The sequence below is a fragment of the Poromitra crassiceps genome (assembly GCF_964638095.1).
Source record: "Poromitra crassiceps genome assembly, chromosome: 12".
In the NCBI taxonomy this organism is placed as follows: Eukaryota; Metazoa; Chordata; class Actinopteri; order Beryciformes; family Melamphaidae; genus Poromitra; species Poromitra crassiceps.
The window spans coordinates 40,409,851-40,480,632 of NC_139632.1; the positions used below are offsets into that span (position 1 = coordinate 40,409,851).

General features: G+C 43.8%; 2 protein-coding genes across 2 annotated transcripts; both read right to left on the bottom strand.

Moving 5' to 3' along the window:
• Window positions 1–12,847: 12,847 nt before the first annotated feature.
• On the bottom strand, window positions 12,848–41,940 carry alg6 (ALG6 alpha-1,3-glucosyltransferase). Its single transcript, XM_083647617.1, has 14 exons — window positions 41,830–41,940; window positions 41,381–41,465; window positions 39,353–39,442; window positions 37,483–37,571; window positions 35,966–36,048; window positions 35,066–35,130; window positions 33,907–34,089; window positions 31,823–31,958; window positions 27,318–27,403; window positions 23,466–23,550; window positions 20,217–20,287; window positions 18,921–18,989; window positions 17,377–17,569; window positions 12,848–14,241 (listed from the first exon to the last, which is right to left on the bottom strand). Exons 1-14 carry the CDS (start codon window positions 41,909–41,911, stop codon window positions 14,044–14,046), a joined length of 1,515 nt encoding a protein of 504 aa, XP_083503743.1. The 5' UTR covers window positions 41,912–41,940; the 3' UTR covers window positions 12,848–14,043.
• Window positions 41,941–50,132: 8,192 nt separating this feature from the next.
• Window positions 50,133–51,640, bottom strand: foxd3 (forkhead box D3; the record flags this gene model as incomplete). The annotated part of the gene is made up of 1 exon (XM_083647985.1): window positions 50,133–51,640. The coding sequence occupies one exon, from the start codon at window positions 51,638–51,640 to the stop codon at window positions 50,489–50,491; it is 1,152 nt and encodes a 383-aa protein (XP_083504111.1). The 3' UTR covers window positions 50,133–50,488.
• Between the last annotated feature and the right edge of the window lie 19,142 nt (window positions 51,641–70,782).

Below are 70,782 nucleotides of genomic sequence, written 5' to 3' on the forward strand. Positions count from 1 at the left end.
AGCACAATTCCAAAGCGAAAGAGAAAAAAGGGTTGTATCATGGGTAAAGATTTTAGAAGTAACCAAAGATGCTGACTGACTTGGTCAATGAGAAATGATTAGAAGCCCCAAGGTTCATTGCAAGAATGACATCATGGCCAAACTCAAGTCTCACAGTCTAGTATAGGCCCCCGGTCCACAGGTTGGGAATGACTGTGTTTTGTATGTTGGTATAGATAGTATTCCCATGATGTCACAAGCATTTTCCTACCAATATGGCGCTAAAATACACAGAGCTCATTGGCTGTTTGTGTCATTTGATTGTAATCACCTGTTAATTGATTACAATCACCTGCTATTTTCCTACCAAGATGGCCGTGTGGTGATGTACCGGAAGACTATCAATTATCTGCTGTTTTCCCAACATGGGCTATCTCCTGGAACGTCATTTGGGGGAGGATTAGATTTGTTTTATGTTTGGATGATGTTGATGCTTGGTTGATGTCTATTGTGCTGTTAGATGGCGTTAACATGGCAGTTGCCAGAATGTTTTGCATTGTCGTGTGTTATCTTACTAATATAATTGGGCGGCAGTCGGCGCGGCACACAATTGCTCCAATTGAGTGGGCGAGGTCGCGCAGCGGCTGAGCTCTGTCTGCGAGCGGGCGAACATGCGTAGCGTGCAAGATGCGTCTGCGAGCCCCTCGAATGCAAACCAACGAGGCACAGTAGAAATGAGCACTGCGAGTTCAGTGGGCGAGGCAGCATCGCTAGAAAGAATTTCTACTATATATAATGTGTCTGAATAATCCCATGAGGGATGGCTCATGTAAGTGACTAGACACGAAAATAAAAATCCATTTATTTATTATCTTATATGGCTACATGTTGTCCTTTACTGAATTACATTATTTTAGACTATTTAGACTCTGCATTTTGATTGAAGTCATATTGTGTATAATGTGTTTGTTTTATAATCCCTCTGTTCTATGGTAAATAAAGCACTCCCGAAGAAAGCAAAGAAGGTCACAGATATGGAGAAGTGAGTACCAGACATTGAGTACAGACAGATTAATTAGGCTGTATGTTCATTTCAATTTTCACTGGTAACAACTGTGCACACATTCACAGAAAGTAAAGGGCAGTACATTAAAGTATGAATGTAAAGGGTTACAGAGAACTCTCCCTTTTATTAGTTGATATATTTCAATTGCCACACTTTCCTGATGGTCATAATGACATATCAGAATTTAATGACAGGAGACACGGAATGAGGGCAATACATCATGGGCCAAATTATCAGTGATTTACATAGCACTAAAAATAGTTGTATAACAGCACTTTAACACAAGAGCCATTTCCTTAGCCAAGGCAGACATTTGGTGTCTGGCCTATCCATCAAGACAAGTATTAGTTTTGAATTTTATGGTGCTGTCAGTAACACTTTGCGTTAACTGCAATTACAATACATTGATAACTACTGAAGGGCATCATAACAGCTACATGGCACATCCATGAACACTGATTTGATTATCTCACCTTGTTATGTAATACTAGTGTAATTTGCAACATAACAACATGTTTTTTTTATGTATATTTAAAAAAAAAAATCAGTTGTAGTTGGAAAATGTGGCAATTAGCATTTTTAATTGAAGGGAACAGGAATTGGGGTAGATTGTATTGTTTATTATTATGCACCATCCCCTTTTGAATTACCAGCCATGTGATTTTCTTTCTCTGCTTTGGATATGCGCCCACAGTCCACGCTCAACCATTTGTTAGCTCACTAGCCACTGGTAGTGTTCATTTCAATAGGCTATAGTCGTCCTTTTAAGAGACATCTTTTTAGGTATTTATATTGTACACTACTCGCTCTGACTTATTCAGTAGAGAACACTGTTATATTGTATTATATAGAGAACAGTTTAACCCCTTAGTATTGTAATCCCACATTTCAAAGCTGCCTGACGGTTCACACAGTACCGTTCTCTTTGACTTTTGCATTTACCAGACTGGAACGCCTGAGATCTTCATTCATCAGGGCCAGGAAAGAGCTGGAGGAAATAGTCGTGAGTGAGACTTTTTCTTTGGTCTTCATCTTCACAGAAAGCGGAAATGTAGAGTCTCCATCTTATCCTCAGATTGAGGGATGATGGTCATATTTGGATACTGATACTCACTCGTCGTGATATGGTTTTTGCCTTTTAAAATAGATGCTTGCAGGGATGTGATCACGATTCATTGCCAATAGAGAATTCTGCTCGTGTCCTTCTTTGCCCCAATTACTATATATTGCGGTTTTTGTGTTCCCCTAATTACCTCCCTGAGCCTGTATTTTGATTAGTCACCAGAGGGCAGCAGCGAGCTGAGGAGTTTCTTCACTAGAGGCCCTGCTGACAGTGACTTGAAGACTGAACTGAAGAGATACAGTGAGCTAAGTAAGTAGGCAAAGCGACCGACACGGTCGAGTACGACCACCATGTTATCAAGTCAAAAGTGAGCTCTATTGGCTGCATTTCAGGGTGAGAACTACTCGAAAGTGCGCTATAATTAATCTTTTGGTCGCGGTAATTAATTTTTTGATTAATTAATTGATTCTCTTTGACATGAAGATAGGACTCACTCACTATTTGTTCCCACTTTTAAAATCATTGAATTTTTGTGTTTCCAGCATCAAGATTAGAGTCCTCTTTGGAAGGAAATGATGCTCGCCAGAACCCATCTCAAGGTAATTGGGCCTGCTAATGAATTGAATCAACTTTACACAGTGTCAGAGTAAACAATGTCTTATATACACACAGTCATGTTATATTATGAAAAACACACCCACTTAGCATAGCTGGAATTTTATTATGTTGATCATTGAATAGTTTTATGGTCAAAATAAGATACAGCTGAGGAGTACACTATGAGATTTTGTGAAGGTTTATTGGCAGTTGAGTCTCACCGCACAAAAGTTGAGAAGATTGGTGTGGAAATTCAACACCCGTTTTCTCAAAGGTTTCCATCGGTGCACCTTGATGATCTGGAAAATTCGGCCTTGATAACAACTTGCACGTTTCACCAGTTTGGGAATTTTCTAGTGAGTCTCTCCAGTCTCTCCACACAGATGGGCCAATAGCTCCATGGTCTCCAGATGATAATCATAATGTTTTGGCTGTGATATCTCTCGACATGCAGCAGCCTTCACCAAATGCCTCCTTAGATAGTTGTGATCGTGACTTATTCCCTTGCTCTTGAAATGAAAGGATTATTAAAAAAGAAGAAGAAAAAGATCCACTTGGTTGTGTAAATGGATTGATTTCAGGATGAGCAGGAAGATAAATATGGTCACAAGGTTTGGTTGATTTGATTTCCTTCCTCCTACTTCTTCTAAGCTACGTATTGAAGCGATAATGTCAAACTGGTGTGCGTGTCTGAGTGAGTTTAGATAATCGTGTGCTCTGTGAACTTCGGACAAAAACAACATTTTGTTATGGTTACACAAACGAGTCAATGAGTGCATTTCCCAGGGAAAGAATTTATTTGATTATTTTAGGGACACATTGTGCCTCCAGCAAAGCGATTCTTGTGATCCAATCGCATAATGGCGACTTGTGGATTATGAATAGGGAGTATTGTCAGAAGTCGAGCGTGTTTTCCGATAAGGTTGTTAAAAATTGTTTTAATTAGTTCCAGCGAGGGAGCCGGACATACATGTTGCATTGTGGATCCAGCGCCACAGGAATGTCACATTTCTGGTCACATGGTGGGGGGAGCCGTGAAATGTATCAGTTGTGCCATCAACCTCCTTACAACAACAGACCTCACAATCTCAAGGCAGAGAGAATCGGCCCTATTTATGCCTTGAGACACACATTTTTAAGTAAGCAAACTGTTATTCAAAGCTACAGAAGAGTTCTGGCCTATATCTGCATGGAGCGTGTAATGCAGACAGATGATGCTGATGGCATCATGAAGCATGATCCTGCTATAGTGTAAAATGGTTGATTAGATCCGCTGCTATGGCCTGCAGGCTGTGAGTCCATGTGCTGAATGCATGGGGGAGTATGAAGGAGTTGTGCTGAATCGGACACAGTGCTTTATGAGGACTTGGGACCAGAGCCGTGTATACAGTATAGAAGAGTCCCGACATCTCCATTCACTCCAATGGACCAGTTTTTTACTCTCAAGAGTTCCAGGAAGTAAGGTCCTGGATTAAGCAGCACTGTCGAGTTGCAGCAAAATAGACAGTTTGTGTTGTACTCTGAAAGGGTCCCCCCCCCTTGAATCAAATTGTACATTATCAGCTTTATTTTAGCATGCAAAAGGAGCGCGAGACCCATTCCTGGCTGTTCATTGGCTAATGAGCCTGGCATTTTGGTCCTCCGCTGACGCCACTCTCTCTCTAGAGGACGCTACTTGAGACTAACTGGGCGACTCACTCTCCTGACCACGTCCACATTGATATTAGGGATGCACCGATCCATATTTTTTCACTTCCGATCCGATTCCGATACCTGAATTTGGATATCTGCCGATACCGATATTATGCCGATACCAATGTTTTTCTTGTAGGCAAAGATTTGGCCAATTAAAGATTTTTTTTTAAATATACCTTGCAAAAAGCAGACAAAATTAAGAAAATATACAAGGCAAAGAAGGATACTATTATACATGGGCAAATTACGGCCAGCGGCCCGTGCTGGAATTGCAAAAAAAAAAAAAAAATCCCATTCCGATCCGATCCGTGAATTAGTGCCAATATCGGCACCCGATACCGATATTGGATCGGATCAGCCCCATCCCTAATTGATATCATATCGAGAAGGTGTGTAAGTGTGATTTTGGGCGAGTACATGTATATGAGTATTAGAGTATCAGTTGAAAAGGTGAGATCTTTTCAGTGCCAAAAGAACACAACTGAAATCAGAACCCATATTAAGGTCAACAAAAATGGAAAGATATAGCAGTAAAAGCAGGGTTTTGTTTGCTGCCAGCAGGGCGTGGCCACACTTATGCCCCTTTGAATTGCCACCAAGCAAAACCCCCATTTTTGACACTGAACGACGAGCATTGTGGGTAGAGGATTCGAACAGTACTCAGAATGCATGCTGCTGAGTAATGCTAGCATGGCAGAATGATCACGTCATTTTTAGTATCCTATTCATATCCCAATTAATATTCTAGGTCAATATCAGATGAATGTAAATATTATGTTAATATTCCCATGAAATACTTGGGCCTATAGATTCAAAATGTTATTCTATAATGTTAGGAGTGTGAACTGATTCACAAGTTCAGAGTTTGACAGGTCTTTGAATGTGTTCCAGAACACATCAATATTCACATTCATATTACTCATTAAATATTCTGCATGGCTGTATTAGGACAATGTTTGTGCCAAAAGCGTGTATTTCACTCTGTTGCCAGTCAAATAAAAAAAGTTAACAAACATAATTTAATGTAAACTGTAGCAGTATTGTTTTTATAGTAATGCTCAATCTGATAATAACACAACAGTTAAAATATTGTGCTTAGTATGTGGTGTCCAAGTTTGATCAAAATGTGTTTTGGCTGTCTGTCTGTAAAATCGACTATAATGCACTTACGCTCCAAGCTGTGGCTCCAAGCCCTCGATATGTTGTAGGCACAATTATTCTGGCTCATCCAGCGGACGTGACTAACAAATGCAAAATTGTGGCCCTTGTATGAATGGTACCAGTCAAAAGTTTGAACACACCTTCTCCCATTCACATAACCCATTGATACCTGATGCAGCATTTGCGTGTATATCCCTCATTTGTGTGTGTATCCCTTTAAGACCGCGAACCGCGTTAACGCGGTTCGCGGTCTTAAAGGGATACACACACAAATGCTGCATCAGGTATCAATGGGTTAAATGAGAAAGGGTATCCAAACGTTTGACTAGTGCTGTCTGTGCTGTAGAAATAATCCTAGCCTCTCCGATTCACAGTATGGAGTACTTCTTGAAAATCAATAAGTTCTGGAACCGTTTGTGCCACTGAAACACACAATCCATACTAGTGGATTACAGTACTTGGGCTCAATGGGCCAGTGACACGTCTCTGAGAGAAGAGTGAAAGACTGATTTGTGAATATACAAGCTGAAATAGGCTTGTGTGCATGGCCTCAACGACCCTGATCTTTTGGGAACATTTTCAACCAGTGATAAGATAATATAAGATATCGTTTTAAAATTGCATTCCCCCCCCCCCCCCCCCCCCATTTTCTCCCCAATTGTACTTGGCCAATTTTCCCCTGATGCCCCAGTCGCTGCTCCACCCTCTGCCGATCTGGGGAGAGCCGTAGACTAGCACCATGCTTCCTCCGACACATCCGCAGTTGCCGGCCGCTTCTTTTCACCTGACAGAGGGGAGCTTCACCGGCAGGACGTAGCACGTTTATTTTATTGCCTCAAAAAGTACCATGGCCCTAGAGTTCTCCAGAGGCAGATTGATCAAATACAGTGAAGCACCAATAGATATATGTATATTATGACCCAATTCCACCATCACACAAGGTTTTTCTGAAGTACACACTCGCGATTGATTTATAGATCATTTTAATGAACTGTCCGGCACTCATACATTGAGTACTCTAGATACAGTGCAATACAAATCTCACTTTCAAATTGGATTGTTCTACAATCACTATTCAGGCAAAGCAGAGGAACTGCCGTAAAATAAATCCATAGCATTGAACTTAAAAGGAATCGACTTAACTGAGCAGCAACTAGGTGGACGGGTTTGGGGGCGCATGTTGTCTTTAGCTTCTTGACGTCTCTACAGAGCTGGTTTGAGGCACCCTAGACCTGTAGGTTCACCTCTCCTGAGTTACCTGATCGGCTGCCACAAAGCAAATGCATGGGAGATAAATGCACCAGACTTGCAATGCATGTTTCCCCTGGACTCATTTACTGAAGTGAGCAGCTGTGCTGTGCTGGGCTGACACGACGTAAGCTTAACCACAATACTCAAATATACTGTATAGATATAGAGATATATTTCAAAAATCTGAATCAATCAAAATGTATTGATAATATAAGGAGGGCAGCGGCGTTCAATGCAGGTGGAGACAGGCTGTAAGAAGGTGCTCTTTGCTCAGGACATAAGCCTAGGCCACAATACTCAAATATATAGATACTGATAGATATCAAAAATCAAAATCAATCAAAATGTATATATATATAGTAGCTGGTGCACTTAAGGCAGAGGTTCTCAAATGTTTTCAGCCAAGGACCCCTTACATGATAGAAAATATACCCGGGGACCCCCTCATTCTGATTTGTGATTTTGGGCTAAGTTTAATTGTTTCCACGGTAACGTGCTTGACTTTTAAATTGATAGGTTTGTTAGATTAGAATGTAATCCACGAACCATTTTAAATTTAAAGCATAACATGTATAAAAAAAAAAAAGTTTTGTTTTATTTTCCTGAAAACTTTTCGTGGACCCCCTGGCAAAGTGCCACGGAGGGGTTTCCCCGGACCTCCATTTGAGAACCACTGACTTAAAGGTAGTTACCGAAAGGATGTTTGATAATGGCTCCCACTCTGCTAATTGGTGTACCTTTAAACATATATATTTATTAGGGGTGTCACGATACACTCAGTTCACGATACGAAACACGATATTGGGGTTCACGATAACTATACGATACGATATTTTAACACTATTTTTTTGCGATCGATTTGTAAGTTGAGGGGGCATCCTCCACGCTAATTTGAGTAATTTCACCATTTTCATCCTCCGTGTCTGTAACGTCCCTCGTCTGTTCAAACAAAGCAATGAAAAGGAGAGCGAGCATGCAATCAGATGCAGATCAGTGCCACCATGTTCAGCTTCTTTTTCTCACGATAAGAGATTTCATCTCAACGATACATATTGTCACGTTTTGATATCGCGATATATTGTGGGACGATATATTGTGACATCCCTAATATTTATACATTTTAAAATTACCCTTGGGAGCCGTCTTATCATTGACACAGCAGAAAGTGCCCTCTCAGAGTCCAGGCTCTGTACCCTGAGCTCTCCCTCAGTGTCGGGTCAGGGTGCCCACCCCCCCCACCCCCCCAGCACCTGCACCCTGCCAAGGCAGCTGAGTCAATCCACGAGGACATTTAAACCTCGACGGCCAAAATCCCTCCGACCCCACTCCCCCCCCGTGTCTTCTCTCCCCCCTCCTCCTCCTCCTCCTCCTTCTTCCTGCCTTGTCATCCGCTTTTCTGCCTCCTCCTTAACACTGTGATCATGCTGTCTGGCGTTTAAAGCTGCTTCTCTCCTCCGAGTGAGAGTGCCTCTCCGTGTTTAAGAAGCGCTTACCGCCGTCCTTTAAGCTTAACAAAAGTTTCAGTAAGCATTCTCCAGAAGTCACTTTTGGTGAGCAATCAGGCTCGGGGCGAGCATAAATCCTCTGAGGCATAGTCCGGTCCAGGCATTACAAATACCCGCGGCGCGGCGCCTGTATGTGCTGATGACTACAGAATTGAAAAAGAAAAAGGCCGTAATAATTCTGAGGCAACTTTCCCCTCAGCAGCGGCTTATTGATTATTTGTGTGTAGTGAGAGATTTGGAAAATTCAATTAAAGGAGTTGTGCAAAGGATTCATAAATTCTGCCCCTCCAACCCCCGCACCCGCGACACGGTTATGTTCGAAATCAATGTTTCACTTCACAATATATTTTCTTAGGAGCATAAAAATAAATAACATTTAAACAGTTCTGCTTACTACAGAAACAAATTTTATTTTCTCCTAAGCTTTTTAGTCACAGCCAAGCACTGACTTGTGCACATCTCCAGGCCGGGTAACGTATTTTTATTGCAATTTCTCCCATAAGAAAATCCTATATAATATGAATTTGGAGATGACAAAATGAGGGGAAAGGGGACTGCTCAGCAGTATAAAAATTGATCAGACCATAGATGGATCCATGGTGGGGGAAGATTTGTATGTCAGCAGTAATGGGCTGTATTAAAAAGAGGATTCCTTAAGACGTCATAAAAAAAGATGGGGCTGTGTCGCAGGTCGCGGGCTGCAGGTCCAGGCGGCTCCCCCGACTCTGGCACATCAATCCTGGGAGGCCTCACGGACAGATGCCACCTACCCACCGGGGAGGTTTATGCTTTTTGATTAAACACACAGTCACAATTAAAGGAGCAGCTGTATATTAGGCTGTTTTGGTCAAACCGGAGCGAGTGGCTTTTCGATCGACACCGTGGCTTGCAGAGTGTGCAATCTTTTCGGCCGATGATTTCTGACGAGGTCGTTGCAATTTCACCTTAGGATGCAGAGAATATGCTTCGTCTTACATTTAAATATTACTGCAGCAAGCAAATAGATGTCAAATGACCAATTGAGGGCAGTGTCTCCATCTTATCAGTTGAGGGCTGGGTGAAAACACCAATTAATGTTATTTGGTGATATGAGGAGTCCCCCCCCCCCCACATTTCAGTTTTTGAACACTCTTCTCCCAGTCGTTGTTTTTCCCATCTTTTGCTCCCTGTAATATCCTGCTTTTTGTGTTGCCCTGATCACATCCCAGATCATCTGAATATGATGTATTTATTTTCAAAAGAAGCACCGTTACTTTATACCAATCAATAAACGTCTGACTTGAGATTTCATAATTTCTCTTTTTTAGGTGGCACGAGGCCGGAGAGTTCCTACGAGTTCCTGATGTCCATTCTGGGTTGAGCTACTGAGGTACAAAACCACTTCAACTCTTTAAGTTTGGATGAAATGTAAAGACCGAAATCCAATTGTCGTGCGTCTTGGTTTGACTTAAGATTTGTGGAAGATATGCAGCCTGGTGTTGGTGAAACAGGGTGCCATTCAATCTTGATGTTTGACTGTAGTGTGTGTAATATCACCGGGTGCCAGTGGGGTTACACTCATGTTTTTCCTCTCCCATATTCCCCAGGTTTTTTTGTTAGCAAGGCATCTTGGCTGTTGACAGCTAATGGAATTGCTCTTCTCCCTCTTGTGTAGCAATGCGCGTATGATCCCGGGGAGATAAGACAGGAGACGAATGTGGAATCCGTGCTGTCAGTTGTGAGGCAGAGATGTCTCGGAAGCCGTCATTCATCGCGAGGGGAGGGGAGGGGGGGGGGGGGGGGGGGGTTCAGCGGCGGCGGCGAGAGCGGCGCTTCGGACACGTTTACATTGGGCCCACCCGTCTATCCCGCCGGGAGCCTCTGCCTCGCGGCTGACAAATGTTGATTCTACAATAAGCGCCATGGCTACAGCGCTGTGAAAATAATGTTCTTTCAGAAGGCAACCCTCATCCCCATTACGTCTGAAAACTATGCAATCCTCCCCACCTGAGCAGTTTCACACCTTCAGGAACCTGAGAGAGAGGAGGGGGTGTGAGAGAGGGCGATACGCACACACACACACACACGAGACACAGTAGTCTCTTTATTTGGCCGCGCCTGGGAAGGCCAAGGCCCCTTGCTGCCCGAGTCAACCTAAGCAGCAGCTGGTGTTCACAGCAACATTTCCTATTTCTGCCCAAGGTGGATCGTGTAACTCGCACTTTATCGCCCTTAGAGGCCACGTGAAGGACAAAGCCAGTGTGCCATAAACAAAACTAATGTTTTGATACTGGCCTCTGGAGGTTGGGAGAAGGGCCCTTGGTGTAACTAATGTTTTGATACTGGCCTCTGGAGGTTGGGAGAAGGGCCCTTGGTGTAACTAATGTTTTGATGCAGGCCTCTGGAGGTTGGGAGAAGGGCCCTTGGTGTAACTAATGTTTTGATACTGGCCTCTGGAGGTTGGGAGAAGGGCCCTTGGTGTAACTAATGTTTTGATGCAGGCCTCTGGAGGTTGGGAGAAGGGCCCTTGGTGTAACTCAGTGGTTCCCAACCTTAGGGTCGCGATCCTAAGTGGGCTCGCCTGGAATTCAAATAGGGTCGTCTGAAAATTATATATATATATATTATTATTATTTTTATTATTTTTACACCAGACCCAATTTAATACTACCGAAAATGATTAGGGTCACTTAATTGATAATCTAATTAAAGTGATAATCTCTAAGATTTCAGCTTTGTTCTCTCGGGTGAGACCTATGGCGACGAGTGGTAATTGCAAGTGACTAATAATGGTAATAATAATGCTTCGTGATCCTGGCTTCCTGGGTGGTCCTGGCTTTCCCGGGTGAGCTTTCATTTAGATTCAGAGTCCTCCATAATTAGTCAGTGCTTGGGTGATGACAGAGGACTTATTTTCACTTTTGTATTAAATTGTATTAACAGCAAAGGGAGCATATCGACCTGATTCTTTATCAAAGGCCGATTTTTTTTTTATGCGACTTAAAGCAGCTACGAGCAACTTTTTCGATTGTTATTAAACAGTATAAATTTAATATCAATGCATCACATCTTACCTCTAATAGTCGACGAGACCAAAGCCGTGTGTATCTGAGATTGCTCCCTTAGGTGATTATTAAGTCTATAGTCTGTCTAAACTCGCGCCAACAGGGGGCTCTCTAGAGCGACCGGACCGGGTAACCCGGAAGTGAAACGCGGAAGTGAAACAAGGAAGTGAAACGCAGCTGCCTTCCAACGCCGTTTGCGCTGCCTAGCAACATAACATAAACAATGTGAACGCCACGCATACTCGCGGGAACATCTCTCGTTATATTCTAACAGGTTTTTGGAAGTTATTTTGTGGTTATGGCCGAAGTGGCTGCTGCAAACCGTTTCATTTCACTTCCTGATCTGCCCTGGCTACAGACACACTAACACTGGCCGATTCACTCGGGGTTCAAGCGAGACTACTCTGCGTTGCTCTCGTCGACTATTAGAGGTAAGATGTGATGCATTGATATTAAATTTATACTGTTTAATAACAATCGAAAAAGTTGCTCGTAGCTGCTTTAAGTTACGAACCCTAATGGCTCTCAAAACATTTGCAACTGGACAGTGACAACAGGCCAGAGACCACCGCTTGTTGCTTCCCTGATTATTATCCTTTGTTAGAAATAGGAATATGCTGTCAAATAGTTTATGTAATTTTCAGTCATTGCTCCTGAGCAAACATAACATTACATTGTATAATATATTGTATAATAATATATTTTCTTTGGATGATTATTTTACTCCATATATATGGTTACTTGTTCAAATGTCAGAAATTGGCATCTCTTGTTTTCCTGCACATGTATTCTAAAAGAAGTGACTTACTGTTCTATCAACACATGTAATAACAAGGGGGGGGCAGCACGTCTCATGCCCCCTCCAATCGTCCCCTTGGCTCGTGTTCATGTCCCAGTGTAGTCATTGTGGGGCTCAGATCTGGCTTTCCTTTCCCTCCATCTGGCCCGTTATTGGCTGCAGGCAGGGTCTGGAGCCCCTCCCTCTGGCCCCTTATTGGCTGCAGGCAGGGTCTGGAGCCACAGATGCACAGGCAGCCCTCACTGACCTGATAACATTTATAGTTGTAATGGATTTTTTTTAATGCCCGTCATTAACTTGCAGAGAGTGGGGGGAGAGAGATTGCTTGTGCCTTTTTTTCTGTGGTATTTCAACTTTATGGCATTATGTTCAGATATGTCACCTTCCATCATCTCTTTTTAAGGCCTAGTCCATCGCTGGTTTTGTTTTAAATGTACGGGTCTTTTGTGCAGAACCCTGTAGTGTCCAGCAGCTGTAATGAATATTTAATGATGTTGAGTAAAAGCTTTGAAAGATGTAGTTTGTGTCCAATTATTGCCTTTGTCTCTGCCACACTATTATGGGTGATTTAGCCGACTACTTGGAGAAGGTAGACAGTTTATGAAGCCACTTCAAATCAAATCATTTCTACAATGTGGTGATAAAACGGATGCTCATTTCAGGTCATTTGAGAAGTTTTATTTATTTTAAGAGAAAAAAACTTTGTACAAAATAATTTTAATGATGGTACAAAATATAAAAAACACTTAAAAGGAACACTTTGCTGATTTTCAACCAGCTTTGTATCATTAGAATGTCGGTAATATATGCAAATGAGCAATGTCTCCCTTCCCTCAGTGTTGCCTGCACCGAGAGCTGCCTGTTCTCTCTGGGCTCGTATGGCTCTCCATCCATCCATCCATCCACGCATCCGACTGTCCCTGGATGCAGGCATACAATAACAGCCACGTGAGCCGGAGCAGCTTCCAAATCCGTTGCTTTCCTGAGAACCAATGACATCACTGGTTCGCAGGAGTAAAACAGATCTCGAAGCTGCGCCCCAGAGACACTGAGAACATGGGGGGGGAAAATCACAATATATCCTGATTTGGAATAGATGGTTGAAATCGGCCAAGTGTTCCTTAAAAAAGTTCACATGAATAGGCAATGAGAAAACCCATTGTCGTGTGAACAGCATGTTATCTACTAGTCCTACTCCATTGGTCCTGGTTTGGTGACAAGCAGTGGACATACACTAGAACAGTGATACTCAACTTGCGGCCGGCGCGGGCACTCCCCGTGTGGCCCGCGATGGAATTGAAAAAAAAAAAAAAAAAAAAACACCTGAACGCGACATGCAAGATACCCGCTGAATAAGTGTCCAAATGTTAATGTCATTCTGGCCAATACTCACACTTGTGTTATAGCATTTCAGTCTGGAATATGGTATATCTTTCAATAATCTATAATTTAGCTGCTAAATTGTCAAATACTGCCGTCTGCTCGCTACCCAGGCACGTATGTATGTACTTAACCTAACTAACTATCCGGTGTGCACGACATTGTCAGACTAAACTCCAGCTGACAGACACCCCAAAAACCTACAATCCGCTACAGAAAAATGTATATTGTTTGTTTATTAACTGGCCCCTGGCCTTCTATCATTTCATGAAAGTGGCCCCCGGGCAAAGCAAGTTGAGTATCCCTGCACTAGAAGATAAAGCCCCAATTGCACCTAGAACGTGAAGGCTTCGTTAAGCGGAGTCCAGACACAGGGAACGAGTGAAAGCATCCCACACTAATGAAGACTAAACATGCCGGAGCTTGTAACACCGGCTATCCTGGAGCAAAATTAGTTCAAAACATCTTCTTGTAGTCCTCCATGCCCACCTTCGGGCACCTTTTCAATTACTCTTCTTCTGGCTCTTTCTGCTGGGTGGCCCGCTGAACTGGACGATGTTGAAGTAGACAAACGTTCCCAGGAAGTGTGAGAAAGCAAAGACGGACACCAACACAGGAAACAGATCGGGGAGTCGTGGTGGAGGGACCAGCGTAACAGCTGACACGCTCAAACCAGCCATGACTACCATGCTGATGTAGAACTGCAACACAGAGAGACGGGGTGGGAATCAGTTTCATTTTCTCATTCATATTAACAAAGTAATCTTCCTAGTTGCTATATAATAGGTACTACAACAACACCGTTTTTTGTTTTGATCAGTTGATCATCAGGGTACAACTCAATGCTAATCATTATACTAATAAACTTTTGAAGTGATCATCTGGACCGTCCGTCTTTATCACAGTGGAAACTGCTGCCTCAGACCTGATTTCAGAATCTCACATAAGTTCTCGATTTGGATGATGTATAGTTACTGAGAGGGGCTTTGCCTAAAATCATTGTCATTATCTTCTCATCACCTGGATGGCCACTCATAGGGCACAGTTGATGGGCACATTGCCATCCTAGAAGACACTGTTCTCATCAGATCAGAGTTGTTATGTTGATTAAGATTTGCTTTTCCCTGCGTTGCCATTTCATAGCAAGGAAGTGCTCCCAGTGAAATGATGAAAATGCTGGGTACCTCAGGCTAAGAACAAACTGCTGGCTTTTCGCTTAATTCAATTCCAAGTGAAACCATAATATGAGATCAATGAAGGATTTCATTTAAAAGACTTCTCTCAAATGACGTTGCATATTTATAACTATGACTGAAATAAAATTGGCCATTTGAGAACTACTGTATAAAAGATGGAGGCTTGCAATATAGCATTACAGAACAGACTCATTATACGGCAGCAGACAATTTGAAGCCAGTCCTAAAAACCATCTTCACCCTGCTGGAGAGCTGCAAACAGAAAACTGCTCGTCGTGTGAAGGCATGTTTCTTACTTATTCCTTTATATAAATATACTAGCCGCTAAAAATGAGCCAGTGTGTAGTTCTGGTCACTAGTAGTCACTATTTTGCTAGTTACTAGTCATGGATATACTCTTACTTGCTATATACTTGTTCTAATTTAATAGGCACAAGTGACTTTGGTTTTTACTAGTCACTTTTCTATTTTTACAAGTAACATTCGAATAAAGACAAGTACTTCAGTTACTAGTGACTAATTTTGCCGGTCACTTATTTTATTATTATTTTATTGAATCCTAAAGGGCTACACAACTTTTCATGAATCACTAGTCATTACTATAATTAGTGCACAATTCTACAAGTTACTCATCGCTATTACCCCAAAAAGTACTATGCTTACATTTTAGTGACTAGTGCCTTTTAGGGAATACTAAAATTAAATTAGGTTGTAGTAGTAACTATAAAATAAGTACTAGTACTTATCCTAGCCTATTAAATTGTTACTAGTAAAAAAAATAGGAAAGTAACTAAATGAGTCACTAGTATCTATTAAGTTCGAACTAGTATCTATTCGTATATAACGAGTAGAATTATTATAGCAACTAGTGTCTGACGGAATAGTGATTAAAAAGCACATTAGATTAGACAAAGCAGCCGGCCATAGGGATCACTCGTGTGTATTTGGCTTCTACGACCCAGAGAGAAGTCGGTGAGTGAGATGAGACCGGAGGAAACACCTTGTGCTACACCGCCCGTCGCACCACCCCCCAACCCATGAAACCCTATCGCCATCACTTGGGGCTCGTTATTTATGCGGCTTGTGTAAATAAATATATCTAGGCAAACCTGTGTTAATGACGCGCGCTATAAAAAGACACCTTCTCTCCATCTCGGAGCCTGCTGCTGCCCCTGTCGCTAGGGCTGCCACTTCAGACGCTGCGGAAACTTAAATAAGTGATAAATAATTCTCTGGCTGGCAGTGGGCTTTCATCCCTGGACAGCTTACAGTGCCACATGATCTTTATTTATACAGTTGGGTATATCTTCTCACACTGATGTAATTTAGGTCAAGTGCCACGCTCAAGAGTATGGACCACCTGGTCTCTCAGAGTATGGACCACCTGCCGGTCTCAGAGTATGGACCACCTGGTCTCTCAGAGTATGGACCACCTGCCGCTCTCAGAGTATGGACCACCTGGTCTCTCAGAGTATGGACCACCTGCCGCTCTCAGAGTATGGACCACCTGGTCTCTCAGAGTATGGACCACCTGGAGTCCTGAAACCACTTCCCTTCTAATCACAAATGCATCAGCCGCATCCCCGCCCCCCTCATGTACAAGAGCACACGCAAACTATATCAGCTTGACTTGACCAAGCTACAATATCTCTTAGGGCTGTCCTCGACCCAGAATTCTGACAGTTGTTGAATCGAATTTGACTGTCCAATACGAATATTCGTCTATTCTATTAAAAAAAAATGTATAGGACGAATCAGCGTGACGTCACTGCCACCCAAAAATGCGTAACCCCCGCGGCATAGTATGAGTTGTGCCAAACAAACGTTAATATCTCAAGAAGTATACATCACATCGCTTATATTTTGACGTTCTGAGAGCAGAATTAGAATTAATTACAAATTATTAATTTTTTTAATTGTAAACAGGGTCAGCCGGCTAGAGTCAGATGCTCAAACTCAGGCTCCATAGTCCAGTGACGCAGTTTGTTTACCAAAATACTGCTCGGCTGATCCCTCGTATAGAATATCTTCAGTAATTATTTTTACCACATTAACAGTCAATGCAACAGAATGATGGGGACATAGTTTAGGCATTTAAAAATCAATAAGAGACTGTATATGAATGATATGATCATGCAAGATTTGAATTGCCAACGTCGGGCTATTGGATAATGGATTTGTCTGAATAATGAGACAGGCAGAAGACATCCATTTCTTTTTTAAATGAAGCTCTTATAGCCTAATTTCTTCATTTCACCTTTTCAACATTAAAACATGAATAAACAAGTGAAACGGTGTAAAATAAGACATTGCCGCTGCTTTGAAATGACATCTTTACTGCCTAGGGCTTTTCTATACAGTTCTTTAGCCTATTTCACAAAAACTGATAGGCCTAAATAAATCTAAACAAGAATTAATTAACAAATGAAATTAAGATTGGAATTTAAATGGGGGGGGGGGCGACTGCTCGACTTGAGGAATCTCCGTCGACTCACGGGTCTCTCGAGTGATGAGTCGACTTTTAGAGGACAGCCCTAATATCTCTGCTTTGTTTAATGTGACTCTGGGAAATGATGTCTGTTTATTGAATATATATTTTGCCCTCGTCTGCTTCTACCGGCGCTTTTGGCCCAGACTTACCTTCCATCTTACTATACGGGCCAGGTCCAGTGTGGGCAGGCAGAAGAGCAGCCTGCGGTAGGCTCCCAGCCTCAGCTGCTCCTCTGAGCTGTGCTCCAGGGCGGAGAGCAGGTATGTGCTGAGGAAGGGGAAGGCCAGGGAGGTGGCCACGTAGGGCACCAGCAGGCCGTCCTTCACCAACAGAGGCAGCATGCTGCACGGAGGGAGGGAGGGACGGACGAGGACAACAACAATGCCGCATTTACAGTTTACACAATCCAGTCAGTTAGCAACCGACGTAATTGTCCGGACTGGAGCAATGTACAATGGCTGCAAACAGAGTAAGCACACGCTTCCTGGATCACCTTGACCTTTAGTGACCTTTAGTGCACATCATGCATGCAGAATCTGGCACATTATTTACCAGGGTGAATGTCCAGGACATCAATTGCAAAAAAGGGACAGTAAAAAAACATCACAAGCCAGTCAAGGGACTGCAACACCCCACGCGCCTGCCCAACACCTCCTCCCTCCTAGGTCATGGTCATGGATTCAATTTGATCCCAGAGAGCCACAACGAGCGTTCAGTTTCTCTATCTTTATCTCTTTCAAAAGATATCTTGATGGACGAGACATCCTAGATTTTCATATACATTCATTCAGGACGCTCGGTATTGTGTTCGTTAAGACAAGGCCAATAGTAATCCGCCTAGCTTTCATCTAAGAGCGGGACTACACAAGCTGCACGTCCCCCCTGGGGAGGGACGGGTCTCACATTCATACTATGCTTATCTTAGTTTAGCAGAGTGGGCATGGACAAGAACAACAGTTGACTCTTAGTAAATCGCACACATTACCCCGGCTGATACAAACCTAACCATTCACAACACACACCAAGTGATTCTCATTTTAAGTGCCAACAAAACCGGCTCTATTCAGTAAATAAATGTTAGGCATTTTAGAAATACATACTTCATTAATTTAAAACAGACCGGGTGCATTCAGTCCTCTTACAATCACTGCGCTTGAGCATTCATTCCAACCAATTAAGCGAACAAAAGATGTATTTTTTGGATGATGGGGTGTGTAGAGGCTGCGGATGATGTTGCGAGTCCCTGTCAGACTGTACTGGGAAACGGGCTACAGAATGAACTCCTGTCCCTACACAACGCATGCTTAGAGAGCAGGCATGCCGAGTATGCCCTGTAATCCACACATATCCTTATACTAAAACCACGCGCACAACAATTAGTGCTGCCGGAAGAATTCACCAACAGCTGGTGAAAGTTAGAGAGCGGAGGGCAGCAGCACTACCAGTCCTTTCCATTCACACTCCTCACCTCAACCCACACTGCAGCGCCATTCTCACCCAAAATGCTCCGCATAGACTTGATCTTGGCTAAATAATAGCATGAAGCTTGGCTTCCCTTTGAAGAAACGGAAAAGTTAAAGAACCGCTGATATATAAAGAAAACTAAAATAAGGATATAACCCGTTTTGATTCATCTATCACACATAGTCACTGTTCTGATAATGCCAGTGGTCTTTCTGAAACATAGCCTTACCTGAATGTGGAGGCCTGCAGGAACCAAATAGCCATCAAGGGGAGGTCATTCAGCAGGAGGCAGACTGGCCTGCAAATGTTCAAACGTTTTAGATCCTTGATGTTCAACAGAGTAACAAGCATTCAACATGATCTTACAGCCAGATGTAACGAGAGTATGTGAGCTCAGAGCTGGATGTTGTACTGACATTCCAATAAAGGCCCAGATATATATTTACTGTGCTTCAAAATCTCATGGCCATGTAAATATTCAAGGCAGGCTTTTATTTGTACTACTATCTTGTACACAGATTTGCATGTGTGTGTGTGTGTGTGTATTTGTGTACGACGTGTGTATTATTATTATGTAACAATCTAACATTAACCCAAACATGGCCGCCTTCGTCAATGCTAGCCAGCTAAATTGTACACTCCGCTCCGAGGGGGGGCACTTTCCACCGGCCCCTGAGCCCATAATTACAGCCCCGTGCTCTTTGGCGATCTTGTTACAGCCCCAATAATTGATCGTGGGCAAACAACGCCCCCAAGCTGCCGCCTGCCATTCCTTCCTAAGCCCTGGAACATGCATTACTGATTGATTGGAGGGGACAGGTGGGCGCTAGAACTCAATAGTTAATAAAGCAACAATCTGCCCTAATCTAGATTAATAGACGAGGCCCCGATCTGCGAACCAAATCCCGTGCTGTCAAATCTCGCCCAGGCCTCACACTCCACCTACAAGCACCGCCAAAGCTTTATACATAGAACACAGGTTACGTTGAGGTAAATGATTATGAACTACACACACACACACACACACACACACACACACACACACACACACACACACACACACACCCTCGTGCTCATGTGTGCATGTACCGCATTCAGTCTATCAGTGGGTTAAATATGGACCGGCTTTGACACACGCCACAGCACATATCAATCAATGCAAATGGGAAAGGAGGGGGGGGGGGGGCATTTTTGTGTCTGTGTGGCACTGAGTTTGATGACAGAGGAGCATAACCCCCTCAGTTAGCAAGTCTGTACTTAAATAGATCGTTACTCTGCAACTCTGGGAGTACAGCAGGAGCATGATGTCATTTAGACAGAACAATCTGCAGGACATAACCTGTGGGACATTGGGAGGGGGGAGGGGGGGAGGAATGGCTCCTTTGTGAGCAGAAATTAAATCTATCCCACTGAATATTTCAGATACGAGGAGATGGAAAAGTGCCATTTACCCCCGAGCCATTCCTGTTGTTAAATTTCACCAAATGCCCCGGTGGGAGAAGATACAGTTACCAGCTCGACTCACAGGGAAGCCAACAGGATGGACTTCTCGTGGACTTGGTAGGAGAAGAGGAAAAAGGCCAGAGACGAATTCACCTATAAGTGACATTGAGATTAACATGAAATATAACAACTACAATTGTTACTCAACTACAATACTTAATATATATATATTTTTTATGTGGGCAATAAAAATAACGATACTATTTGTAAATGAACAGCTGCATCAATAATGCCAACAATATAATTATCTCATATTGACAGCGGTCAGCTCTGCCCCTCTCAGCTGTCAACTGATCACCACCTGGTGGGGAGCTTGGTCAGATGGTGGGGGAAGCCTCTGGACAGACCTGGCAAGGCCAAACGTGTAGCGTGGACGAACTGGGAAACACCTGGCGGAGGCCCCTGTCCACGAGACCTTCGGTGGAACTCTTCTGGCATCCCACGTGGAGGCTGGGGACATTCAACCACAGTGGTGGGTCTTTAAAGCTTCCATTGCTGAAGCTGCGGCTGGGAGCTGTGGTTTCAAGGTCGTTGGTGCCTCAATGGGCGGCAACCCCTTGAACATGCTGGTGGACACCGGTGGTCAGAGAAGCCGTCCGGGCCTCGGGGCTATGCTATCCCCGGAGACTCCGGAAACAGTTGCAAGGTACCGACAGGCCAGAATAATTGATTGCATTTTTATAATTGATAGCATTTATATAGCGCCTTTCTAGATACTCAAAAGCGCATCACATATCACGGGAAGGGGGAGGGACCTCAACTCAACCACCACCGATGTGTAGCACCCACCTGGGTGATGTGTAGCACCTACCTGGGTGATGCATGACACCGACAGCCAGTTTGCACCAGAACGCTCACCACACATCAGCCTATCACGGTGGAGAGTTGAGGACTGAATGTGCCAATTATTAGATAACGAGGGATGATTAGGTGGCCATGATTGAAGGAAGGCCTGTGTGGGAATTTAGCCAGGACACCGGGGTTACACCCCTACTCTTGAGAAGACTGCCGTGGTGATCTTTAATGACCACAGAGAGTCAGGACCTCGGTTTAATGTCTCATCCGAAGGATGGTGCTCACTCACAGGACAGAGTCCCTGTCTCTGCCCTGGGGCATTAGGGAGATTATTCATAAGACCAGAGGGAAAAACACCTCCTACTGGACTGGTCCTCCAACACCACTACCAGCAGTCTCCCATCCATGGAGTATCCACAGCCAGACCTGCTTAGCTTCCCCAGGAAAGCCAGTAATGTAATGCAGGGACAGCAGCCTCCGCCGTGGTCAAAGTCAAAGCAGTAGGTGTGCGTTCTGGGCGCCTCAGGAGGGGGAAACAGGGATTCATCCAAGCTGTATACAGTAAGGATGGGACACTGTTGACCTCAACTGAGGAGGTCATTGGGCGGTGGAAGGAGCACTTTGAGGAACTCCTGAACCCGACTAAGCCACCCTCTGTGATAGAGGCAGAGCTGGAGGATGATGGGGGATCAACATCTATTTCCCTGGAGGAAGGAAGCCACTGAGGTAGTCAAACAACTCCACAGTGGCAAAGCCCCGGGATTGATCCAGAAATGCTGAAGGCTTTGGGTGTTGTGGTGCTGTCATGGATGACATGTATTTTCTACATTGCGTGGAAGTCTGGGACAGTGCCTAAACTTCCCCCGTTTAAAAAGAGGGACCAGAGGATATGTACCAATTACAGGTGTATCACATTGTTCAGCCTGCTGGAAAGGAGGGTCCGGCCGACCACCGGGCGATAGCCGAACCCCAGATTGAAGAGGAACAATGCGGATTGCATCCTGGTCGTGGAGCAACAGAGCAGCTCTTTACTCTCACAGGGATCCTGGAGGGGGCCTGGGAATATGCCCATCCGGTCTACATGTTCTTTGTAGATCTGGAGAAGGCTTATGAGCGGCGGTGCTGAGAGATACTGTGGGAGGTGGGGCCGGATTATGGGGTGCGGGGGCCACTATTGAGACCCATCTCTCTACTTTCAAAGGAGAGCTGTGTCCGGATTCTCCGTAGAAAGTTGGACCTGTTTTCGGTGGGTTTTGGCCTCCAGCAAGGCTGTGCTTTGTCGCCTATCCTGTTTGTGATCTTCATGGACAGGATTTTGAGGCGTAGTCATGGAGGGAAGGGGTTTCATTTTGATGGGCTTAGGATTGCGTCGCTGCTTTTTGTGGATGACGTGGTCCTGATGGCATCATCGGTCTTCGGCCTTCAGCACGCAATGGATTGTAAATTGCAGCTGAGTGTGAAGCGGCTGGACTGAATCAGCACAACTAAATCTGAGGCCACTGGTTCTCAGCAACGGTGGATTGCCCAGTCCAAGTGAGGGAGTTCAAGTATCTCGGGTCTTGTTCTTGAGTGAGGCGACGATGGAGCGTGAGATGGGCCGGAGAATTGGACCAGCGGGAGCATTGGGACGAAAGGAGGAGCTGTGCCAGAAGGCAAAGCTCTTGATCTCCCCGTCAATCTTCATCCCAAACTTCACCTATCATCATGAACTATGGGGTCATGACTGAAAGGATGAGATCGCAGATACAAGCAGCAGAAATGGGTTTCCTCAGGAGGGTGGGTGACATCGGATAGAGTGAGAAGCTTGGTCGCCCTGAGATTGAGTGGAGCCACTTCTCCTTTACATAGAGCCAGTTGAGGTGGTTGGGGCATCTAGTAAGGATGACTCCTTGTGACTAACCCAGGGAGGTCTTCCAGGCACATCCAGCTGGGGAAAAGGCCACGGGGCAGACCAAGGACCAGGTGGAGTGACTACATCTCAACACTGGCCTGGGAATGCCTGGGGATCCCCCAGTTTGAGCTGGTTAATGTGACCAGGGAAAGGGAGGTTTGGGGTCCCCTGCTGGATCTGATACCTCCGCAACCTGACTATGGATAAGTGGTTTAAGATGGATGGATGATCTCATTTTGTGTTAGAAAGTCGACTGTGAAAGACAGTAAAGAAAGAAAAGAAAAAAAGAGAAATATCTGATGTATGACCCAATTCAGACCTAGATCATATTAGTGTACATGTGTGTGAAAATTACATCAATGTGGTTTCAGTGGGATATGTGGAGTTAAAAAAATTCCGGATACCAAAGGTTTATGTTTCTTTCTTTGATTTGATTGGCTTGACTTGAATGCTCAGAAATATGGAAGTATTCAGATTAAAAGACAGCCATTGCCTCTGTGTTCGGGGAGGATCAATATGTTCAGCTCACAGTTGTCTTTAAATCGCTTGTTAATCGCTTGTTCACCCAAAGCCAGAAACACTCACCAAGGCCAGTTTGAACTGCCAGAAGGTTGGCTTCGTCAGAAGCCTGATGGAGGAAGGTAGGACTGCCAGGAGAGTGAAGACAGTACTGAAACAAAGTGCAAATGAGCATTCAGATAAGCGGTCAGTACAGTTAGGAGAAATACAGTCAAATGCATAAGAATTAGCAATATGCTTAAAGGGACAGCTCACCCTAAAATCCAAAATACATATTTTTCCTCTCACCTGTAGTGCTATTTATCCATTTTATTTATCAGTTTTGTCTTAGTTGCCTGAGTTTTGGAGATATCGGCTGTAGAGATGGCTGCCTTCTCTTCAATACAATGGAACTGGATGGCACGGCTTGTGGTACTCAAAGAAACAAAAAAATACATTTGAAAAACTCAACAGCATTGTCTCTTTCCAGAAATCATGACCCGGTTACTCAAGATAATCCACAGACTTTGTTGTGAGCAGTTTCATGTAGGAACTATCTTCTTTTGTAGGAACTAGCTAGCAGCTAGCAGGTGTAGTTCGGTCAAAAGAAAATAGTTCCTCCATGAAACTGCTCATAACAAGGTCTGTGGATTACCTTGAGTAACCGGGTCGTGATTTCTGGAAAGAGACATTGCTGTTGGGTTTATCAAATGTATTTATTTGGCACTTTGAGCACCACAAACCGAGTGGCATCCAGTTCCATTGTATTGGAGAGAAGCCAGAAACTCTGCGGCCGATATCTCCAAAACAACTAACACAAAACGATATAGATGGACAAATAAATATAAATATAATAAATATGTATTTTGGATTTTAGGGTGAGCTGTCCCTTTAAGCTAATCAGCAAAAAGTAGTGGGATACAGCAGAGAAAAAGTAGAATATAATTTATAGGTCTGCACACAGAATTCTGAATTCCACCAACAGTTCAGTATACAAACAGCATTTCGATTTGAATGAATATAATAAAACTTTTGACCTTTATTATGTGCGGATGCGGACCGACATTAAAACTAGTGAAACTTTTCTTGTCCGGCACCAGTGGAAGAACAGGATGTGCGTGGAGCCCAGAAACCTAACCCTCGCTCCACACGACTAAGCTATGCAACCAGCTCGCTCTCTTTTAGACACCGCTTGCTGCGCTCATAAGACCCCAGCTATGTGGCAAATGTAGAAATACTGCCCCCTGCTAAGGGCAACCCAGCATTAGTTTAACCCTTCAATTGTCACTTGCTGGGGGTAGAGGCACCGGAAGAGGCTGCGAGTGTGTGTATGCGTATGTGCCAGTGTGCGTGTGTATGCAGGCGCGCATGTGTGTGTGTGTGTGTATGTGTGTATGTGCTAAAGGGTAGGGAGCCAGTGAGTGAGAGGTGTGAGGGCAGCCATGTTACAAGGGTCCATTAGGGCCTAAAGGCTCCCTGGGGAGTGCTAGGGGCGGATCAGAACAGCCACACACACAGACACACACACACACACACACACACACACACACACACACACACACAGTTTGTACTGTCATTTGTAAGAGATGGAGGTGTGTGTGTGTGTGTGTGTGCGTGCGTGCGTGCGCGTGCGTGCGTGCTTGCGTGCGTGCGAGTGTGCGTGCGTGCGTGTGTGTGTGTGCGTGAGTGTGCGTATGCGTGTACGTGTACGTGTGTGTGTGTTTGCGTGCGTGCGAGTGTGTGAGTTGTGTTGAGTGTCAGTATGTGTTATGTGTAGGGCAGGGTCTTGCGGTCCGGAAGGACACGGATCACTTTTCACAGCTGATTCATTCTAAGTACACAGTAGACCCACACACACACACCCGAGCATTTAGCAATCCAGCCCCGCTGCCAAGAAGGCAAGAGTGTTTTTCATTTGTTTGAAATGCACGGCAGTCAAAGAAGTCCAACTTAATCCCTGGATCTAGCAGTCTGGCAGAAACGTGTCCGTGTTGCGAACACAGGAGGCCCTAAATTTAGCCTGGCAGGTTATTTAAGCGGGCTCCACCATCATGACATGAGTGTTGCGTCCCTGCCTCGACTCCCTTCAGGGGGGGAAATAACATGTCATATCTCAATGCATCCTGTGGAGCAGCGAGCAGAGATACACACCTCATATGACTTGAATGCCAGTTTGAGTCCAGCACTCAAGAAGGTTTGACTACGCGTCTTCTCCCCCACTGGCCCCGCCCCTCTTGCTCACGTTATCTTGTAACATCGTCTAACAGAGAGCCAAAGTGGAACGTCACTTCCTGCTTCAGCACTGTACCAGAGGTTTTCATCCGCCATTTATTTTCCCATAGACGTTTCGTAAAATGCGTATAAAAATAGTTTTACTTTGTCAACCCAAACGGTTCAGATGTATTTAGAAACAGGAGGGACCGCATAACATTTCACTCGGACCAAAACGTTACAAAATCGCGGATTTAAAGAAAATGTTTTTTCGTTGTTGTTTTTTTAAAGTTTTGGTCGGAGTGAAATGTTCTACGGTCTCTCCCGATTCTAAATATAGCTGAACCGTTTGACTTGACAAAGTAAAACTCTTCTTATAAGTGGCAAAGTCCGTTATTGCCTTACTAGCTGAGTTGGGCATTCGGGGACGGAGCCTGAAACTTGCGGTTAGCAACATGTCTCAGGCAGCAGAACGAGCAAGTGAATGGCTGTGGATAAGGAGGAAACATGCTAGCTGGGGAGCTCGCTAAGGTCAGATTGATTGTTTGTTGTTGGTCATGATTAACGGTCCGCATCAACAGGGCTGAATCATTGACAGTGGTGGTGTAGTTAGGGATTGTTTGTTGTTGGTCATGATTAACGGTCCGCATCAACAGGGCTGAATCATTGACGGTGGTGGTGTAGTTAGGGATTGTTTGTTGGTCATGATTAACGGTCCGCATCAACAGGGCTGAATCATTGACAGTGGTGGTGTAGTTAGGGATTGTTTGTTGGTGGTCATGATTAACGGTCCGCATCAACAGGGCTGAATCATTGACAGTGGTGGTGTAGTCAGGAATGTCATACCGAATCGACCTGGATAGCTAGGCTTAGATAGTGAGGTAATATGCAGTTGTGCGGTGGTAGCATGGAGGGGGGTGTTTCCAGGACGCTGGATTACACCGTTAAGCCTTCTTGAGGTGTCGTGGGCCTAACTTAACGAAACGTCGGTGAAGGAAGGTGCCCACTTGAAAACCCCAATGACATGCTTCATACTGCTGTTGGCTAGGGTAGGTAACTGGTGATTTGTGTCTTGTTTATTAGTTTGTTAGCCTGTTAGCTTGTTTTATTCTGGATTGGGCTTCTAAATGTGTTTTTCCTCGGATTTTGGCACAAGGGATAGTAACATCTTGTCCTGTGTATTAATTAATAAGCATTTTACAAAATGTCTATGGGGAAAATAAATGGCGGATGAAAATCTCTGGTACAGTGCTGAAGCAGGAAGTAGGCGGTCACTTTGCCTCTCTATAAAGCACACATACCATCAAAACATTATGATTGAAGGAAAAGGTGACAATGTTGCTAAATGGTGAACGTAGCTGCTATCTCTGTATATAACATGCGGGGGCAGGCTTCAAGAGTTCTTCGGGGCGTTCCTCGGGCCAGTCTAGTCACCAGATTTACAAAAGCAGCTGATGTTCTTATAAGAAGCTCCGCACAAGATGTTCTTATAAGGGGATGATCTGATCTTCACCGCGTTTGATCAAGGCCACAGAGCCGGGGGGCCTGGGGAGGAGCTTTGTGCCTCGCCTGGGAAACACAAGTGTGAACAAACACAAGAGACAGAGAGGGAGAGGAGGAAGAAAAGAAGTAGGAAGCAGAAAAAGGAATGAAAGAGCGAAAGAAAGAAGGAAACAACAACAAAAGTTTGGGAGAGAGTCCGAGCGAGATGAAAGCTAAAGGGATTACCTGAGGTAGAGCTGCGAGTCAGTGGATAGGATGGATCTGATTTTTATCAGGACGTTTAAGCTGCACCAGGTGTTTGCCACCTTGTCCTGCATGCACGCACGCACGCACGCACACACACACACACACACACACACACGCACACACACGCACACACACACACACACACACACGGTTAGGTAAATAGGAAATGATGTCAGGTGAAATCACATATTGTAGTTCAACAGATGCCTCGATGCGTATGTAATCAAAAACAAACTAATGATTCAAATCGCTAATGGTCTGGAGACTCGTGTATACCACAATTATAGAGTTCACTTGTGGCTTAAAAATCACATTATAAGCATTTCACATTTAAGGACTCCAAAAATATAGCAAAGGCTTCTTTAAAAAGCAATTGTGTTTTGAAGAGAAAGCAAATAAGTAGCATTACTCTAAGTAATCATTTCCCTGCTGAAAGTGCAATAAAAATTCCTTGGGACATTCCGAAGGGGCATTTGTACAGAAGAGTTTGGGGGGGCGGGGGGGGGGGGGGGCAGCACCCCTCCAGCATAGAGCCACGCCCCTGTCAGAGAGCCTGGATGTCACACACAGAGGGACTTATTTGTAGACTTGGGGACTTGGGGGTTAAGTGTTGAGACACAGCCAGCGGATACAGACCACCCCCATAGAACAACAACACTGCTTTCCCGTAATGTCAACGTGTTGTACAAATTCTCCATATAATAGTTCAGCTTTTCAGGAATTGAGGAGCAGAAGATTTGGATTATCCAAGCAAAAAACCCAGACATTTTGGCAGTTTATATAGTGCGTCTTCAATGCAAAGGTCATAAAACATTTGATCTCACGGTGTGAACACACACACACACACACACACACACACACACACACACACACACACACACACACACACAGTCTCATCTAAGACCAAATTAGATCTCCAAGGTCTCTCTGCCTGGCACTCTCTGGATGTCATGGACGATAAGTTACAACAACGCCAAGGAAAAGCATCCCCGTCGTCGTCATCCTAAAAGGACTCGTGGTTTATAAGCTGAGAGAGAGATGAGACGAGGAGGCTGTGTGATTCAGTTGATTTAAGCGCTTTAAGCAGTTGTGCGGGGATCAAATGATATGTGTGCACTGTGATACCGCAGAACACAGAGGTAGCACGCCTAGATCGGCTTCACCGTCACACCGTGGGTCTTTTGCAGTGTGTGGCCCCTGTCTAGAAAGCCTATTTCCGGCTCTCTCACTCTCTCTCACTCTCTCTCTCTCTCACTCTCACTCACTCTCACTCACTCTCACTCTCTCTCTCACTCTCACTCTCACTCTCACTCTCTCTCACTCTCTCTCTCTCTCTCTCTCTCTCTCTCTCTCTCTCTCTCTCTCTCTCTCTCTCTCTCTCTCTCTCTCTCTCTCTCTCTCTCTCTCTCTCTCTCTCTCTCTCTCTCTCTCTCTCTCTCTCTCCTGCAGGACACAGCTGCTCGCGACACAGCTGTGTGGATCTTAATGGCAGCCTAGTCAGCAGCACCGGGCCGCCCCGTGTCGTGTTGTTTCGTCTCGGGCCCGCCTCGTCTCTCTCTCTCTCTCTCTCTCTGCTGCCCCGCTCCAAATAACCACTACCGGAATGTTCCTGGATGCCGCCTGAGGGCAACACATGAACGGGGGGGATCGGGGGATTTTAGGGGGTCGGTGGGGGGAGAGGTGGGGGGGGGGGGGAGGGGGAGAGAGAGCGGTGGGGCTCCTTCACCTATATAAGCTAGCGTGGAATTTCACAGGCACAAGCATTTGGTGCCATTTTTGTGAGCAGGCAGCAACCGGAGACGGCAGAATGCGGCTCAGTGGGTAAACTTACAATTCCCCCTCCCCAGTCACCCTACTCCCCTCACCCACCACCCACCAGTCACCCCCCTACTCCCCTCACCCACCACCCACCAGTCACCCCCTACTCCCCTCACCCACCACCCACCAGTCACCCCCTACTCCCCTCACCCACCAACCCACCAGTCACCCCCTACTCCCCTCACCCACCACCCACCAGTCACCCCCTACTCCCCTCACCCACCAACCCACCAGTCACCCCCTACTCCCCTCACCCACCAACCCACCAGTCACCCCCTACTCCCCTCACCCACCACCCACCAGTCACCCCCTACTCCCCTCACCCACCAACCCACCAGTCACCCCCTACTCCCCTCACCCACCAACCCACCAGTCACCCCCTACTCCCCTCACCCACCACCCACCAGTCACCCCCTACTCCCCTCACCCACCACCCACCAGTCACCCCCTACTCCCCTCACCCACCACCCACCAGTCACCCCCTACTCCCCTCACCCACCAGTCACCCCCTACTCCCCTCACCCACCACCCACCAGTCACCCCCTACTCCCCTCACCCACCACCCACCAGTCACCCCCTACTCCCCTCACCCACCACCCACCAGTCACCCCCTACTCCCCTCACCCACCACCCACCAGTCACCCCCTACTCCCCTCACCCACCACCCACCAGTCACCCCCTACTCCCCTCACCCACCACCCACCAGTCACCCCCCTACTCCCCTCACCCACCACCCACCACCTACTACCCTCACCCACCACCCAGCAGTCACCCGCCGACTACTTCCCCACACGCCCCTTCTCACCCCTGTCCGCTTGTCCAGGCTTCTGCTTACGTGCACAATTTCACAATTAGTTCAGGACGACTCGCCCGGGCAGCTTCTGTGTCTCTCACACCCTGTGTCTTATGTTTGCATCGTTTCATTGAACAGATACTGCCACAGTGCCACACCGCCGCCCGCTCCCCTGTTGGTAGAATTTTCAATTACTTCTCACATCCATGACACCTTGTGGTGGGCGCCACCTTTGGGAACAGGACAAGAGAGGGGTTACGGGGTTTCAGAAACGCGAGCCGCAAGCCTTGCCCTCAGAGCTGTCTGTCACACACACACGCACGCACGCACACACACACACACACACACACACACACACACACACACTCTGTTAACTTTCCCTCTGCTTCCTCCATGACAACCTTTATTCCAACATCGCCGGCTGCAGGAAGTATAGAGAGGCAAAGTGAACGTCACTTCCTGCTTCAGCACTGTACCAGAGATTTTCTTCCGCAGTTTATTTTCCCATAGACATTTTGTAAAATGCTTATACAAATAGTTTTACTTGGTCAAACCAAACGGTTCAGCTATATTTAGAATCGGGAGAGACCATAGAACATTTCACTCGGACCAAAACTTAAAAAAGCAACATCGAAAAAATATTTTCTTCAGACCTGCATTTTTTTTTTACATTTCGGTCTGAGTGAAATGCGATCTCTCCTGTTTCTAAATATATCTGTACCATATATATATCTGTACTCTGTGAACAAGTACAACTATTTTTATAAGCATTTTACGAAATGTCTATGGGAAAATAAATGGCGGATGAAAATCTCTGGTACAGTGCTGAAGCAGGAAGTGACGTTCCACTTTGGCTCTCTATTGAGATGGTGTATAAAAGGGCTGGCACACTGCAGGGCTCCAAGCTTACTTCATGTGACTGCAGCAAGGTAACGTTTGGAGCAGTGACACTGCTCTTCAGCCACGGTCACTGTCCTTTCCCATCATTGCTGTCAGTACGCCCCTGCTGTCAGTACGCCCCCCTTTCAGAAACCGACTGATAGATCACAGTGTGCAACAGATATGCCTAAAGTGCAGAGTTGGCAACACTCATCATCCCATACGGCTAGAACACGGCTGCGCTATGAAGTGCTGAAAACACCCAGGCCATAAATTAGTGAGATTGATCTATATCCTCCTACATCCCGAACCCCAACACCTCCCGGAGATCGAGTGAAACTGATCTCCTGACCTTTAACCGTTTTATTCCTCTGTTTTCTTTGATGCTGCGGGGTATCCATTTCCAATTGGCTAAGCACTGGAGGGTGGCAGGGTCTTCCAAAGGTTACTCCAGAGAGCGTATGGAACAGTGTGTAGGCCACATGGAGCGGACTGTGGCGATTTCCAGCCCAAGCTTTGATGGATGAGCAAAACACTGACTTGACCGAACTACACCCGCTAGCTGCTAGCTAGTTCCTACATGAGACTGCAAAAGAAAATAGTTCCTACATGAAACTGCTCACAACAAAGTCTGTGCATTATCTTGAGTAACCGGGTCATGATTTGTGGAAAGAGACAATGCTGTTGGGTTTTTCAAATGGATTTTTTTGGTGCTTCGAGCACCACAAGCCGAGTGCCATCCAGTTCCATTGTATTCAAGAGAAGGCAGACATCTCTGCAGCAGCCGATATCTCCAAAACGCAGGCAACTATCCCAAAACGACATAGATGGATAAATAGCACTACAGGTGAGAGGAAAAATATGTATTTTTGATTTTAGGGTGAGCTGTCCCTTTAAACTGATGGAACTAGTAGAGTACCTTTTTTTCCCCTTTGTCATACAAGAGGAGGGGAAGAACGGGCTAACGGGGGAGACTACGCTTTGGGTGCAGTACCTCATACAGCCCCCGGGCCACGGGAAAGATCCTCCTGACAACCTGCAAGGCCTGGCTGGGCTCAGACAGAAAGGGCAGCCAGCAGAGGGCAAAGGTCACCAACACTGTTACTGCAACCCTCAGCAGCAGGAACAGCCTGCATGGTGGAAGAGAAGAGGAGGGACACCGAGAGGAACGCATTACAGACGCCTTTCTTAGATGACAAAACGTTGGCAACAGCATCACACAGCTTACATGTCTACTGTATGTCTGCTGATATCGCGTGAACAATAAAATATGTAGTGTCTGCAGATCCTAAATTGGGGATTTGGCCGTCTGTTGGGGGAATGCAGTGAAAGCCACGCATCAGCTGAAAGTCTTTAGTGTAGGTCAGGGTATGTTGTCAGCTGGAACTGTGAAGCTGCTGGTTAAGTTGCACACACAGGAATAGCTGAGGAGTTTGGGCATGGCCAGAGTGTCATCTGGACATATCTTCCCCCTGGCCCTTCTAATCCAGCTATCCATTTGCTACTAAATGCCCTTGGTACATTGTTACTAGATAAACAGACAGTGGGGGACACGCTAGTAGTAATGGCATCCGATCTGATTTCCTCAGTAACTCTGCTAGCTATTTGGCGAACACTCCGATGCAGAATGACTAACAATATAACCAAAAAAATAAAATAAAAAACACAACAAACAGTCTGCCGAATAATGATGGCTGAATAGTGAAAAGCAGAAAAGCCATAGATTCATGTCAGGCTGGATGCTGGCTTGGGACATTTTGTACCAGTGAGTGAATATTATAATAGTTTGTCAGTTTGGCTGAGACATTACACACATTATTATCACTGGCTGTACAAAAGAATACTTAGAAAACCTGCTGTCTCCTACTATACATTGAAAAGCCAGCCCAACACGCACTGGCTCAGATACCTACAAGTCAGAGATTATGTTCCATCCAAGATTCATGACTTTAAAGGGCTCCCAAATGAACATGCCTTTTTCGATGTTTCGCTGAGCCCTCCTCACTCCAAGCATCTCATTTCTAGATTTGTGTGTCTGTTTGACAACTGCACCATGGCCTCTACTGAGAGAAGCATGGCAGGGGGAACTTGGCATGGACTTATTATTATTATTATGTCAAGTATTATTATATGGGGTAGGAGTCTGTCTGTGATACAACTCTGCTCAGTTAATAGTAGACACCGGCTGATCCAATTTAAAGTCGCTCACCGTCTTCACTATTCTAAACATACGTTGCACAAGATTTATCCTTCTGTCTCACCACTGTGTGACAGGTGTCAGAGGGCACTCTGTCTCATGCCTTCTGGTTCTGACCTTCACTGACGGGATTATGGGCCAAAATATTTGATTGGTACTCTAAGGCCTACAAAATAACCCCTTCAGCCGGAGGCGGAACTCGCCATCTTCGGCTGCTCTGAGTCCTCTCTGAACTTCCCTACAGCTTCCCAACAGTCTCTGACACAGGAGAAACTGTTGCCAAAAACCCATTCTGATGGAATGGTAGTACCCCTCTCCACCTTCTTTTCAATTGTGGTTGACGGACATGATCCCTGTTATACGGATGGAGAGACTCAGGTTCCTGAGGACCAAATCACTTTTAAAAAAATCAACTATCTGGGACCTGTTTCTAGTCTACCTAGATGAGGTTAGGGGAGACGAATGACTCGCCTGGCTGGTTTCTCATGGACTCCTTAGGTGGGATCCCATGCACATCTCACATATTAGCACCTTCTCCGGCTGGTAGCACCACATTGTAATATTGAATGTCGATGATGTATGTATGATTTTTCTTTCTTTTCTTTTCCTGTGTCTGAGTTTGTTTTTGTTTTGTCCCTGTGTTCTGACAAAAATTAGAAAATATGTTGAAAAAAAGAAGAAGAAGAAATAATTACAAATACACAAATAACAAATAAGTCCCTTCTAACTCTGTTATTTTATTTCTGTTACTTCTTTTGAAATGTCTCTCTCTCACATGATTACAAGTTGCTCTGAACAAGTGTGTCTGTCTGCCAAACAAAGAAAGAAAGACAACAGAGAAAAGAGAGAGAAATAAAGAACAAACAACCAGATGAACTCACCCTCGGCCCAGGCCCAGTTTGACACTCTTGCCCAGCAGGTAGAAGAAGAAGGGCAGGGCATGGTAGAGCTCCATCTGTTTATAGTTGAGAGCCAGGGAAAAGGCCAGGGAGCCCAGGACATCCCAGCCCAGGCCCAGACCCACCATCCCCCAGAGGGCCAGGCCCAGGCTCACCCCATTGTACCTGAAAGGGTTAAGGTCAATATCGGACCAAGGGTGTTTCTATGTTTTCAGTGGGCTGATAATGGACAAACACACTAGAAAACAGTGGCTGATCCAGGGTGAAGAGTTCAGTCCATGCATGTTGAACTCTTTCACTCAGAGTCTGAATAACAACCGCTCAGAAAGAGGGGGAAAATGTCTCCCTTGCTGGTGCAACAAACTAATGAAATGACAAAAGCCATTATATGGTGGCAGAAATCAAGTTAGTCACTTGTTTTGTGTGCTTACTAATGTACTACAGTTCCAATTAATTCAAATCAAATCAAAGCATTACAACTGAATACCAAATTCAAGAAATCTTTCTTGGAGAATTAATTCAAGGCTCTAAGAAAATATAGTTTAGACTTTAGATGCATTATGGGTGACAGCTTCTATTAGGACTGGGCCTTTTAACGTCAACTAGAAATCCTAGGCTCGCCCGCTGCCTGGGCTCACCATCGCCCGCCCTGCAGCTCGCCCGTTGCGCGGGCTCGCATATGCAGCTCACCCACTGCGCGGCCTCGCCCGCAGCTGGGCTGCTGCGTGGCCTCGTCTGCTCTATTGGCATACACAGCGCACAATTGCTCAACTTCGCATCACTGACGACATCACTCACTGATGACATCACAATTGCTCGAGTGACCATCACTGATGACATCGAGCGCTCGAGTGACATCACTGATGATGTCATAGACATTGTGACATCATCAGTGACATCATTACTGACCAACAAATCTCACAATGTGGGACCAGAAATGTGACCAAAATCGCAGACAGACAGACAGACACCACTTAAACAATTATATGTAGTATTATTATTATTATTATTAATGATGATGATGATGACGATGCTGATAGCTGCAACTCCGAACACCAGTATTTAGCACAAGTTCATCACTGCACAACAGTGATATGAGGCATAATACATAATCTAACTTGTATCTGTTTAGAAAGGATACTGGAAATGCCCATAGTCAATGAGAATTAGCCCTGGGTAGAGCAGGAAGCAGAGGAGATTGCAAACCTGGGGAAGAACAATGTTTAGTTGATGGTAAGCAGCTAGCTATAATCTAATTATAGTCAAGTGTTATAATTGATATACCATGCTCAAAAGTATGTGCACCTCATGTTGTGATGGTAAAAGAGATATTTTTTTCTTTCTCTGCATTGCTAGCCAATTTTGCTTTATATTTCATACAATGTGTGGATATTTAACAATATTTCTCATAACTGTTCTAGTTCTGCCTTTTTGTAAACAAAGATGATTATTGTCTGATGTAGCAATTGATAGTGTAATAACTGTCTGATAATGTAAGAAAATGTCCCTTGGTTGAAAATTGAGTAAGACCTGTTGAACTTCCTGGATTATGTAATAACATTACATGATTACATTAACCAGCCACTATCATAATGGTCCATTTATGTAATAATGGGTTGTTATTACATTATCCAGGAAGTTATTACAGTAGGTGAATAGTTTTTATTACATTTTCGACTTACGGCTGTGTATGAAACGCAAGGAACCTATATAACCTATACGCAAGGAACCTCTATAACCTGGCTACCTAAATAGGTACCAGCTTAATTAGGTACCTGGTTTGAATGTAGGTGACAGAGAAAGAAGTCGTTACAGACGTCCGCAAGGTAGCATAAGTTTCAGATGCAGTGCACCCAGTTTCTTTAACTATAGAGTCAGAACCAAAAATGGGTCACATGTCCATTGCTGCTTAGTCACCACCACATGATGAGTGTTTCTAATCTGTTTTAATGAGTCTGGGTCCCAGGGTGAGACAAATAAAATGCTCATTTGGGTGTGCAGATGAAAACAATTAAGCTCCCCTGCAATACATCAGTCTTACCTTCTTCCTCGAGGATCCATCGGTTAAGTAAAAACAGTACAAAACCACAGCAGGGATGTAGATCAACAAATCTGCAACCAGAACTGAGACGGACAGACAAAAGAAGCAAAATGTACTGAATCCTTTGTAAATGGCAAGAGAACACTACACTGTTCATGACACGTCACTAATATCATACCAACATTGTCCTGAAAGTTCTGATAACTTGCAATGGAAAATAGCATCATATGAGCCCATGCGTGACACCAAATAAATCGGCTAGTCATCAATCCATCCATAAATCATGTAAGCAGGTGTTAATGCTTTCGACGACACTATGTTTAACAAATATGCAAGAAGTGATATATACAAGTAATACTATACAAGTGAATAACAGCAGACACCAACTGATCCAATTTAAGGTCACTCATCGTCTTCATTATTCAAAGTCCAGGTTGCACAAGATCTACCCTTCTGTCTCACCACTATGTGATAGGTGTCGGGTGTCAGAGGGTACATTGTCCCATGCTTTTTGGTTTTGTCCTTCACTGTCTGGATTCTGGGCCAAAATATTTGATTGGTACTCAGGCTTATAAAGTGACCCTTGAGCCGGAGGCGGGGCTAGCCATCTTCGGCTGCTCAGAGTCCTCTCTGCTCCTCCCTACGGCTATACAACAGTCTCTGACGCAGGGGACGACTATCGCCAAGAGACTCATTTTGAAGGAGTGGAAGTCCCCCTCTCCACCTTCTTTTCAGCTGTGGCTGACAGACATGGTCTCAGTTATACATATGGAGAGACTTCGGTTCCTGAGGACCAATTCATGTAGGAAATTCACAATCATCTGGGACCCATTTCTAGACTACTTAAATGAGGTGAAGAACGACAAGTAACTTGCTCGGCTGACTTCTCATGGACCCCTTGCATGGGATTCCACGCACATTTTTTACAAGCACATGGGAACTTGATGCGGCTGGTAGCGCTATTTTGTCATATTAATGTTGGTATATGTATGTTTTGTTTGTTTTTTGTCTGAGCCTGTTTTTGTTTTCTATGTTCTGAAAATTATAAAATAAAATATGAAAAAAAAAAAATACTATACAAGTGAATTATCACTATTATATCGTACCTCCCGGCCTGAGAATTTCACACAAGTGTACTTGTGCAACCGGAGTGACAATAAACATGTTGAGTGTACCTGTGGCTCTCATGAAGAGCTTGTGCGCCGGAGTGACAATAAACATGTTGAGTGTACCTGTGGCTCTCATGAAGAGCTTGTGCGCCGGAGTGACAATAAACATGTTGAGTGTACCTGTGGCTCTCATGAAGAGCTTGTGCGCCGGAGTGACAATAAACATGTTGAGTGTACCTGTGGCTCTCATGAAGAGCTTGTGCGCCGGAGTGACAATAAACATGTTGAGTGTACCTGTGGCTCTCATGAAGAGCTTGTGCGCCGGAGTGACAATAAACATGTTGAGTCTACCTGTGGCTCTCATGAAGAGCTTGTGCGCCGGAGTGACAATAAACATGTTGAGTCTACCTGTGGCTCTCATGAAGAGCTTGTGCGCCGGGCTTTCATGGCCTCTAGATTGGTGTAACTCCACCCACTGCGGGTTGATCAGCTTGCCTCTGCAGGAAAACACACACCAGCAGACGGCAGGATCAGGAAGACTGTGTTTGAGCCTAACTGAGAAACATCCTCAAATGAAAAGCAGTGGTTTTAAACAGTGCAGCATGACGTTTTTATTTTTTAAAGGACCTGTCCGTCCTGCACCATATCGCTGGCTTTTAAATGCCATGTGCAGCCAGCAGCGTGAGGACAGAGAGAGATACCACAGCGCTTCATTAGCCATCATCAGTCATCATGACTAGTGTCCTCTAGAGAGAGAGTGGCGTCAGCGGAGGACCAAAATGCGAGACTCATTAGCCAATGAACAGCCAGGAATGGGTCTCGCGCTACTTTTGCATGCTAAAATAAAGCTGATAATGTACAATTTGATTCGAGGGATGAAAAACCCTTTCAAAGTACAACACAAACCGTCTATTTTGCTGCAACTCGACAGTGCTGCTTTTTTTACTCAGGAGTTCCAGGACCTTACTTCCTGGAAAAAAACTGGTCCATTGGAGTGAATGGAGATGTCGGAACTCTTCTATTATACGACTCTGATCATGACTACGTGCTATGCATATCAGCAGACCATGCCACCAGAAAGCTGTTGATATTATTAGTTAGTACTAATACTGTAATACCATTTCCATGTGAACAACCATGACCCTGCTAAAGGAAAGACTGGGCTGTGACTGAGACTGTGACTAACTAATATACTTCATTATAAAACGGCTCTCTCAAATCAAGCAATCTGATTGGTTCACAGCCATTGTATAATTCCAGTAACCGAGTTCAATAACCCATGGCCATGGGTTATTGGTTGCCATGGCAACTCTCTTACTAAGAGAGTAATAATAAGGCTTACCTCAAATGACAACGTAGGGAAAAAAAATGGCGGAGACAGCTGTCAGATCCTTGTGAATCGATCTTCGCTTATAACTTTACTAATACTTCGCAGAAAATGATGTTTTGTACAAGAATAGCTAATGTCTTCTTTGCAAAAGAAAGGCTGTTAACCCCGCATTTAACCCCGCATTTAACCCCGTAACGTTAGTTGGTGTCGGGCTTTGCAGAAAGCATTCAGCTTCTCAGCAAGCGCTGAGAATGCAACGCTGCGCTCGAGCTGCCTGTCGGGGTTTCCAGAAAGCGCCAGGATTGGCCAATGTCAACTTCAGTCTCCAGAACGATCCAATCAAATCACCCGCATGTTCTTGCGGTCCCGCCTTACAGTAGTGTTTCAACTGACTCTATCAGAATGACATGCCAGTCGGAGTCGGACTTATAGTATTATTATTATTATTATTATATTATCATACTTGGAAACCGTTTTATAAAAGCAATATAGCACTCGAGCAGCGTGTGTTGTGGAATATATCCCGCTGATAAGCTGTTATCCCACGAGGCCGAGTGGGATAACAGCTTATCAGCGGGATATATTCACCACAACACACTTGCTCTCGTGCTATATTGCTTAAATATACTTAGGCTGGGGAAGAGGGTACTGTGGTTCTTATGTCTGCATAATTATGTTTAGCCTTGCTGTTGCTTTTGGGGATCTCAGTCCTGGGACTGCATTATCCAGCTGTGATGAACCTGAATCATCAAAATGACTACTGACACATTATGATAAAGAGGACATGTACACCCTGGTACATAAGCACACAATGTATTAGCTAAATGTATTCATGTATCTATTTATTTATGTATCTAGAGTCAAAAGTCAATGATGATCTATATCTCATTTTTGACATGAGTGAGCCTAACATGATACTGTATGGTTGAGTCTACGATAAGGACTTACACATGAGCGCAGAGCAGACTGTGGTAGGCGGTCAGTGGAGGGTAGTCAAGACCCCAGTATTTCAAGTCATTGTCAGTAGTGTTGACGTACCTGGAGGAATACAAAGGTAACAAAAATCACCTGCAAGTTAGCAATGAGATCTGAAAGTTGTCAGGTCAAGAGATAACAATACACATATGGATTCACTTAGTAAAGAGCGACTGGAAATACGAATAAGTAACACCACTTGATTCTATGCTCACTTTAGGGGGGTAAATAAATATCTTGTCTATTTTACTTGATTTGATTCTTTTAATGTAATGAATTTTGCTTGTTCTTTACATGAACCTTGTCTTTTTTACACTTTGTAATCCCCTCCCCCCCCCACACCTTTCTTTTATCTATTTTATGTAAAGCACTTTGAATTACTTCTGTGTATGAAATGTGATTGTAAGGAAGTTGTTGTTGAGTTTCGCTGGATCCCAGGTAAGAGCTCGCTACGAGTGATCGGTCAAAACCACAGAGATGTCTTTCAGGCTTTATTGAAATATCAGGCAGAAGTATCAGGCAGAAGCAACATACAGGAAGGGGTAGTAGAGAGAGAGAGAGAGAGAGAGAGAGAGAGAGAGAGAGAGAGAGAGAGAGAGAGAGAGAGAGAGAGAGAGAGAGAGAGAGAGAGAGAGAGAGAGAGAGAGAGAGAGAGAGAGAGAGAGATAGCAGGGATAGCATAGCATAGTAGAACATCGCTTTTATACCCCACACTCTCTCGTAACGGGACAAGCCCGTCTTTTATTGTCACACGAACACCACAACACATGCATGCGGCCACAACACACTCATGCTGACGGTGGCCGGTGAAAAGTGTCCTCTGCATTTAACCCATCCAGGCATGTCCTTTCCTCCGGGGGGCAGGCCAGGAGCAGTGGTCGCTTTCTCGTACAGCGCCCGGGGACCAACTTCGGATGTTGTCGTCACTGGTCGGATGACGATGACGATCTGATCTTCTGCATGTTTTTGGTGGGGGGGGTTATATATGGAGGAACCCCCTGGGGGAGCACGGGGAGAACATGCAAACTCCACACAGAGAGAAAGGCCCTTACGACGAGATACCCCACCTGGGCAGTAGGCACTGAAGATATGGGGGGGAACACAACCACAGCGCCCACAGTGTCCCAGGCGAGAATCGAACTCAGGACCTTCTGACTGTGAGGCGACAGCTCTACCACTGAGCCACCGTGCCCCCAAAACACAACTACCAGGAGTGGGGTTCGAACCCACACGGACATATGTCCATTGGATCTTAAGTCCAACGCCTTAACCATTCGGCCATCCTGGTGTATAGCATAGCATAGTAGAACATCGCTTTTATACCCCACACATTCGAGGTATGACATCATTGATGACCTCACAAGGTTAAGTCTGACATCACACAGTCAAGGGACAGCCTAGACTGTCTGACATCACCGATGACCTCACAGGGGGAACTCTGACATCATCGTTGGGTCGCGGGCGCGTCTCTGGTTCGTGGAACAGGCCTGATCTCAGGGCCTTTTGGAGCCTTTTCTACAGTGATATAGAAATAAACTTGCCCTGCCTTACTTTGAAACCATACAATCTAAAATGATCTGCCAGGCACTCAGCAAAGGGGGCACTGCCCAAGGCCCAATGCCCAATGAAGATATTTTTGCTTACAAGGTCTCAGACTGAGCTACACTGCCGCATAGACAGTGACTAGCTGTGTGGATAGCTTTGATGCTAGACCAGTGGTTTTAATCATGGTCCTCTGGACAAAAACATGCAGGACACAGGATGTCAAGGACCAGAATTGCATACTGTACATAGGCTCTAGCATCTAGCGCTTCAAGACAGCAACTGGTCAGAGCGCAAAATGGGTCATAATGCTGGGTTCCCACAATACATTTTGAGGTAACATCAACATTAAGCCTACTTGGACACTTGGGTGAACTTCTCAAATATGAGACCCACAGCAAGACAATGTTTCAATAGTTGTCTTGACTGAACAGAAGGTGCATGGAGGATTACACTGACCACTCCTGAACAGGAAGATTGTAGGTCACTTCTTGCCAGTGCCTTTGGGCTTCATAGTCGCCAAACATGGGTGGTTTTCCTGCCCCTAGAGAGAGAGAGAGAGAGAGAGAGAGAGACAAACACACAGAGGGAGAGAGACAGACTGTTTTGTTTTATTGTTGTTTTTTGAATGGGGAAACTACTATCAGGGTAACGTTAACCAACGTCTGCTCTGCAGCCACACACCACACAAGCCTGGATGCTACCGACCGTCGGCACTCTGGCAAGCACGGTGCAAACTAGTCTCAACGCGAGCTGGCTGGGACTCTGGGAATGCTCAGTATGAGCGAGAAGCGCCCGGCTAGCGGGGTAACTTATGGTAAGACCATTTCAAAACCAAAAGGCTTTCAGTGATTCTGAGTCTGAATGGTACATGCTAATGCTAACGCTACTGCACACACACTTCCTACCTGAATAAGAATTGAGTGAAACGCCCCATCTCGCAGTAAGACCAAGCAAAACGCAGATTGATACGAGACTCCAGGTTTCCATGCCTTTACAGTTGCGCTTTTTTGCTGGAAACAAAAAGCTAAAATATTTTCATTGACAGTTTGGACGGATGTTTACATTTCCTGAAGACATCATCAACAAAGGCCCCGTAGCGGGCTCCCATTGGTTACTGGGCATTGACGTTGCGTCGAGGCGACATGAGGCGTTCAGGGACAATTGGAAGGAGGATATTTCCACATCAGAGAACGATGGCTTCATACACCTGAGGAGAGCAGCGTTATCATCAGTCTACTTCCAGATTTGTAGCTAATTCGTTTGTTTATACTGGCAACTTGAAATTGATAACTCTAAATTCCCAGTTACATCGGATACATTGTCAGTTACGTTTTCATGATGGATTGATGGATGACATGCATTATTTTCTTGATGGGCTACACAACAATATTGTAAAAGTGACCAAATAGGTTCTGATGCTGGATTCATGGATTTGTACTTGTACTAGATGTAGCTACTTTTACCCCCCTACAAATACAGCAGAAACAGCATAGGCTAATATTGTTAAAGGTTATAGCCTACAGATAGATCATGGGCTGAAATGGTATGAAACATTTCAGTTTAGTCCTCCACTATGAATACAATTATTTTGTCACTTATCTGTCAGGATTTAGTTTCATTTGAATTAGAGGATTATGGGTCAACTTTAGTATTTACATCCATCTTCTATCTATAATAAGAATAACAATATAGCTGGAATTTAAGGTCAAAACAGGACATTCTGGAATCCGCAAGATGACATCTGGCCCCTTAATTCCTAATTTTAAATGTGTCGTCTATCTATGCATTAACTTTGTGTAGCAACCGACAAGGCAGCATCTATTGCATACAGGGCTTATGTGTAAGTTTGTTGTAACCCTGCTTATTCAGATCTGTGGTTGAGCAGCGTCTCCTCCCATCCTCTCATGTAAAAATCTCAGCCCAGGGGCGTATTCTCCTCCTCTGTGACCTTTTCTTCTGTTGACACCGGCCGTCTTTGTTCCCAAGGTGTTAGGAGTTGTTGGGTGAGACACGTTCCGTGTGGTTCCAGCATCAATTATGTATAAATAATAATAACCTTGGACAACTGCTGATTTGCAATGACACTTTCATTACGACGAGAGCGGCCTATAACTCACTGCCGCCCATTAGTTATTAATGCCCGGGCACGCCAGCTTTACTTTGTCATTTATTGCTTCATCTCTATGCCTTTTTAAATATTCAGTAACTGCTGTACCTACATTTACTGTCTGTGATCTGTGCCCAGGAGAAGGCCCAGGGTATAGCTTGTGGCGAAGGATGACCTAGTTATAATGGAGGCTCGGGCCTTGCTTGCCAATGCCACTGTAGTCTATCATATCTAGCTGCAGTCAAAATGGCAAGTTTGGTAGGCTACAGCAAGCCAAAGTTAATGTTTTTGCTGTTTTGCCGTTCTTTTAACACTGTTTATCATGGGGACCAGTAAAGACCTAGAAGGAGGCGTTCTAATCTTACACTGACATCCATCTGTGTGTAATCTAGTTTATGAATCCAAGAGACGCAGCTATATCGTAGAAGTCCCACTTCTCCCTCTCCACTGCAGAGACCCTCTTACATCATAACACATCATTACACATTAATCATTTCAAAAATGATGCCAGTGCAGTTCCAGGTTTGGGAACATTTCTATAGCAGTTACCGACTAGACCAGTGGTTCTCAAAGTGGAGTCTGGGGACCCCCAGGGGTCCTTGAGGGCGTTCCAGGGGGGCTCCCTATAGGGCATCATTGATTTTCACTATAATCCTCATACGTAACACAATGACAGAATGTACTTTTGGTCTTGGGTTTGATACACTTTCTGTAATGGGGGTCCGTGGTCTAATTTGTGTCAGTAGGGTCCTTGATGTGAAAAAGTTTGTGAACCACTATACCAGTGCTGTTACATAAAAGCTAGACTCATCTTCATATACGATACTATGACACTTAAACAATATAAAAACTAAATGGACAGTAGGCATATATGGGTATATTAGCCTCATGCATTATTTGGCCACAGTCAGCCTAACAATCCACACTGCAGGTGATTATAGACCTGTGACAATAACATTTCAGATAAAAAAAATGTTTTGGTTTTAAGAGTTAGATTATGTTTATGCATGGAGAGCAAGAGATGATTTAGATAGTGTTATTTGTCTTGATGGAAGCAATACACACTCAAGCATATAAACACTGATGCAGTTTGATTGCATTTTAGTCAGGTTGGGCAGTTAATCCAGAGCCTATACAGAATGATGACCTTTTTTTTATCTTATATTAAATTCTCATGATATTGTTTTTGTCTACATTCATGATTCATATTTCCATATTTAGAAACACTTTTCAATCAAAACCAGAAACGTCAACATGATTCACCAAAGACATTTTCACGAACGCGCAAGGCTATCTGCACGTCATACATCCATAAATAGCGTACTTGTGGTTCAAGTCAATAATCACATAGCCTAGGGTATGGTATAGGCTAGGCCTATAGATAACAAATAACAACAAATAATGTTCAGTCTAGTAAGCCTTAATGATGAACTAATCATTTACAAAAATAACATTTGTAGATGATTAATAAGTGCTATGTTAACATCACAAATGTGTTGTAGCTAAGTTATCTAAATGTTCTTCACCTGTTATAAATGATGCGTAAATCATTTACAATTCATTTACAAGGCTTTCTGCCTCCCGTAATCTAAAGTGTAAACATCACACATAAATGTGTTACATACAGTACAAGGGGGTAGCTCCATTTGTGAAAATTGAAGCCAAAGCAGAAGTGTCTTAAACCTGCATTCTTACGAATGGCCTGCAGGCGGCAACTAGCCTGGCATTGCCAGACCAATTCACATTGCACTGCATTGCATTTGCAAATGTGAATTGGTCTGGATTCTCCAACAGCCATAGTCCAAAATGCATCAACCAATCAGAGCAACGAAACGTGTGACGTATAGCGCAGACCAACTGAAACACATGTGAACATTTTTTAACAACTTTATTAACATCAGTCACTGATCAGCTGGTTTACCAACCACCATAAGAGCTGTTGCAGTGGGTCGAGGCATAAGTTTGTAGCCTGTTGTAGGGACACCTAGTGGTTCTTTGACAGAAGTAGCCTAGTATGTTTTGACCCGGATGTTGAATGCAGACATGCGCAGGCGCTGCGCTCTGTTGTTGTTGTCGAAGTAGCAACGGTCTGTAGCAGCAGTTTGGAAATAAATAACAGATGTAGAAATCCGTGATTGACTAATATGAGTATTACCAAAAAAAAAGCCATTTAATAAGGGGGCTGTGGTTGGCCCGGACGTTTTTAGGCCGGTGGAAAAGTGTTAAAAGAGAAGCGCGGCCAGACGCAGCTGCCACAGCAAATGAAACATGAGCTAGCTGGCAGATTCGTCAGGTTCCCAGGCTAGGAGGCGACTCCACTGGCTGCAAAAATAAGTCTGATTATATGGAAGTCAATGGGCAAATGACCCTTCTTCTCACTTGATTTATGGCCTCAGTAAACACATTCCTATTGGCTTTATGGTCTCAATTGCTATCAGATATGTTGTAGTTGCAGACTATGTTTTGGCGTGTGATTGACAGCTCGCCTGTCCATTGATCACGCAGCTTGCCGATCACAGACCAATAGACCCTTCTCACAGAATAAACACGTGCAAGCAAAACACTAATGAGGGTTTCCACATTCCAATCATGGAAGTTGGAAACCCTCATTAGTGTTTTTCTTGCACCTGTGTTTTCCCTGCCTTTTCGACACAAAATGGCCCCGTGAGAAGGGTCTATTGCAGGCTGCACTGTGGCTGTGTGGGAAACCCCTGGTCTTGCACAGATCACATAAGCTGTGCAAGAACCAAGATGGCAACGGCCAAAATGGCATAGGCCTACTTGAGGCTTCAAAACGGAAGTGCACAAACCAATGGGTCGCCCCGTGCAGGCCATTTGAAAGAATGCAGGTTTAACACACTCCCGCATTGGCTTCCATTTTCACAAACGGCACTACCCCCTTGTGTGTAACAACCCCTTGTATGTTTATGTGTGATGAATTGTTTACACTTACATTAGGGGATGCAGGAAGCATTGTAAATGAATTGTGAATTATTTACGCATCATTAATAACAGGTGAGGGACACCTAATTTAGCCTACTAAAGCTTTATCATGACTTATAACACTTTTAACATAGCATTTAATAATCTACAAATGTATTCCTAGGTTCGCCCGCCCTGCAGCTCGCCGAGCTGGCCCTGCAGCTTGCGTATACGCAACTCGGCCGGTGTGCGGCCTCGCCCGCAGCTCTGCCGCTGCGGGGCCTCACCTGCTCTTGTGACATCACTGACGATGTCACAATGTCTATGACATCATCAATGCATATGACATCATCAGTGATGTCATAGGATGATTTTGCTCTTATTACATCACTATGACATCATCAGTAATGTCATAAGATGATTTTGCTCTTATGACATCACTATGGGACAAAAATGGAAATAGAACAGACAGAGATTGTCCATTTGCCCCCTTTTATATAGAAGATAGATTAGTTCATCATTAACTAAAGGCTCTATTAGAGTTTAGTTTAACAGTCTACTGCAGGCAGTCCGGCCCTGGGGCCATTTGCGGCCCGCGGACTGATTTTAAGTGGCCCTTGGCTTGTATCTCAAAATATACCATAGTGGCCCACACAGTATTGGTTAATCAAGCAAGTTCAATTAATAATAATAATAATAATAATAATAATTATTATTATTATTATTATTATTATTATTATTATTAAATTCAATTAGCATTTTTTCCCTTCACCTAATGATGACAGTACAAGCACCATAGGAACGAGCTATGCAGAACTAATGTTTTCAGATGGTAAACAAAATACAATTGTAGCCTATGCGATTTTTATTTTTTTATTTTTTATAACCCATATGATGCGAGAAGCACCTGCCCCCCCGGCATTTTCACATTATCTATCTGGCCCCCAATCAAAAAATGTGGACACCCCTGCTGCTGCTAATGACTGCTATCACTACTACTTCCAAAAATAATCCACTTTGATCAAATAAAACAACACAAGAATTCATCATAAATTTGAATGGTTATCTTAAAATGTATGTAATCGTCCCCCCCCCATTCTTCTATGTAGCTATAGGCATATAGGCCTATCTGTGGGATGAAAATATAATGTGTTGCTGTAAATTGTAGGGGCTATTAACCAATTAAATAAATTAAGGGGATTATTGCAGGGTGATGTAATTCAATCAATAGTCATTATTAGCCTACTTGGTCTTTTAAGCAACGCATATTGTTAACAGTTTATGAATGCCCAATCAGTGTTTTGTCCACTTGGCGTCAGGTGTATTAAGCAGGGGGATCTATTGTAACCTTGCACTCGGTTAGTAGAGTCAAGTCTTTCCGCTGCTGCTAAAATAGACCCGTCATTAAACCCTGGCGAATCTCAGCAATTTCACAGTGTCCCTATCCCAAGATAAATAATAAGCTCACTAAAGCACTAGCCGCGTGGATGTAGATAACAGTGACGTAGTGGTAAATTAAAAAGTGGGTAAACTAAGACCTGATCATGGGCAAACTATTACTAGTGTGAAGTGATATCTGAATTAATTTTCAGAAATCGTATAGGCCTACATTTCCCCCCTCCTTCTATACGCTCCCATCAGTTTGATAAGTAGCCTACATATAGCATAAATTTAAATTGTAAATAATATCGCCTATTAGGCTGAAAACGTGCATAATATTCTGCAAGTGATATCGGACCCTCCACCTGCGATTTCCTAACCGGTAGGCTAAAGGCCTATTGTTTTCTGTAATGAAGACCCAAGGTGTCAATAAACGCCCCCTAGCGGCTTGAATATTTTCTCCTTCAAGGAGCTGCCTGTTTGTCAGCCTGCAACCTGCAATCACTGGTGAGCAGACTTTTAGACGTAGACCTACAATTACAGTTTAAGTATTAAAGTAATTTTCTCTGTTATCCTGAGAGACACAATAGTGAGCAGTGAGCACTAGGGTTCCGTGATTTGCTCAAAGGCAAGTTGAGTCGACTGTTGTGGGGATTGAACTTGGGACGTTCCAATTGCAACCTGCTAGGCTACGAATAAAATGTCAAAAAGCTCATTAGAAAATTACCTTATAAGAACAACTAGGTTTAGGCTTTTATTATTAGGACAGAGATTCCTAACTGTTATGGCAGCGACTCAATGACTGGACCACAGACCCTCATTTGATGATATGCCTGCTGCATCAGATGAACCCCATAAGGCTGCTGTTAGATATGACTTCATACCCCCAAAAATGTTATATAGTGAAATCCCCTCCAGGACCACTGCTGGTCCCCGGACCACTATGGCAACCACTGACAACATTTTAAATTCTGAGTAGAATAAGAGTTTGATTTGAATCATTATGCGTATATTATCTCCTTAATCCCACCTAAATTAATTCCGTTTGCGTTCACTTCCAATTAGGTTAATATCCCTCCCAGTGCTTCCAATCAGAAGTGGAGAAAAAAAAGCCAATGAAAATATCAAGAGGCTAAAAGAGCATCAAATTGATATATCTTTAACCTTGAATCAACGACGGCAGATAGGACGATGCAGTGCCAAACATAAAGGAATAATATAGGCTAAGACTGATTAAATTAATAATGGAAATGTTTTAAACCATAACGGAGATGATAATAATATAATCGGATACTCATAATATTATTACTATTGCTAATAATAGCCTATAATATAAATAAACAATATGTCTGTATAGGCTAGTCAGTCGCGGAATGGCCACGGTGACATTGAAGAAGGCTTTTGCAGCATCAGCACCTTCTTCGGTGTCTGAAAGTGAATTCAAGAAGAGAGAGAGAGGGCCCCTTTCTCTTTTCCCATGGGGATCAGATAAATATAGACTCTAACCCCCCCCCCCTCTCTCTCTCTCTCTCTCTCTCTCTCTCTCTCTCTCACACACACACACACACACACACACACACACACACACACACACACACACACACACACACACACACACACACACACACACACACACACACACACACACACACACCCCTGATCACATTTGCTGTTTGTGTCAAAGTGATTAGCCAGACACAACTGCGAAACTAAGTGTTACTTTTATAGTAGCCGAACAGAATATCTTGTAAAACGAGACGAGCAGTGATGTAATGGGAAATTAAAAGGTGGCTAAGTGTGACCTCCATGCAGTCAGGGATCAGCAAGAGGCGAACAAGCATGAACAGAAAAACAGTATACTCTGTCTGGAAAAGCGTTAGTCTATTATTATTATGGGCCTTATTATTATTATTATTATTATTACACCGGGTTGACTTTACTTTATAATAATCGGCCTCCTACGAATTTATGTCAGACAGATTTAGGCTATATTTGCAGCCTATAAGCTGGGTAAACATTCCGCAAATGTTTAGTTTAGGTGAGCTGAGTTCACTCTCCATCCATGACTTGTCTTTCATTTTACATAAATAAGCCCTCCCTCTGCACCTTCGTTTTTGGGGCTTTACATTTTGAATCGATGGGAATATGGGATCTATTTATTATTATATGCATTATTATTTAATTGTTTAATTCTAAATAGGCTAGCCACATTTTAAAAAGTAATTCCAAAACGGCTATAAGATAGGCTATTACAGGTCAAAATCCAATGCAAGGTAAATAGTCCAGCCTTGGTTGACTGATTTTATAGGCTAAATAGTTGCTGTAAAAATATAATTTCGTTTCGTTCCTCGGCAAATATAATTATAATCATATTACTACAAAACAAAATCAACAACAGATTTGAAAAGATAGGTGATGACATCTGGGCTAGTGGCTGATAATAATATGGTTGACTCAATTTATATTGTATGATATTTAGAAGATATAGACTAGACTACCTTGTTTAATACTATGCTTATTTTATCATACTGTATTTTTAAAGATACATCTGGGTGTCTAAATTTTATTTCCTTGCCTTCCTCTTTTGTACATGGCGTGTCACATTATTTATAAACAAACTTATTATAAAAAAAAATGTTAATTCTGAAATCTGTTAGCAAACATTTAAGAATGTTAATGAAAATAGATGTTAATTCTTTCTTAGATTTATTTACAAAATGAATTCAGTTTACAACACAATAGCTACATAGAATTACATTTTTTTAATATATATAAACAGACTTTTTCTTCAGAGCTTTTTGTGTCTTGTATGAAAAGGAAGCAAAAAAAACTGTGCCGGTTATTTAGTCCACTTGTAATGAGCTTCCAATACAAAAAGAAAATGTAAAATAATTATCATGCTGTTACATCTCAAACAACAAGAACAAAAAGAAAATGGGAAACAGGTCAAAGTCCAACAGGTAAAATCTTTTTTCTGTTTACAAATATTTACAAATATTACCTGTACAGAAATATCTCCTTTTCTTTTTTCCTCTTTTTTTTAAGTCTTTACATGGCTACAGAGTCCAGTGCTGCCTATTGATTCGTGCTGTTCATTCTTCCACCATAATGTCTCTATATAAAAATAAGAGTTTATATAGATATTTTGTTTGAAGTTACTGAGGCCATTTTGCTGCCGTGACTGAGGGTAAAAACTGTCCAGAGAGTATATTTGACGGCACGCTGAGGATGGGCGCAATAGAGCTCCGACTCAGGGAGAGGGACTGTGCGTTCAGGAGGGCCGACTGAACGGTCACCGGAGGCCGCAGGAAAGTCTGTGCGCCCGACTGTGACGCGCTGGACACGCCGATGATATTCTCTATACTGAACGACGGTCTGCTCGACGGCTCCGACTTGATCATGTTGGCCGTGTTCAAGCTGCTGAGCTGCAGCTGCAGACTCGGACTCAGCTGCGAGTGGAACGCCTTCCTGTTGAGCTCCGCCGAGGACAGCAGTGGCACGGTCGGGGGCAGCATGGGACCCACGGGAGGGAGGTATGGGTACTGCAGCGCAGCCGGGTGCGCATACGCCGGGTGGATCCCGTAGTGCCGGCCGTAGGGGCTCCCGAGGCTGTACGCCCCGAAACTCTGCATCATGAGCGCGGTCTGGTCCCGCAGCACGTCCGGCTGGTGCCGCTTGAAGCGCTTCCTCCGCCGGAGGAAGCTGCCGTTGTCGAACATGTCCTCCGACTGCGGGTCCAGGGTCCAGTAGTTGCCCTTGCCGGGGTTGCCGGGCTCCCGTGGGATCTTCACGAAGCAGTCGTTGAGGGACAAGTTGTGGCGGATGGAGTTCTGCCACGCCGGGAACTTCTCGCGGTAGTAGGGGAAGCGGCTGCTGATGAACTCGCAGATGCCGCTGAGGGTGAGCTTCTTTTGCGGGCTCTGCAGGATGGACATGGTGATGAGGGCGATGTAGGAGTAGGGCGGCTTCACCAGGCTGTTTTTGGGCTTCTGGAGTGCGCCCCCGGACGCTGCGCTCTCCTGACCCTCTCCCTTCCCGCCGGTGCCCGTCTCTCCTTCCCCAGAGCTCTCGCAACACGGGCTCCCTCCACCGGACGTCATCTCCTCCTTCTCCACTTCGATCTCCTCTTCCACCTCCTCCCCGTCCAGCAGAACGCCTCCTACCCCCGGGCTGTCGCAGTCGCTGTCCCCTCTCTCCATGCCCTCCTCGTCGCCCTCGCCCACCACGTCGATATCCACGTCCTCCGCTGTGAGCACGGTTTGGCCGGACATGTCGCTGGCTCTGTCGCTGCCTCCAGACAGGGTCATCTCACGGCTTACCTACACTTTTTTTCTTTTCAAAGTCTATCGGAGCCAGAACAACCGAGCAAAACCGGGTGTGATGGGTAGGTGAGTCCAAACAGTGCGGTCTGTGCGCGCACACGGCAGCTCTGGAGTGGAGGATCGTCCCTGTCAAGAGATCGGATGTCGCCCCCCCCCAATCTAAATGCAGGGTCAGCGGAGCCGGTAGCCAGCCAGTCGAGCCAGAGAGAAACTTCAACTTCTACAAATATTTCCCCACTCAGTGAGTATAGCAGGCCTTTTTAAAGCGGCGGGCGCGTCTTGCCTTGGAGTTGTTTTGGAGACGGTGGTGAGTGCTGCGCCTTTTACGCTCCGATGTCCCGAGTCCGTATTTCCTATAGGAGTGATATTCGGAGTGCCAAGTCGAGATGACACATGCTTTTAAAGGCCCGAGCTTTTAAAAGGACTGTCTGATAGATTACTTTTCTCAGTATAAGATATACTATCGGGGCAGGACACGTGGTTTGGTGACGCCAGATGCCCCCCTCCTACCGCCCCCACCCTCCTCTCTTCTCTGTTAAACCATGCAAACTGGAGTTGTTTCATGGATTTGTCAACAATGGGACAACAGCAATGCTGCTTTCCGCTGATTTCTGTGTTCGTCCGTCATAGACCATTTAACGGTGGCAGAGGGAGGAGGAGGGGGGCGAGAGAAAATTGGCCTGCATGATTGAAAGATCTGATGCGCATTAACAAGGCTGCGTAAAACATCCAAACCTTAACTTTGCTCATACAAACTGTGTTGAAAGCTGCAGAATGAAAACGACGACAGCTAAGTCAATCGATTTATGTGTTATTAATTTTTATTTGTTACATTTCGCATGCAACATATATTTTTTGCTTCATATTTAATTTATGGTGCAGCCTTCGGCTGTGCATATAGCCTATACTTTGGAGACGCTGCGGATTTTTATTTGTACGTTTTTTGTGTGCTGAAGTCACAGTGTATAGCTTGATAGTTCCAGTCCCATAGTTCCCGAGTGCAAATCCAAGTTGCGAATGCAAAGCATGAATTCAAGTCTTATTTATTCCTGCAGGATTAGCCGAAGGTGGGATGGGGAAGAATATTGAGCAGCGGTAGCAACAATGAAGGAATAAAGCGTTTCTTTAAGAGTGTGGAAGAGGTGCTAACGACCCCATTGCATGGTTTTAGCATTTGAAAAAAAGTAGGAAATGCGGCAGCGGGTGAATGCAAAGAGACCATTCATTCACAAGCATGAAGGTGAGCCGTATGGTGGGCTGTTCTCAGGGAGAGGTTTCCTGCGTCGTGTGAGAAAATGTTGCTCCATCCATTTGGGAAGGCTGATTGTCATTCATATTTTGGCTAACATTCAAATAATTGACTAATATTCTATCTTGAAATGTATAATTTACATACAGGAATTTCAAATTATTCCATACCGGCAGTGTAACATTCAATTGATTTTAACGGAAGCCCTTTGCAAATAAAAAAATATCTTCGACAACATTCAATTAGCCAATTTCTAACAAGCCTGTGCAGAACAAATAGAAAAAAATCTAAATGAATTACAAATGGGAATCTGATGCACTTAATGACTGAAACATGTCTTTCGTTCAGTTAAAAGCGTCTCTTTTCGTCTCCATTAAAAACGCACAGCTTTACAGTTTGGAGTTGTAGCAGCAGGCTGCATTTTAATAGGATGTGTCATTTACAATGTCATTTTTTCTGTCCAACTAAATCTGACAATTTGCCAGTTCTGACCACAGTATATTAATACATTATTATTATTATTATTATTATTATTATTATTATTATTATTATTATTATTATTATTATTATTATTATTATTATTATTATTATGTAATGTATCAAATATATTTGATTCATTAGCCTATATTATCATTAAATTGCTTAATCCACATGCAAGAGCCCAATTATCTATCTATACGCATCTATATTTATTTTAATCTTTTCTCGCTTTAAACAATACACTAAATTAGTTTTTGCGTTTTCAAAGTCATTTAGCCAAATGAAAAGAGTTTGGGGCTAAATCTGATCCTTTAATTGCCCCTGGCGCTGTGAAGGGGACTCCTCTGCGCCACCTCTGACACCGACGCTCCTTTAAAAGTCGGATTAATGAAGTGATATCATTAATAATGGCACGTCTGGGCGAGAAGAGGGAAACATGGCTTCCGATTAGACTTGGCTTCTGTTAATCTGTCCTGTGGTGACATGTGTGATCTGAGCTCCATCAATACGGGCTATAGGCTCAAGATCAACTTTTATCCTTTATTTTGGGGCATGCGTGTGTTAAGGAATGCACATCTCTATAACAGGCACATTGTCTCTATTGCCAGGCTCTTTCAGTCCTGTTCAGTGTGTATTTCACACACTGAACATTTGCTTTATTCTAAGATAATTTGTGAAAATAGACAATTAGCCTAAATCATAATTAAAGGCCCTATATGGTTTTTAAAAGGTGTTTTTAACACTGCTGATTTTGAGCATTTCCTAAAGGCACCAGAAAGGGGTTTGCTATATATGGTACAAGCCAAAGAACCATTTTCGAACCATTTTTGCTAAGGGTGGCAGGATGGCCTCCACACTCTTAACAAAAAGGCTTCATAAAATGGTTCTATATCTTTCTATCGGAGCAAAAACCCTTGGTGCTAAAGAACCTTTTGAGAACGGCATATTTCAAAATCAGCAATTATATATTCGTTTTAAGAAACGCACGGTTGTTATTCTGATTTTCCATGTTTTCTTATTTTGACGAATTAAACGGTCTAACCAAAGAACCCCCCCCCCCCTCTCTCTCTCTGTGTGTGTGTGTGTGTGTGTGTGTGTGTGTGTGTGTGTGTGTGTGTGTGTGTGTGTGTGTGTGTGTGTGTGTGTGTGTGTGTGTGTGTGGAGACAGGTGCAGCCAGCCTCCTTCGCCTTTAAAAAAAACCCGAGTTGCAGTGTTGTGTGAAAGGCGGCGTAACTGCTGATATAACCTGCCTGCAACAGCACCGAGAGGGGGTTTCTAACCCGTCCTTCCTGTGATCTTTTGAAGCCTCATAAATCCGCTTTTATACCTCCGCAGTTTGTTAATGAAATGTACGTTTTAAGCACACATGCACGGCTTAGCCCGACAAAACCTTTTAGTATAATAAGCCAACTCTCTCCAGCATGAAACCATTAGGGGGGGGCAGCACGGCAGCACAGGTGATGGAGAGGATACAGTCACCGCATGTGATCACTGCAAACTACCAGCAAGGTCACGAAACAAATAATTATCATCATAATAATGTGACGCTCTATTGAGTCCTGCAGGGAAATTCTCTGTTCTCCAGCCCCCCGAGGTCAAAGGTCAGGGTCAGAGACAGAACACGCCCTCTAGAGCTGGGGGGGGGGACAGTGTCTTGCTCAAGGACACTTCAGCAGGGCGGAGGCTTGCTGCATGGGGATTTAAACCGCGGTTTCTGTCCACCATGGCACCTGCCGATGGAAATGTATAGAGAGAGAGAGAGAGAGAGAGAGAGAGAGAGAGAGAGAGAGAGAGAGAGAGAGCGAGAGCGCACAGCACTGAAAAAAGATCCACCTTCTTGTGATTAGTAGCCTAAAGGATATAGAAAAAACGTGCCAATGGCGATGAGATAATTTCATTGTTTCCAATGCAAACAGACTTGTTTAAAAAAAAATCAAGTGGCATTGCTTATTTGGCATGGCTGTAAGGTGCGCACACCGGTAGGCAGCCTATTATGCAAGGGGAGAAAGAGATCATAACACCATTTGGACTAAAACATGAAAAACTCATGACACGGATGATGCTCTTTTCAGCCAAGTGTTCGCACCTAATATGTGATTCCATGCTCCCCCATCTTTCCTTTAGCAAAATAACGAAATAAATTCTGTACAAAAAAGGAGACAGAGAAAAAGAGATTAGCTATGTAACTTTCTCAGTAGAGTTCAGTGAGACTGCACTCTCTGGATCGTTGTTCCATCCCTCATCTGACCTTTTGGGGGATTCTTTGATTTCTGGTATTACGTCATTGCAGAAATGCCCCACAGAAATAGAGGACAAAATTGACAATGTATCCATAACTTGGGGTTGGAGAAGAAGAAAAACACACAATTTTCCATGCGTGAAAGTGACCAGTGTTGACATTTAATACAAATTAATCAGGTCAGGTTCAGTGCAGGATGATTTATTATTATTATTATTATTATTATTATTATTATTATTATTATTATTATTATTATTATTATTTATTTATTTATTTATTTATTTATTTATTTATTTATTATTATTATTTTTTATTTTTTATGCCAAGATGCAGAAAATACGGTTTGGAAGACATGACACCTCATGGCGTGAAAAATAAATAAATCCATGCATTTTGGGGAAAAGACAAAAAAAAGATTTTTGAAAGGCAACTCATTTAATTAATTAGGTGAGGGAGCAGTCGGGGCAGCAGCTAGTAAAACGGTATGATAAATTAATGGCATTGTTAGCGCGCTTTTAATTACGGCTATTATGTTAATTATTTGACATCAGAAGCCAAATGATCGGCATGTCAGATTTAATCAAAACGAGCTATTCCCCTGAAAACTGGGCTGCCTCTCCCTCACGCTGCAGGAAATGGAATACCAAAAAAAACAAGACATGTCATTGAAATGTTCCTCTCTAATTGAATTCTTCATGGTCGGATGTAATTCTCTGAAGGCGATCGAGTGACCAGGCAGGCTTCAGTAGCCTATCTCAGTTGATCCTCTTTTTCTTTTCTTTCTGGAAATCACCATTTCAGCCCCTCTCAGAGAATCCACTCTATCAACCTGCGAGTTTCTGTCAAACAATATGATGGAGCTCATCTTTAACACCGCGTGTGTGGTGTGTTTGTTTGTGTGTTTGTGTGTGTGTGTGTGTGTGTGTGTGTGTGTGTGTGTGTGTGTGTGTGTGTGTGTGTGTGTGTGTGTGTGTGTGTGTGCGTGTGTGTGTGCGTGCGTGTGATGGTTGTCCCATCTATTCGATGCGCGCCTGCATAACGACACAATATAGGCGATAGCCTATCTGCGTGGAGGGGTATTCTCACAAGCTTTTCGTTAATTTGAAGTTTGTTTCTCACCTCTTTAAGACGGCACAAATCTTTAGGACCTATAAAGCCCCACAGATGATGGCATCTTTATATACAAATGTGCTTTTCTGACGTTTTTTTTTTTAAATAACCTTAGCCTATGTTGGTTATTGGTGGTCGTTTTCCTTATGCTGGAGGTCAATTTACTCGTGCACCTTATTACACTATACCTCTAGGTCCTATAGAGTATAAGGTGCACGAATAAATTGACCTCCTAGAGTCTAGGTCGGAGATGAATAAGCATGGCTGTAAACTGTGTAAAGTGACAGTGAGACAATATGATAAAGCCTAATATAAGCACATGCAATATTGGTATTTGATTTACCCTATATGCTAATTAACGCAGGTTGGCTATTGCATGGGACCATATTGGTATAGTGGATACTTTAATTGCTTATCTGTATTTTCTGAGCTTTTCAATGTTCATGTGCAAGCCTGTCTCCATGCAGGGTCGTCTCAGCCCCCTTTGTGTTCTTTAGGCACTCACCATGCAATTAATCAGAAGTTTCGTTTTGGACACTGTTCTCCATATTTCAAAATCTTTGGAAATTGGAATATCAACGCAGTCTTTAAGAGGACATATTCATGTAATCTGGTTTAAAGTATTTTTGTGGTACAAGACGGATCGGATATAGAAACTAAAATAGAGAATCAACCCATTTGTCTGTGAATAAAAAACGAATACACGAATGAAACAAAAATGTAAAGGCCCCATTAAAGATTTACAAACAAGAAATGGAAAATGTCAGGTTTTCTCTCACTGACAATTAGCCTTTTGACAGTTCTGTGATACAAAGAATGGCATTTTGTAGCCAATTATGATTGTTCTTAAACCAACTGGGGGAGGGGAGGGGGGGCGAGGAAGCCCAAAATTTTGTTGTGCCACGAGAGGGTTGTGAAAAGCAAATTTTCATCAGTAAAAAAATATCTGAAGTGTTCATGCTGCTGTTTTTCCACTCATTTCCCAATAATTCATATCGCTATAGCTAAATTTCGGATTGTGGTTTTGATGGTCACATAGCCTCTGTTTTCTATATACTGACTGATTCCCAATCGAATTGATTAATTGTTTATTAATTCGATTTGATTTAATTTGCCTAGTTGAAGTGCCGATGTGATATCCTTTCGTTTCCCCCGTCCAATATTTGTTTATGTAGGCTATATTTAAGGCTATTTATTTATCTCCATAACCTTACAATTTCAGGATTTTTTTCTCTCTCCAATACATCCGTCAGTCCGCGGCTGTCCGTCAGTGTGAAGCCCCAGGGAGGCTGCATGAGCCCGGGGACGGTGGTGGCGCTGGTGCCGGGGTGGGAAAGTGACACCTCAGCTAAATGTGAGCCGGATTAGCATGCCAATGTGTAGGCTACTTGTTGCAGTGTCACCCAGTTTGTAGCCTTTATTGTTATTTAGATAGGGCTGCAAGTTGCACATTAGCCTAACGTCACGATGGGAAAAGGGTTATTTGAGTATAGACAGGTGATTTAGGCTCTAAACAGTGCAAATTGGCCCGGGAGCCAAAGTCACGCCCACTTCCGGTTTAGGCATACACGCACCAGAGCCATTCGCCCGACACCCCCCCCCCCCCATCTAGGCTACATTTTGTAAAATACTTGTAAAAAATACTTTTACCTGGTCAATATATATATTATAAGCCTTTTACTAAATGTAGGCTATTGGGTGTTAAGTAGCCTATGTCATCTATATCCGCTATTTTACGAGTTCATAGGCCGTGTTTATAATTTTTTATCGACATCATGCATAAATCGACAGAAATTTGTTTGGAAGACATAACAATCACACCGAATATTTCCCTGTATATTCCCTGTCTGAATTAGCTAATTAATAACTGTAAATAAAATATAGTCTATACCCTGTCATATGGTTTGGAAGATTTGGCGATAGATGCAGAGACTGATGATATCGCCTAACGAATTGATGAGCCAAATAGAGCAGGTCTACGCAAATAGAAAAATATATGGACAGAAAGACATAAAGAAAACTCTCTGCTGGTTTCCTAAAGTGTACATTTGATCGCGTTTGCTATATGTTGTGAAACCCCAGCGCCAATCTTAATGTTTGCATTTGAGGCAGTATTTCTTGTAATTCACATGAAAGGAAAGTGTCATTCCGCGTGACCCCTGAACTCAATCTCCTCTTGCCTATTGATGCATACATATATGTAACATCACAGAAAATTACCTTCCACATTCAGGTGCCTGCCAAGCCCATAATATTCCTTCCCCTATAATCTGTCAAGTTCTTCACAGAAACACTTTACCTCTCCTCGAACCCAATTTTAGGAATTGCAGAAGATGATGGTGATGATGAGGGAACATCTTTAAACTTCAAAGAGTGTGGTTTTGATCATATGGTTGACTGAAATCTAAGCAGTGTCTATAAAAAACGTTTATGACCGCACCAAGCCTATATTCACAATATATTCTGAAATGCACCATAGATAAAAGTATCAACATAACATCAATAATATCCCATACTATTTCACGATTATCTGCTGATCTTCACGCATGCTTAATGTTATTACCTTATGAAAAGGGATTTAAATCATTGCAAACCATATTTCTCCCTACCTTAGCTTGTTCGCTATTCATTATTCATGTTATTTAAAGTGTCTTTTGTCTGTTATTCCAATGGGGAAGTGCTCGTCCCACAGCCTAATCAAAGTGGTTGTGCTGTCTCTTGAAATTAAGGAATGCACCTTTACATTGTCAATTACTGTGAGGTTAAGTGGACTGAATGGGCCTACTGATTCAAATCAGGTGTTATAATTTACTGCACAGCTATTTGCCTTGATTTCATTTTGGTCTGAATCACTCACAAAGAATGGTGTGCGTTTATTATACATCATGAAAACTACTACAATTGGCAACAAATAATCCATAATTATTTTTCTAAAGCCCACATTTCACAACCTATAAAAACATATACATTATGTTGTGTTTGTGTTTATCTGTTTTTGTGTTATGTATAGGTGTATACAACCTATACATGTTGACAAGGGTTACTTAATGTCATATTAATACAACTGCCTCAGACACCACCAAAGATTATAGAGTCACGATGATTGTAGTTTAATGCCATTTTAATTTATGTCATTTTGCCCACATTATTGTGTTTGCTTATACCCGTACCTGCAAGATAAAACATTTCTGAGGTAATAAAGTTAACAGCCAAACAGTGTTAACACCCAAACAAAGTTAACACCGTGTTTGGAGTGCAAAGTCAGGCAGGCAAGAGCATCAATATTTTACATCCCCTGCAGAATTCTCTTTAAAGATGCAATCAATGCCTCCTATTCATTATCCGTGTGTATGTCTTCTAGGTATGGCCTTTGTCATTAACCAATAATTCTCCCCGTCGCACAGTCCCACATAACTTCGCCGCTCCGTACTTTTACAAATGCCTCGGGGCTATAAATACTAATGAAATCTCTTTGCTTAATTTGATTTTGCTGGTACACTTGCAGTTATGGCTGAACTTTCCCACGAGAGAGGCTGATTGAACGCTCTCGAGTCCTTATGGAAGCGGGAAAACATTCCAAAGAGCCGGGGAGATCATTTCCATAATTACCCCGATTGGCAGCCTAATGACCTTCAGTGACAATAAAAAGATCTCTTGTTAATTCCATCTCTTTGCCGCTGACATTCAAGAGATTCCTATCTTACATGTTTGAGGCTTCACAAGATAACAAGTGTACTTTTTTTCTCCTCCCTTTTCAGCTTCCAAAAGAGCAGTCCATTCAATTAGCCCCCCCGGACCCCCCCCCCAGCCCAACCCACTGCTCGCTAGCTCTGAAAGGGCTCTGCTTGTGCCTGCATGCCTCGTCCAGCCTTGCACCCAAAGTTGGATAATTTATGGGCCTGGGGGGAGATTATAAAGATGGATCTTCGAGGCAATCAATTCTCGTGTTGCGTTTTGAATGGTGGGATAGAAATGAAGTGCGGAATAATTAAAAAGATCACAAGTCCCCCCTCGCATGTAATAATGAGTGGCTCCAGAGGCAGCGTGCAGGGCTCTGCCACAGCAGTGCCTCAGGAAGTGCCTTTGATTTGATGGAGAGAGAGAGGACACACGGCCCGGTCCAACCCACTGGCACACAATGTGGGGGGGGGGGGGGGGGGGGGGTGGCGGCGGGGGTCTCACTCTCACCACACACTACTGAGATGCTGCATTTTTAAATGGTGACTCTTTTGGGGGTGGTGGGGTGGGGTTGGGGTGGGGTGTGGTGACTGTGTGCTTGTATGTCCACCATGATGGCAGATCATAAGCAGATACTGTTGTCGGAGGGAAAAACGGGGGTCTTGTTGCTTGGATGTCTAAATTAGAATGACTCAGAGCTGGCAGCGAGGGAAGCGGGGTGGCTGTTTGGAATATGTTGCACAGGGGGCCACAATGTTCAGAGTGTTATGGGAATGCTGGACCCAAAATAAAATCCGTCCCCTTCTTTGCATATGAATCAGCATCAAAATGTACCATTAGCCTTCTGCACGCAGAACTGTGGGGGCTATTGTGCGCGCTGATAAGTTCAAATGGTAATCTATAGCCTTTTTATACCTCTGAATGTATTAGAGACCAAATGGGGGGCGGGGGGGGGGGGGGGGGGTGCATCTGTTATGAGGCTTTCCTCGCAGGACTTGCACGCCTCTGAGTTTTCTCATTCCCCGGCATTATTTGCACTTTGCTCCTGTGAAGGACAAGCTCATTGGAATACACTTCTGACATCATGTCCCTCTCAGACTATTCTGATGCTGTGCGCCATTATTATGTGCGTTACAGATATTCATTTGTGCAGGTATTTAACAACAGCATGCTAAGGAGGTTATAGTGTTGTCTTCCATTAAATTTAGATATATGCCACTCTCTCACACTCTTAGAAGAAGTGGTTCTATATGGAACCTTTAAGGGTTCTATAGCTTGGTACGTATTTGGAACCCTCAAATGGCTCTATGTAGAACCATTTCAGATGGTTCATTTAAAATAACCCTTCGGGTTCTATATAGAACCATTTTTTAAACATTATAGCACCCTTTGGCTATATAGAACCCTTTTGGGGTCCACCAATCAGTCGACACCTTAAGAAGAAGAAGGGTTCTTTGAATGGTTCTTTGTTGTCTTACAGAAATTGTATAGAACCTTTTTAGACATGGGGTTCTTTGGTAAATTATATAGAACCTTAAGTTTTATGTCGAACCCTAATGAACCTTATTTTCTAAGAGTGCATGCGATGTTGTAATGACAATAGAGAAGGTGGGTGTTGCTCTGCCTCCATTGTATGCACAGCATCTCAAAGGAAATTAGGTATAGGTGACTATAATATAAACCCCCTTCATACATACACACACACACACACACACACACACACACACACACACACACACACAGAGCCTCAATTATGTGTGACGATGACAACATAAAGTGAGAGGACAGTGCGTTGAGCTGGCCTGTGTCCTGGGAACAGATGGTGGCACGTGTGACTGCTTCTCTCTGCTGGATGGAGAAGGGTAATGGCACCTGACAGCGGGCTCACACTGGATATCAGTCCGCCGGTCACTTGGCCAACGCAACATTGGCACGCTGCACACCGATCCAGAGGATGAGAGAGAGACAAAAGCCACTGTGTGTGTGTGTGTAGGAGAGAGAGAGAGAAGAGAGAGAGAGTCAGGCAGGATCAGAGATAGAGCTACACAGATGAAATGCCACTCATGACTTTACATCTTTCAGCATTGGGGATGACAATGCTGTGGGCATATAGTTAATTTACTGTGGATTTCACCTTTAAAGGTGGTAATTGGTAACCTTAGATCAGGGATGGGCAACTTTGATGACAGAGTGGTCCACAAAAAAAATGTCCTCGCTATCAGAGGGCCAGTCTGTGAACGTGCACTCCCACCAGTCGCCTACTGTAACACCATCACTCCCAATTATAGCTACTAATTTGATGAAAAGGACTGGTAATCAAAGTTTATTATACCAACAGCAGAGAGGAGAAATGCCAATAAATTGGCTCAGGAGTGCTGCTTCACGACTGCAGGTGTTAAAAACAGGTGCTCATTGGATCCAAGGGAAATAAGTAGAAACAAAGATGGTTGACGTAATAGTAAATTCAACTTGGTGAAGAGTCAGAACCAAAAAACTACCATGATTAAAACCACTGGTCTAGCATCAAAGCTATCCACACAGCTAGTCACTGTCTATGCGGCAGTGTAGCTCAGTCTGAGACCTTGTAAGCAAAAATATCTTCATTGGGCATTGGGCCTTGGGCAGTGCCCCCTTTGCTGAGTGCCTGGCAGATCATTTTAGATTGTATGGTTTCAAAGTAAGACAGTTTATTTCTATATCACTGTAGAAAAGGCTCCAAAAGGCCCTGAGATCAGGCCTGTTCCACGAACCAGAGACGCGCCCGCGACCCAACGATGATGTCAGAGTTCCCCCTGTGAGGTCATCGCCAGTGATGTCAGAGTTCCCCCTGTGAGGTCATCGGTGATGTCAGACAGTCTAGGCTGTCCCTTGACTGTGTGATGTCAGACTTAACCTTGTGAGGTCACCAATGATGTCATACCTCGAATGTGTGGGGTATAAAAGCGATGTTCTACTATGCTATGCTATACACCAGGATGGCCGAGTGGTTAAGGCGTTGGACTTAAGATCCAATGGACATATGTCCGTGTGGGTTCGAACCCCACTCCTGGTAGTTGTGTTTTGGGGGCACGGTGGCTCAGTGGTAGAGCTGTCGCTTCGATTCTCGCCTGGGACACTGTGGGCGCTGTGGTTGTGTCCCCTCCCATATCTTCAGTGCCCACTGCCCAGGTGGGGTATCTCGTCGTAAGGGCCTTTCTTTTCTGTCTGTGTGGAGTTTGCATGTTCTCCCCGTGCTCCCCCAGGGGGTTCCTCCGTACATAACCCCCCCATTAAAAACATGCAGAAGATCAGATCGTCATCGTCATCCGACCAGTGACGACAACATCCGAAGTTGGTCCCCGGGCGCTGCACGAGAAAGCGACCACTGCTCCTGGCCTGCCCCCCGGAGGAAAGGACAAGCCAGGATGGGTCAAATGCAGAGGACAAATTTCACCGGCCACCGTCAGCATGAGTGTGTTTGTGGCCATGCATGTGTTGATGTGTGATCATGTGACAATAAAAGATGGGCTTGTCCGTCTGAAATCGTGTTTTTTTTCTCCCTATTATGTCTCTTTTAGTGTGTTTTGTTCTTATTGTACAGTGTCCTTGAGTCTGAGAAAGGCGCTTTTAAAATTGAATTTATTATTATTATTATTATGTTCTGGGATGTATAGTAATATAAAAACACAGATTTGGGTGGTCTAACCTAACCTAACCAAAAACGTCAGAAAAAAAGAAATTAAATTGACCCAGGGGCCACACTGCGTGAGGTCAGGGGCCGCATGTGGCCCGCGGGCCGCCAGTTGCCCACCCCTGCCTTAGATTGATCAGCGGGCTCTGCAGAGCCAAAGACATAATCAGTGTGTGTGTGTGTGTGTGTGTGTGTTTATGTCTTTTACAATTGTATGAATACACACTTAACATCAAACAGAAAACTGAATTAAGTAAGCACCTACATCAGAGTATGATAAAATCTGTCTCCAGAATAAACAACAAGTCTTATAGGCTACTTGTTTATTTCTCTATTATGCATCTATTTCTTCTGTTCACCTATAGGGCCTGCATGCTGTGCTGTGGACAGATCAAGCAGGCTATACATCATAGCATTCTCTTATAGTGGTAAGTATGAATGAATCTCTATAGCCCATTCACGAGAATCACAACTCTTCTCTTTAGATGTCACATGTTAAGATCTTCAATCCAAGCTCATATACAGTGGGAGTCATTGTAGAAGTTTCCCCCCATCATGTTAGCACAGCAGAACAGCAAGCATGCAACAGATTAAACTCAAACACGTGTGTGTGTGTGTGTGTGTGTGTGTGTGTGTGTGTGTGTCTGTGTGTGTGTGTGTGTGTGTGTGTGTGTGTGTGTGTGTGTGTGTGTGGTTTTACTTACATCAAAATTGGACACACACCCGGTTGGTAAAAAGCTGATTTGGGGTCAGTGATTAAGGTTAGGGCTAGGTGTAGGCAACTAGTGTGGTTATGGTTATTGGGTGTGTGTGTGTGTGTGTGTGTGTGCGTGTGCGTGTGCGTGTGCGTGTGCATGTGTGCGTGTGCGTGCGTGTGTGTGTGCGTGCGTGCGCCTGCCTGCCTGCCTGTCCACTGTCCTGGAATCTGCATCTGTTGTGTTGAGTTCATTGTCATATGCCATCTGTTGGCTAGAGCAGGTAATGAAAACAATTACGAGTACAGGATGTATGCTTCTTCTAATCAACAACAGATCAGTGTTAAGGCACATTTTTTAGTATTAATGCATTTCATGGCTATACATACAGTACCTTTATCAATTACATTCTGACATCTAACAGACCACATCGTATTGAGGTAATTCATTTAAGATAGCCCGTTACTGCATTCCCAATTCAGAGAACATGAAGTATGAAAGTGTTTCTGTGCCTCCTCTTTGTCAACAGTGGCTCAGTTCAAGGCCCAATCCATAATTGGAGCATGCTGTTCCCCATTGAAACACTGTCATCCCGCTACTCACTTTGTTTGTTTAGTGATTTATTTGATTTAAGACGACGTATCACTCTGACATTTCTTGTCTTTTTGTCTTTTGATAATGCTCGATATATGAGGGCTTATGTGACAAGCTGAACTGTATAGAGTGTATCTGTATAAACCGTCTATACTATAGACGGTTTTAACTTGACAACAGAAACATTCTAAATTGAACCCCAGCTCACCTCCCGTTACAGTGTTTGCTATGGACAGAAAAAAGAAAGACGAAGAAGAAGAAGAAGAGCAGGACTGACAATTCCGTGAAAACCGTCTATATATTGAAGTTTAGGAAGCCATCTACAACGCTGTTAAATGTATGTAAATACTCATAAGTGGTCAAACAAATTCCAGCGTTGTTCCTTTAAACTCTGTGAATGACTGTAAATATCCAATCTGCCTGACTTTGTTTCCAGCCACCAGGGGCTTGTGCTTACTACCTCCAGGACCTTGTGGAGAATCAAGGCGATTGTATGATTGTGTTATTTAAACGTTATAAAATCATCAAAGTGTGCTGGTAAATCATTATTTGGCCCTGCTTTCCCCCCGGCCTGTAATCTTACAACTGGAGAAGAGTGAACCAAAGGGCCGGTTTAAACGGCTAATGGAGACATGTGACAAGACTTTGAAAAAGGAACTTAGAACAGCAAATTCAATTATCATGTTAGCATTCTGCATGAAAACAATCTATACTAGAAATTAAGAGGTATTCCTGTCAGATGACTTGCGTTAGTGGTGCCTAATGTCATTTGGAACAACCGTACGCCTTCTTTGAATCTTATCAAATGTTTACAAAGAGCTTAATGTGCTAAGATGTAATCAGGGACATCCATTGGTAATTCAGCACCCAGCGTTTCCCCCCCGAGGCTGTGTTGTTGCTGCACCATGGGTACCAGGCGTTGAATCAGAGGCCGCCTGAGCAGATCAAATGTAGATTAGATACAAGAAGATGTTTGTATGGGACATTAGAGTTGGTGTGCACATGCGTGCCATGTTGTTACATGAAGCTTTTATCAAGCTTGTGTCATTTTTTTTTGATTTTATGAATGCACATTTAAGATGAAATGGAAAAATAAATGATGCCAGTGTTGAATATAAATCTCTTATGCTTTTTATGTTTTTTTTAATCAGTATCACCATCATAACATCTTTTTTGAGAGAGAGAGAGAGAGAGAGAGAGAGAGAGAGAGAGAGAGAGAGAGAGAGAAGTTGTTTGAGAGACAATTAATGCCTGTAGAGTTTTACTTTACAACAATTGAGAAACAATAGAAAGCTGTGGCCACATGCTATGCAAGATTGATAGAATGTAAATAGATATAGTATGATGGGGGGATTCTGCAATGGTTATTATTACTATAAGCCTCTTGGTTCACCACTAAACTGCATTCTGTGTTTGTCTCACTGTTGTCTAATGTTCAAAACTACACGTTTAGTTTTAACACAATTTTTCAACACAATAGAAGTTCAATCTCATGCTCAAAGGGGAACGATGTGTATTATGGCAAAACATAAAACAGTCCATACGACACAGGACTGTGGTTCGAACAGTCCATATGACACAGGACTGTGGTTAGAACAGTCCATATGACACAGGACTGTGGTTAGAACAGTCCATACGACACAGGACTGTGGTTAGAACAGTCCATATGACACAGGACTGTGGTTAGAACAGTCCATATGACACAGGACTGTGGTTAGAACAGTCCATACGACACAGGGCTGTGGTTAGAACAGTCCATACGACATAGGACTGTGGTTAGAACAGTCCATATGACACAGGACTGTGGTTAGAACAGTCCATATTATACAGGACTGTGGTTCGAACAGTCCATATGACACAGGACTGTGGTTAGAACAGTTCATATGACACAGGACTGTGGTTAGAACAGTCCATATGACACAGGACTGTGGTTAGAACAGTCCATATGACACAGGACTGTGGTTAGAACAGTCCATACGACACAGGGCTGTGGTTAGAACAGTCCATATGACACAGGACTGTGGTTAGAACAGTCCATACGACACAGGGCTGTGGTTAGAACAGTCCATACGACATAGGACTGTGGTTAGAACAGTCCATATGACACAGGACTGTGGTTAGAACAGTCCATATTATACAGGACTGTGGTTCGAACAGTCCATATGACACAGGACTGTGGTTAGAACAGTCCACACAGGACTGTGGTTAGAACAGTCCACACAGGACTGTGGTTAGAACAGTCCATATGACACAGGACTGTGGTTAGAACAGTCCATATGACACAGGACTGTGGTTAGAACAGTCCATATGACACAGGACTGTGGTTAGAACAGTCCATATGACACAGGACTGTGGTTAGAACAGTCCATATGACACAGGACTGTGGTTAGAACAGTCCATACGACACAGGACTGTGGTTAGAACAGTCCATATGACACAGGACTGTGGTTAGTTACACAAATCTCAGGTTGAAGCTTCTGCAATGTGCTTTTTATTTCATTTCAATAAGGTAAGGTAGAGGCTACAGTGTGACCTTCCTCTATCAGGATGTACACGATAACATCTTGGACACAAATTAGTAATGGTGATATACATGATAATGCATGTGGATGTAAAACCTTGGCTACGTGTACTGTACCTCGCTCGCTTCATACATCTTTTTGGTTGTATAAACTGACCATCTCACCTTGTTTCTAGTGCTGTGGGATTTTTCCAAACAATTCCTCATCGGGTGTGCAGCAGCAGCAGTAGCAGCAGCAGCAGCAGCAGCAGTGCAGCAGCAGCAGCAGCAGCAGCAGCAGCAGCAGCAGCAGCAGCAGCAGCAGCAGCAGCAGCAGCAGTGCAGCAAGCTTGTTAAAACAGAAAGGATGTAGCGTTCATTTCTCCAGGAACTAAATGATGTTGTTACTTAGTAATTGGATGCGTTGTTACATTGTGTTGTGTCTTAGCCGTGATTACTCCACACTCACTTCGGCCACACGGTCTGGTGGTCTTCTAAGGTCCTGTTTTCCTGCATCCTGCGAGGTGCCTTCAAACTTTCGGGAAGCTCCACAAAGACCCCATTCTCCTGTGTGTTGCTCTTCTTCATCGCCCGGCCCCGGGGCACAGAGCAGAGCTGCCTCAGACCCTGGTATTGTCTGAGCGAAGCCACATATTAAATTTGCCCCGCATAAGCCATGTCATTGAGCTGCAGCGGGAATTCCGTTGCTGGGTCATTCATCTGTGTACATGGTTTGGACACACATTTGAGAGACAAAGCAAGCCAGTCAAGGATAATATTGAGGAAGTTACATACATTTCAAGTTTCGCAGCCTATGTCATCGCTGTTACGCGCTCTTTTTGGTTTTTCACTACAGATTCTTTGCAGACACCCGGACTGTAGCTGCGAGCCATCCAAAATGTCTCTATGCATATGTCATGTTTTGCACTTTATTAGGAATTCTGGATTTCCCCCCCGTCAGGAATGTCAACTGAATAGAGAGAGAGACACTAAGAGAGCTCTCTATCCGCGCTTAACAATTAACAATGAATAATAAAGAAAGAAAAAAATCGGATTCAACCCAACCAGTGGTCGTGGTCCTGTGGCGAATTCTTCATTTCTATATCAGAATAGTAGATGAGCTTATCACTAGCTTGTTCATTCTACTTGTGAATTTGTGTTTTATTCTATAATCCATCACTTCTTCATCTCTGTATCACCACCACAGCATGGTTTAGCTTATCAATTTATAACCACGTTGATTATGATGTGTTGCTTTCCTTGAACATGTCATGCAAAATCCAAAGACGGTGTTTAATTTAATTGCATTGGAAATCCCAGAACTAGGAACAAACCCGTGATGTCATGAAACCTCTATAATGTGATGAATGGGAGTTTTTGTGCACCCACATAACTTATGTGAAATGAAAATCTAGTGCCTATAGCCCTGGGATGCATAGATTCATGTGCACACATTTTTAAATCATGTGTCTATAGGAATAATGTGAATTCTTAAACCAAGTGGTAGCCTATTATGCTTTAAAAAAGAGACGGTTATTTTACACCGTGACAGACAAACTTACACAAACAAGAGTGAATTAGAACCGCGGAAGAAGTCGGTTATATCTATAATTTGACTTCAAGGAAAACGTCACCAAAGAAACAGATGCTGATTTATCTTGCACATGATCTCACACATATCCGGCATTCATTGAGTTTGACAGTTATTGAGAGATGATTTGAGTTAGGCTGTGGACCAGTGATGGAATTTGTGCATGAATGACATCAGTGGTCCACAACTTATCTCAGCTCTCAATAACTGTCAAACTAAATGAATGCCTGCAAAACTGCTTACACTTTTCAGACATGTGTGAGAAGATCATGCAAAATAAATCAGCATTGTTTTTCAGTGAAGTTCTCCTTTAATGCAGTTGTTGCATGGATACAAGTACACAAATTCTCACAGCGATAATCACACACACACAAAAACATCAACATATACAGCCAACTTTAAAATAGCATGTCAGCCAGCAGTCAACAAGTTCAGGAAGGTCAGAGTGAGAGTTCGCCTCACGATTAGTTGATCTAGCCAAGTGAAAATGCCCCTCGCCTCACTGCTACAACTCCTCGTTGACCTACTTCAAACGCCGACGGGCCACGTCACGTCGAGTTCAGTTCCGTGTACAGTGAACCCAGTGTGCACAAACGTTCGTGACCCGCGTTATTGTCCTGAGGGACCTCGCCATTTACCACATTAGGCGCTCTGTAAACATTCGATTTATTTCAAAGAAGCTTCTAGTTATTTTAAATTGTATTTGCCTGAAAAAAACCAAGTCATCTGACACGAGTTCCTCTATCGGGTTGGTATCCAAACAAAACGGTCCAAAGTCCAAATCGAATACAATTGAGTTATCACTGCACCCGGCACCATGACATGAGATGGTGGCTCTCATCCTGTCACATGACGGTGTTTGTAGATCAGTGACATTTTACAATGACGCATTAATTCAGGACCCAACTTATTTATCGTTGGCTAAACAGTTAAGCAAACACGATTATCCTGGCGGCGCAGGCTAAAACTGTAGGAATAGAATAGAGGTTGTCAGACTGCAACTGCTTTTGCACAAAAGACTACAGGCCTCAAAAGACCTGCTTGTGAAAACAATATCTACATACATATATCTATCTGCAGTGGCCATTCAGCCTTATGGTACTTTAGGCAATGTTTTGGGGGTACCTCAACAACACGGCTGATTGTTTTCAATGTGGAAAATGGTCCTACCCCTACGCGAACCAGCTCAGTGGCCTTGTGGTCTGAGTGTCCGCCCTGAGACTGGGAGGTTGTGAGTTCGATCCCCGGCCAAGTCATACCAAAGACTATAAAAATGGGACCCATTTGCCTCCCTGCCTGCCACTCAGCATCAAAGGGTTG

Coding starts and splice junctions, on each gene's coding strand:
- alg6 (XM_083647617.1), bottom strand. CDS start 41,911: ATGGAAACCTGGAGTCTCGTATCAATCTGCGTTTTGCTTGGTCTTACT. Junction 35,131..35,965: donor ATGGATCCTCGAGGAAGAAG/GTAAGACTGATG, acceptor GTTCTTCCCCAG/GTTTGCAATCTCCTCTGCTT. Junction 14,242..17,376: donor CCCGTATAGTAAGATGGAAG/GTAAGTCTGGGC, acceptor TCTGTGTTGCAG/TTCTACATCAGCATGGTAGT.